Raw genomic sequence first — 54,023 nt, 5'->3', positions numbered from 1 at the left:
ATATATTATATATTTTAAGTTTAAATTTAAACGTGTCACTCCTATATTTATCATTGGATTTGATTTTTTTCTCTGACGTTTTATTTGTTTTTACTGCCTAAATAAAAGTAAAGGAGTGAAATCCAGATCCTTATTTATTTATTTTATTACAAAACGGAGATCAAGATTTTTTTTGTATAAACGTTATTGTATAAACGTAATTATGCAAATTATTTTGTATTTCATCAATAAATACGCTGTAAGAATGCACTTTTTGGGGTGATTTTGCCTTTATTTTTCTCTACAATACAGTAAATGACATTTAAATGAATACACTAAAAGTCTAAGGTAACTTTGAACAGGAATCAAATGAAAGAATGAGCAAACCTATGAAGGAACACTTTTATGAGTGTTTGAACATGGTGTAAGTGCTAGAAAGCACTTGGATGATTGGGGTGTTTGTCTTTACTTTTCTCCAAAACTATACAATAAAATGACTTGAAAATAATTACAGTAATAGCCAAGATCACTCTGAACAGGAATCAATTAAAAGAATGAGCAAACCTATGAAGGAACACTTTTTATGAGTGTTTGAAAATGGGACATGGTGTAAATGCTAGAAAGCACTTTGATGTTTGGGGTGTTTGTCTTTACTTTTCTACAAAACTATACAGTAAAATTACTTGAATATAATTACAGTAATAGTCAGTGTCACTCTGAACAGTAATCAATTGAACGAATGAGCAAACGAAGGAACACTTTTTATGAGTGTTTGAAAATGGGACATGGTGTAAGTGCTAGAATGCACTGTGATGTTTGGGGTGTTTGTCTTTACTTTTCTCCAAAACTATACAGTAAAATGACTTGAAAATAATTACAGTAATAGTCAGAGTCACTCTGAACAAGAATCAAATGAGAGAATGAGCAAACCTATGGAGGAACACTTTTTATGAGTGTTTGAAAATGGGATATGGTGTTAAGTGATAGTAAGCACTTTGATGTTTGGGGTTGAGTTTGCCTTTACTTTTCTCCAAAACTATACAGTAAAACGACTTGAAAATAAATACAGTAATAGTCAGGGTCACACTGAACAGGAACCAAATGAAAGAATGGGCAAACCTATGAAGGAACACTTTTTATGAGTGTTGGAATATAGGACATGGTGTAAGTGCTATAATGCACTTTGATGGATGGGGTTGAGTTTGCCTTTACTTTTCTCCAAAACTATACAGTAACATGACTTGATAATAATTACAGTAATAGCCAGGGTCACTCTGAACAGGAACCAAATGAAAGAATGAGCAAACCTATGAAGGAACACTTTTTATGAGTGTTTGAATATGGGACATGATGTAAGTGCTAGAAGTTGAAGTAAAATGGCAAAACTCCCATTATATATAAAATGTATATGTGTGTGTATGTGTGTGTGTGTTTTGAGTAGCCTATCATATTTCATACTTCAGGTATGAATGTATATTTCATAGATTGTATAAAGGTGTTTATAGCTTATATATATGCAATTCAATTATAATTGACAGATTAAAAGCCACCAAAATCCTGTTGTATTTATTTGCCATTTATTTGCCATTTACATTAACATAAAAAATGTAAGAAAATAAATAAATAAACATTAATACATTATGTATAATAATTAATGTATACTTTATATATAAAACCATTCAAATTAACAATAAAAATGTAAAAAAAAATTATGATGTATGATAATTAACATTAATATGAACATGAATAAATTGTGTAATTAATGAATCACATAAAGGCCTACAAACATTAAAATAATAATAAAAAAAGTAATGTTTTTTTTAAAAAAATCATAAAACTGTATTATTTGTGTCCTAATGAGATGGAAAATAGCAGAAAATAGTTTCTAAAAAACATTAAAATTAACAATAAAAATGTAAAAATGATTAATGTTAATTGACATTACTATGAACATGAATATATTATGTAATAATTAATGTAACTCATAGGCCTACACACTTTAAAATAATAATAAAACAGTCATGCTTTTAAAAAAAATTATGAAAATGTATTATTTGTGTCCTAATAAAATGTAAAATAGCGGAAAATAGAGTCTTAAAAACAATTTCGACCGCTTTCAGCACCCATACCGTAAGTACACGATTAGACGCGCATACTAAAAAAAAATGTGCGGCTGGCTTGACCGTGTATTTTCAACGCGCGGCCCACTTGACCGCAGTAGTTGACTGCTGATTTCCTGACTGCAAGAAACGTCACACAGAAGTTTAGATTGCTGGACGAAACATGTGTTTGAATGGGAAAGCAAACTACAGTTTCATTTGTTAAAAAGACACAAAGTATTCGCATATGAATGGCTGGTGTGCAAACACTTCTGTTTTGGCTCTTTACTGCTACACCACATACCGCGAGAATTTACTGTACCTGTCATCAGTTTTTGATTATTCTCTGAACTTTAATAATAATAGGCTAGTAATAATACTTCTACTAATTATAACACTTTATCGTCATTATTATTATTATTAGGCTACTATTATTACTATTATTAGTAGTATCTTTAAGTCTTTTGTTATGATGCTCATTTTATTGAAAGTTTTATTCTGCACATTATTAGCTATTTTGTCCATATCTGCATGTATAGTCAGTATTTATTGTTAAAAATTTATTTTGAAATGGTTCTCATATAAAGGCCTGTTTTACATGTTCTGCAGTGTAGCTTCTGGAGATATTGTATTTTTATTTCTGTATTTGGTCGGTGGGGAAACTACTATAAACAGCTTTGATTGCAGAGTTGCCTGCATCGTTTGTTTTAAGCTAAAATGGATGTTCTAATGTATAATAGAGCGGTAACACTTTAGAATAATGTATCTTACTTAATGCATAACTAATAAGGAATTACTGCAGAACTAATAAGTAATTCTTCATTAACAGTTAAGTCACTACTATTAACTACTAAGGAAGATGTGTTAACTAATCAGTATGTAATAGCATTTTATAGTTGTGTTAAGTAACAATTAGCTAATCAATAACTATTGAATTCAGTCATGCCTCCTGATTAACTACTTTTAATTATCTACTAATTCAGCTTCAGGAGAAATAACTATTGAATAACTACTAATGAACAGTCGATTAATTACAATTAATTGCAATAATATCATAACAATTAGCCATTACAATATTCAGGTTGTGGCCATTTCTTCTTCCTTACTTCTAATGTTATTATTACTATGGAAATGCAATATGCATTTAGTGGAATTACTACACTCCCAAAATGAGTCATTACAGCGAATCTAGTAGTTTTGGCCTGTATGGTCAATTGCTTTGTGAGTGTGGTCTGTAACCAGAAATCAACAATGGAATGGAACCACATCCCCACTATAAGTGACTAGCCAATTTACCTCAGGTAGGTTTATGATTTATATACAGTATAGTGTGTATGTCTCTTGTTTTCCTCAGCACATATCACATTACATTTGGGTAAATTATTCCTGTATGTAAGGCAATGACTAAGGGGAAGGGAACATACAGGGAACCCCTGAGAAATTAATAAAGAATTACCACATAATTATGAGGGAATTACTTACAACCTGGAACAGTATTCTAAAGTGAAAATACAGGGAACCCCATTAATGAAGGATTATCTGGTAATTCTGTATTAAATAATCATGGGTTCCCTGTATTTTCACTTTAGAATACTGAATACTTTAGCAATTGACCATACAGGCCAAAACTACTAAATTCGCTGTAATGACTCATTTTGGGAGTGTAGTAATTCCACGAAATGCATATTGCATTTCCATAGTAATAATAACATTAGTAGTAAGGAAGAAGAAATGGCCACAACCTGAATATTGTAATGGCTAATTGTTACGATATTATTGCAATTAATTGTAATTAATCGACTGTTCATTAGTAGTTCCTCAATAGTTATTTCTCCTGAAGCTGAATTAGTAGATAATTAAAAGTAGTTCATCAGGAAGCATGACTGAATTCAATAGATATTGATTAGCTAATTGTTACTTAACACAACTATAAAATGCTATTACATACTGATTAGTTAACACATCTTCCTTAGTAGTTAATAGTAGTGACTTAAGTGTTAATGAAGAATTACCTATTAGTTCTGCAGTACTTCCTTATAAGTTATGCATTAAGTAAGATACAGTATTCTAAAGTGTTACCAATAGAGCCTATATGTTAGAATAGAACTCTACCATGAGATAAGGCTGTACAATCTCATGACAATAGGGTGGGTGCATTAAACAAAGGTTATATAAATGCAGTGTAGGCCTATATAATATATATTATGCAATGTAGAATCTGGTAAAATGTAATTTATGATTGTGATCATATAATGTGGCGGATTATCGAGTCACACAAGTTGAGTTTGAGTAATCAGAGACTATATTTAAACTGCTGTGATACTGCTGTGTAATAATTAAGTGGCTGAGTAACAGTTGTGGCCTTTTCTGAGAGGAAATACATTTATAGATATAGGCCTACACGATGACATAGCAAATTAATTTACATGCCATGTGTTTCTATGAATAATTTTAGCAACCAGACAAGTTTTCCCTATTTGTGAAAAATAAACTCATGAAGACTTTTTCCGGATTTTCTCGGGGTTTTATTTTTTATTCTTTAGCTTACTCATTGGAAAAAGCAGTCTGGGAGTTTCACGTTTTATTATGATGGTATAGTACCATCTGCTGGCCAAAGCAATGCAATACGTGACTAAGTGACAAAAAAAGAGAAGCGTAGGTATAGCTGCAGCGTTGCTCAGAAAAGGGGCGTGTACTCCAAATCGCCATTACAGACAGATCGTCTCAATTTTTGAAGGCTGCGTCCTACGGAGGTCGCATTTGTCGGCCACATACGTCATCGAGGCTGTCTCGTTTCATTTTTTTTTTTTGTTTTACTTTTTCTTATTTTTAAAAATCTTTTGTCAATGCCTTTTATGTATATGCACTTACATTTATATAATTGTTAAACTGTTTTGCATTCCCAATAAAATAAATGAACAAAAAAATAAAAATAAACGAGACAGCCTCGATGACGTATGCGGCCGACAAACGCGACCTCCGGTGGACGCAGCCTTCTAAAGGAGAGTCACGAGGCACAGCCAATAGGGAGCCCTAAACTTAATCGTGAATGAAAGTGACGCCCCTAATGGAGTTGGCTCAACCTCCTTTTGGTGTAAACCTGCCCTATTTTTGAGGTACCCAGCCCTCTGTCGGAGATTCCGCACCCATTTGTAGGTCTCCAGCCTGCAGCTATATCTACTTGAAAAAAGTGTCAGGCGTGGAATTTCTCAGTAGAAGTCAAAAAGACAAAAATAATGATATTCCAAAAAAAGGCTATGAATGTCCCTATAGACACTACAGGCTTGCTAAAAAAGGTTCAAAGTCAGAATAATCTGGTACTGCCAGAGGTGGATAGAGAAGCCAAAAACTGTACTCAAGTACAATTACTTAAAAATGCAACAAATTATTAAATTGAAAGACTACTCAAGTAGTGAGTAACTTGTTACTTGCACAAATGACATAATGGACGTTAACTCATATTCCATTACATAATACATATTGAACATGCATTACAGTATTATTATTATTAATGGAAATTCTGTCATCATTCACCATCATGTTGTTCCAAATCCATATGACTTTCTTTCTTCCTTGCAACACAATAAGGAGATTTTAGACAAAATGTTTGCCTGAGTCACCATTTACTTTCAGTGAATGTGTTTTTTCTCCACATTTTGAAAGTGAATGGTCAGTGAGACTGTGAGTCACTAACATTCTGTCTAATCACATAACATATTTTGGGTTTCACAGAATACAGAAGGTCACACAGGTTTGGAACAATATGAGGGTAGGCAAAGTATGACAGAATATTAAATTATGGCTGAGCTATCAATTTAAAGGATATTACACCTACAAATTAACATTTTCTCTTAATTTACTCACCCCATTGCTATCCCAGATGTGTACTACTTTCTTTCTTCTGCAGAACACACATTTTTAGAAGAATATTTCAGCTCTGTAGGTCCATAAAATGTAAGTGAACAGGTGGCCAGAACTTTTAAGCTCCAAAAAGGACATAAAGGCAGCATAAAAGTAATTCATACAACTCCAGTGGTTAAATAGAAAATCTTCAGAAGCAATATGGTAGACCTGGGTGAGAAACAAGTCCTTTTTTATCCTAAATTGTCCTCCATGCCCAGTAGGTGGCGATATGCACAAAGAATGTGAATTGCCAAAACAAAAGAAGAAGAATGTGAAAGTGAAATTGAAAGTGGAGAATTATAGTAAAAAAGGTTTTAAATAAGTTTGGATTACTTTTATGCTGCTTTTATTTGTTATTTGTTCCTTTAAAGTTCTGGCCACCATTTATGTGCATTGAATGGACCAACAGAGCTGAGATATTTTCCTAAAAATCTTTGTTTGTGTTCGATGCAGAAGAAAGTAAGTCATACACATCTGGGATGGCATGAGGGTGAGTAAATGATGACATAATTGTAATTTTTGGGTGAACTATCCTTTAAAAAAAAAAAAAGGTTGTCACAAAAGCAAAAGCGCATTCATAAACATAATTATCTTCAGCGTAATTATGGCTTGTGTCTAGAATTATGCATAAATATACTACCAAAATAATGTCTAAAGAACAGGATTGGGACTACACTAACAATAACATTTCTAATTTTAGCCCTTCATTCCGACACCTACAATAGCAACAAACATAAAAAGGAACTATACCAAATCATCTGGCAAAACAAAATACTGGTCAGAAGCAACAACTAAACAAAACAAACTGGAACTTCATGTCTTTAAATAGAGAGAACAAATTGGCAAAATACCTCAGAATTATGACCTATGACTGGAGATGAACAAAGCTTTACTATACAGACACAGACCTGGCTACAAAACACAAAAAAAGTGGAAACAGAGCGGCACCTATTAAACCATGTGCCCTAATTACTATAAGTTGTGACATCTTATTTCCACACAGCCTATCACTCCAAGACAATCTCCAATCAGTAGGGCACAAATGCCAAAAGTGACCTGCACTCTATGCAACAGATAAACAAATTCTTATAGATATTTGTGTGCATTATTGTGTCTATATGTTTTTATGTATTGGCAATGGAAACAATTTTACTATGTCATTAATGCTTCTTGAATTTGTAATCTTAAGAGAAATTTAAAGAGTATGCCTACAAATGACTTGAGAGCAACTTTGGGCGGTGCCAGTGGACCAGAGATCAATCTCAGATTGTAAAAAAAAATCTAAGACATGGATCCAGAGAGGGCTTCCATTGTACTCTACAAGCAGTTTAGTTATCATCCAACTGGATTATCTATGTATGTATGTTTGTGTGTGTGTGTGTGTGTGTGTGTGTGTGTGTGTGTGTGTGTGTGTGTGTGTGTGTGTGTGTCTGTCTGTCTGTCTGTCTGTCTGTCTGTCTGTCTCTCAGATGGACACACATTTATTGCATTTAAAAAAATTATGTATACATTTAATTTTGTCCCACATACGACATCAAGGAACTTTTTATGTCATGGTATTTTACGATGCCACACCACATGTTTAGTAGCCTTTTAGTGTTATATTTAGTAACCTTTGAGTTTCAGTCAGTCTAGTGTGCATGCTGGCCAGTTCAGAGTCAAAGTGCATTTACAACTTTCCTTTTCTTAATATTTCTCTTAAAACTTCCTACAAGGGTTCACGCCATGAGGAATAACATTTTCCTTGCTATTTTGACATATAAGAGGTAATTCTATTCTAAAAACATACCACATTTCAGAACTTAAAATGTAATCCCCAATGCATTAGTCCATCTGCACTACCTTTTAAAATCATTTTTGAATATAAACACGTTCTAGACAGACGTCTTTGACTGTTGTCACATACTGTATCTCGCAACGTTTTAAAAAGACACGGTTAAAAAGCTGCAGTGTTGAATGTGCATCATGTGTAAACCCTGAAATTTAGTTTTAGAATATTGTGGAGATTGTGTATTCTCTTCTGATTGAGTTTCAAATATGGCTGTTTTTGATGTTAGCCAATCATAACAGTGAGCGTTTACGTGGAAGTTGAAAGGAGGCTTAGGCCAAAATCAAGCGTTTCAGACAGAGAGCCAGAGACAGGCTGGAAAATGATCAATTATGATTGTTTGGGTGCAAAATAAAAATAATAAAACTTTAACATTATCAGTGGACCACATGGAAGATAAAAAACAAATCTATATTTTTAAAAGTGTTTGTCATGACCTCTTTAAGTAATACTCAAGTTTGTATTTAACAAATTACTCGTCATTTTGCTTATATGTGACCTAGTTTAAGGCCTCAGGTACAGTGTTTCTGAACTTGTACATCAGAAATGTACTTCCAGGAGGTGGTTGAACCATGGTTAATAAATGCAACCATTGACAGTGCCATAGAAATTACGATGTCTGGTTAAAGATTGGGTCAATGTGCATGGGTGGTGTGAGCACTAGGCTACGCAAGAGAACTGGCCCACAAAACTGTACAGAGAGCAAACAGCTGATAGTCTGTCCTTTGACCAGCTGAGGTAACCAGTGTCATTGTCATGGCAACATGCCCATAATAATTATACCACCCAAAGTTTTTATACCTCTTAACATTAATGCACTGTTGTCCAAAGCAACTTACAGTTCATTCTTATTCAGCGATTGATTAATTTGGGGATTAACGGGGGACTTGTTTGGTGGATTAAAGTTTTCCTTTCTAAACGTCCACAAAGTGTGGTTGTTAATGGCAACATGTCTGGAATTATATCAAACACAGGAGCCCCACAAGGAGCACTTTTATCACCGTTACTCTTTTCTTTGTGTATTAATGAGTTTACAAATAGAAATAAGGTGTTTCATCTTTTTAAATATGCTGATGATATGGCTCTTGTGGGTCTTTTGCAAGTAGGAGAGATAGGTAGGACTCGCACATACCAAGAGCACATAAAAGACATTTTGAGTGGTGTCAGCTGAGTGCAATTGTGGTAAATGTGGATAAAACAAAAGAATTGGTAATTACTGGAGATAAGCGGAATATTTTGAAGTTGGAACCTGTAATACTTTGTGGGAATCCAATTGAATTTGTTTGCAATTTTAAGTATTTGGGGACACACATAGATGCTCAATTTAGTTTTATAGAGAATACTGACAGCATCTGTAAGAAAGCTCAACAAAGGTTGTATTTGATCAGGAGGTTAAATCACTTTGGTGTGAGTAAGAACATAAATGAAATGGTCTATAAAAATGTAGTTGAAAGTATTTAAACTTATAACATGACCTTGTGGTATGGTAATTTGAGTGTTAAAAACAGGGTCAAGATGACCAAGATTGTAAATGAAGTCAGTAAGATGCTTGGCAAGACACAGATACATCTGAATGATCTATATACATGTAAAGTCAAGCAAAAGGCTTTAGTGATAGTAGGGGATGTGTCTCACCCTCTTCATGGTGAATTTCACCGGTTGCCATCAGGGAGACATTATAGGCAACCACGTGCAATGAAGAAATTTATCAGTTATCTTTTGTGCACAATGCTGTTAAAATTTTTAATGCAAGGGATCGATAACTTCTGTCTTGTTTTGTATGCCTTTTTTAATGTATATGTATATATTGTTTGTGATGTATTGTATGGTAAAGCCAGAGACAATTTTCCACAACGTGGACAATAAAGTTAACCAACCCACCAAATATACATGTGTTCCTTTGAAATTCCCAGTTGAGCCATTGGAACTCTTCTAAAGGAAAACACAAAGATGCACAAGTTGTTTGGGGAAAAAAGTTTTATTGCAAACCAAACAAGGTCACATGATTCAAACATTTAACAATTTTACAGTACATAAGCACACTTTTAAGTTTCATATACATTAAAATTAATACATAGACTTAAAATATACAAACTTAAATAGCAATACAGTCTTATACAGTGGAATGTGAACATGTCTGAGCTGTACAATTACATTTCAGGAGGCTGGAAGACTAAGGTGAGACCGAGCTATCTGATTCGTTGGTCCAGGTGCCTATCAACACACAGTAGCAGCAGATCCCTTTAGCACCTCCCACTCAAGTCAAAAGAACAAAAAACTAAATAAGAAAAAAAAAGGCAAGAGCTCTTTAAATTAGGATGATAATGAAGAACTAAATGTGCAATTTGATCCCAGATGTGTAACTGCTCACAAATATATATACACACTACTGTGCAAATGTTTTAGGCACTTGTGAAAAATGTTGTATAGTGAGGATATCTTCAAAAATAATGCCATAAATAGTTTTCATTTATCAATAATGTCATACAAAGTCCAGTAAAAATAAAAAGGTAAAACAATCTTTGCCTTTAAAACAGCACCAATACTCCCAGGTATACCTGGACACAGTTTTTCTTAGTTGTCAGATAGGGTGTTCCGAGCTTCTTGGAGAATTCACCACAGTTCTTCCAATCTTTTTAGGCTGTTTCAATTGTTTCTGTGACTGCACGTAATCCCAGACTGACTCAATGTTCAGTGGGGGGGATCTGTGGGGACTATACCATCTGTTGCAGTGCTCCCTGTTCTATACTATTCCGTTTGCAAAATAAATGTATATTTCAAATGGACCCGCTAAAGCTGATGATATAAATAACCTTAAGATAAATGTGCCTAAAACTTTTGCTCAGTACTATATATATATATATATATATCTCAGATGTTGATATATTTCAGTGGTTTTGACATCATGATGACTATATTTATATCTGACTGGCATGCCAGATCACATTAATTAGTTAAAACAAACATGTGTAAATGGGTAAGGGATGTTAAGATGACACACACTCCATCGAAAACAATAATGTCTCAACAATCCTATAAAAGAAAAACTCAAGGCAAATATACAATAATATACATCCATCAGCATCAATCTTCACACTCTCTCTTTCACCATCTATTGGATGAAAGGTGAAAGCGGAGGAGAAACCATGCAGTTGGATGAGGACGATGAAGATGAGATGTCTTTTATTATGCGTAAAACTCCAGCCTTTTAACAAAGGCCTTTTGAGCTGCCGTTATGTCATGTGCGAATACCCCCATCTGAAGGCAGGGAAATGTGACTGGGTTTTCTTTCTCATAGTGATGCACTACAGGTGTTATTCCATGGGACAGCATTTCCATGGTAATGAGCTACAGGTAAGAGTCTATGAGATGCAGTTTCTGCATCAATGGGCTACAAGTAGGAATCCATTGCAGGGGCATAAGAGAAGCCTAGGAATGCCTCGGCTCCATCTGTAATGCTGGCTGTGATGAGAGCACTGTCTGGGGAGCAGCCAATTGAACTTGGCACTGGCTCATCAGTGAACTCGGGGTCAAAGTGGCGCAAGTCGTTAGGCCCTGTCTGAAAAAAAAAAGCATGCTTGTCAAAATGACAATATCTAAAATATTTTTGCAGTGATTGATAAATGCATATTTTCTACACACACACACACACACACACACACACACACACACACACACACACACACACACACACACACACACACACACACACACACACACACACACACACACACACACACACACAAATATATATAAAACTGTCAATAGTAAAAAAGGTGCAAGCAAGCATGTTCTTATCACATATCGTTGCAGCATGACCAATTTCTTTTTATCTCTAAAATCCAGGGCAATGTGGTAATTACTGAAGATCAACAAAAGAGAGAAACGGAACGTACCACGTTAGGGTTGAAGGGGGGAGTGAGCTTCTTGGCATTCAGATCATCCCAGTTTATGGGAGAGAAGAACATGTGGTTTTTTATCTCAGTCTACAGAAAGAGTGAAACAGATTATATATTAGATATAAGAGCAAAATAAATTAATATATTAGACATTAGACAAACAGCAAAATAATCTCACTAAAATGTAAACACATTCATTCATACTTACAAAGTCATCAGTGAAGCCCAGTCTCTTGGTGCGGTCCTTTTGCAGCAGACCCTCCAGCAGGTGTCTAGCAGCATTGGAGATGTTGGGTTTGAGTTGCAGTGGCTTGTTCAGGATGTTATCATACATTTCCGCTGTGTTACGACTGTAAAACGGAGGCTGTGAAGCAACCATAAAACTGTTAACCATCAAGCTCATGTAACCATTCAGTACTACAACAAAAGCTCAATGTAAAAAAAACAACATATAGTGCTACACTGTAGTCAATTCAATATAGTTAATTAAGTAAACGCATTCAATTAAAGAGGTACAATTAATTTAATTTTTGCACAAAACACTGAAATAACTCACCAGGCCATATAACATTTCATACAGCACTGCACCCAAACACCACCAGTCAACTGTTCTGTCATATGGCTGCTTATGCAAGACCTCTGGTGCTAAATACTGTAAGACAAAAACAGAGTTAGCTTATTTACTGTAAATATAATTGCATTGAGAGAGACCCCTGTCTACCAATCTATATATACAGTCAGATGCTGGCACTGAATATAATTTACCTCCGGTGTTCCACAGAACGTAGATGTTGTTCCATTGGGTTCTATATTCTCTTTGCAGAGGCCAAAGTCAGTCAGGATGATGTGTCCTTGTGAGTCCAGAAGTATGTTTTCAGGCTTCAGATCTCTGTACACAATGTTTAAAGAGTGTAGGTACCCCAAGGCACTTGCAATCTCAGCAGCATAGAACCGTGCACGTGGCTCCAGAAAACATCGCTCCCTTTGTAGGTGATAGAACAGCTATAGAAAGACCAAAGATAAACAGAGACAGATTAGGCCATGAGTTCCATATCCTGAATAGCACATTTAATCAAGGCTTTCTAGACTCTTCAATCCTGAACAATGGCAGGAAATGAGAATGCACTCTGTTTAAAGAGCCCCCGTCCACAGCCCCCCAGAGACTTTTGTATAGTTAGACTGAGTCTAAACCTCCACAGCTGCTAAATCTGGTCCACCCCCCCCCCCCCCACACACACACTCTCCCCTCCCAGTCATTTCCTGAGGAAAGTTTCCTATTCAGAGCTCAGCATCTTCTCTTTGCTTATGATAGGATATCCTTTTTTCTGTCTGCATCTACCACACTGTCTCCATCTATATCTTTTACTAATCTATTTTCTATCATTCCTTTGCCTCTCCCTCTTTCCTGCAATCTCATTCTCTTTTTGGAATTCTCAAGTTTGTCTTTGGAATGTTCAAAGTATAAAGCCCAAAGTATACTTCATATACTCTTCATCAGCAGAGTGTTCGAGCACTGAGCGACAACAGTGTATGTCTAAGTCAAGTGCACGGAAATACTCGCACACAGTTATGGAGTAAACTATGACAGGCTTGCATTCGACATGCAGAGCGTTCGCATCAAAACACAAGTATACTTTAAAGTAAGCTTTAATCTCCCAAACTCGGCGATGATTTAGAGTAGAAACATAATAATTATTACATCATTAGAAAGTTGCATAAAATGTGCATCTGTCCAAAATGCATTTCTGGGTAAAAGTGACTCAAAATGACAGATTAGATCACATTTGCAAACAAAGCTATTTAAATGACATACCTCGCCACCATTGATGTAGTCCAGTACAAAGTAGAGTTTATCAGCAGTCTGAAAGGAATAATGCAGGCCCACCAGGAACGGATGCTTGACATTCTTCAGTAAAACGTTTCGCTCTGACATAATGTGTTTCTCCTTAACATCACAAAAGGAGAGGTCAAAGGTTAGGGGGTAATGATAACACAGAGATCTAACTAAGCAACAACATACTTAAAGAGTGCCAACACAAGCATGAGCATGCTGACTGCAACCTTGAAGTATTATTATTATTATACAGTTATTACATTAATGTATTCTCCACAGCTCTTAACAGTTTGGCCCTGGACCAAGACGTAAAATGCAGCAGGATTTGTACGATTTCATACCTCTTTCTTCTTCAAGATGGCTTTCTTCTGCAGCACCTTGACTGCATAGAACTGCTCATCACTCCGGTGTCGGGCCAGCAGAACCTTGCCAAAGCTGCCTTTTCCGATGACCTTGAGAAAGTCAAAGTCTGAGGGTTTGGCAGTGGGGTTGGAAGAGGGACCAAGGTTGATCTGCTGAGAAGGGCTAGGCTGGAGAGGAAAGAGAAATGATCAGACAATTATGGTTCCATTTATGTAGAGATTATATACACAAATACACACACACACACACACACACACACACACACACACGCATGCTTTTAGTGCTCAACCAAGATAATTAAAAAGCAGATTTACCGGTGGGGAAGGGTTGCTGTTCATTAGCTCAGCATCTTGTGGAGGTGTTAAGTTCAAGATGGATTGAACCTCAGGACTACAGCAAGAAAAGAAAATCAAAGATTGATGATCATTTTATGGTTTACAGCAAAGACAACTTTAACTGCAAACAAACAAGAAATGTATGAATATGCACATTGAACAAAACCCATTCAAATATGATTGGGCTAATTTAGTAAAAACAAGGGTTTAGCAATAAATACATTTCTTAAAACCATGCTTGTTTAGAAAACAAAGCTTTAAATACATCAACTTACTGTTTGCATGCATAATTGTTTGTGGAAAGCTTCTGGATAAAGTCATTCAGTCCCATCTTTCTCTGTTTCATAAACGCTGCACACAAAAAAGAAAGCAAGAGAAAAAGCTCATTTAAAAGTGAGATCACTTAATATTCTTCTCTCTCTTTGCTGTAGGAGGCTCGAGTGGCTCCATTCATCTGAAAAACAAAGCCTACCACTGAGATTAGCGACTAGTCCTCTTGTTTTAGAGTAGGTCAACTCGGGAGCTGGAACGCTCGTCTCCGTTTGGATTGTCATCGCTGTACTTTTCCTCTGCGTATCCGTAACCAAACCGACACAAAGCGCTACTGAACGCTTGCACTACTGTTCCAACTATTTAAAAGTCCGGGGAGGAGGCAAGAGATCGCGTTCTAACCAAGAGGCGGGGCCTGTAGTTTGTTCCTAGCTTGGGGAGGCGTGGCTTGGCTCATGTACAGCAGCAAGTGGGTGTGTTCGAATTTTGCCACTTTGGAGCCGTGACGTCTATGAGGGGCCAAAGAATCTTCTGCTATGTCATACCGCTGAAAACCAGATCTTAAACTTAACAGAACTAGCCTACATGTTCTGTTGAGAGGAACGTGTTTAACAGCAATGCACTTCTGGGAATCATTAAATGTGTCTTTCAAAAACAACCCTAAAGTCATGGATTAAAGACCCAGTCTTGTCATACTGAACATTATGATAAAAACATCACGAGTCTACTCATCACACGTGCGCAATAAGTCTTCGGTATTAGTGTTGGGGAAGCTAATTTAAAACTAGCTTCAAGCTAGTCATAAATTAAAGCAGTTTACAGCTATAATAAATTACTAACAAAAAGTTGCTAACTGCATTAAAACTATTTAAATAAGTTTTCTTTTTACTATATATATATATATATATATATATATATATATATATATATATATATATATATATATATATACATATATACACACACACTCACACACACACTGCAGGTCAAAAGTTTATACTTTTTTTCTTCACATTTTAGAATAATAGTAAATTCATCAAAACTATGGAATAACATAAATGGAATTATGGGAATTATGTTGTGACTAAACAAAATCACAAATAAATCAAAACAGTGTTTGACAGACATGTACTCTTGACATTTTCTCAACAAGTTTCTTGAGGTATCACCCTGGGATGCTTTTTAAACAGTATTGAAGGAGTTCCCATCTATGTCGGGCATTTATTCGCTGCTTTTCTTTATTATTTAGTCCAAGTCATCAATTCCAAAATTATTATTTTTGAATTAAATTTTAGTTTTATAATTAAATAAATTAATATTATTACCGCACAATTATATTTTTGTCCACAAAACTATAGCACTTTTTACTCCTTACAATTTTATTTAAATTGGAAAAGTGTTCATTACATTTTTGCAGATCATTTTCTTTCATCTTACTCGACTGAAGCTGCCTTTTCACTGCCTCCGGCAAATGACAGATTGACAAAAGACAGAGTATGTGTGGAGTTCTAACCATCTGTAGAGGAAAAATTCAGATCTGATTTGAGTTTTGGATATGTTAAAATATTTGTGCGACTAGACCGTATGTGACCACCTGACTGAATGTGATGTATTCATTCAAAACACTGACGGATTTTGCAGAAACGCCTTAGAAACCCTAATCTAACCCTTCCATAAGTATTTTTTAATAACATATTAGAGTTAAGAGTTACATAAAAAAAGTTACATAAAACATAAAGAGTTTTAAGCCTTGAACCATTCCAACCAGCTCCAGGTGAATCACGACATTACAAACTCTATTTTGAAGCCAAAAAGTATTTAGAGCCATAGAGCACTATGGATTATAGGATTGCCCAATTAATCGAATAAATAATCGAGAATACAATTAACTAATCTTAAAAAGTTACCTTCTTACACGAGGGTACAAACTGCAATCCCACGAAGCATTGTGAATTACATACTCAAATAAAAAACAATGGACATTTTTAAAACAACTGATTTTAGGTTGCTGATTATAAGTATAGAAAGAATATATTTTAAGTTTAAATATTTAGTTTGAGGGTGTAGGGACTTGGGAGGCCGACTGGATTACGTCATTCAAAACGAGTCATGGAAGTGGGCGGTTGCTGCTGGACTTGTTTGGTGGGCTTTGTTGGCAGCAGTTCTCTGATTGGTGGATCTATCTCTGCTGGACCATGGGTAATGTAGTTGTTCATCAGGAATTCCGCTATTAAACACGATTTGAACAACCTAGGAGCTCACGGTAATTCTGTCTTTAAAGGTTTATAACTTATCATTGAAAATCAATTAGTTTGTAGAAAAAATGAAAGGGATTATTACTTCTGTAAACTGTTCAGCTGTGACGTTAATTTGTTGGTGAACCCGGAAGGCTAATTCGCCATTGGTTGGAGTTTTTATGAATTTGTGCAATTTATGTTGTAGAACAAAACATCCTAGTATCTTTAAGTATGTTTTCTAATCCAGACCTTATTTTACTCATAAATTCAAAACTGCCATTCTAAAAACTCAAAGGAAAATCCAGATTAACATGAATTGTGAAAATATTATGAAAATAACTACTGTAATGCAACTGAAACATTAGTAGCGTTGCAACTTTTAGTTCGTTACTCTCCAACACTGTTCGACATAACAGTAAAGCCAAAACAGAATAGGCCTAGAACCGTTTGACCATACCTGATCAAATGCTACCTGTATGCCATTGTCAGTGCATCCAAAAACAACCACTGCCATTCACGAGTGCACTCCATCCTGGATCTTATTGCATCTTACTCTTTCATCCTTTCTCTCTAGTCTTGTCCCTCAAGCCACACTTCAACCATTGTTCTTGATGACGCATGAAAGAAACAAAAGCAAAGGGACTCGTGCCAAATTTCAGCCCTCACTGGAAAAGTACAGATTGGAGGAGGCCCGCTGACATCGAGTTTTATGACTGCCACTTCTAGGAAAATTCAAGCATTCTTCTGCATTCCTTTCTCACTGTCATTTAAAGTTATGGGGAAAGATCCATGGACCGTGTTAGGACATTTAAATAAGATAATGCAATGAACTAGTTGGCCACAGTTATGCAATGCCAAACCCCAGCCAACTATTAATTAACTCATACATCGAAAAATAAAAAATAATAAAAGTTCAAGAGGTTTAGACTCATTAATGTTTGGGGTTGGGTTCAAAGCCATTTCGGCTTAAGCTCTCTAAATACTGTAGGATTTGTACAGTCCTTTAAGATTGTTACTTGTCGGACTGTAGCTATATGAATGCATTGAGATCGCCATGGCACACTGTGCGACATTATGTGAGACTTTACGTTACACATCTGTGGTCCCAATTGTCCCGATCAGTGTTTGCGATCGTTAATATAATATTACTATATATTATAACTGTTAAAAGAAACGAAATGGCGAGATTTCCACGGGTACATTTTTTCCTTCCTTAAATACCGGGCATCAGCATTTCCGTTGCTCCATTACCACTCCATCACATGACAAATGGGCCTTTAATAAGACATCCTGATCCCAAATACACAAAATTACATAAGTTGAGAATGAACGCCAGTGGGGGAGGTAGCCTACAGTAATAATGAGCTGCCAAGCAAAGATTCATTGTGGAAATAAAAAGACTTGTGGCCCAAAAAATGACAAACTTCTGCATTCACATTGGGAAAACAAAAAAAGTGGGTTATTGTACGTCTTACTCCTCTTTTAGATTAGTAACCTATAGGCCAGGCAACATTTCAAAAATCCATGCAGGCTAATAATGTAGGCTATTGCGCTTGCAAATTCCCTATGAATAATGTACAGACATGACATAGATTTCTCTAAATGTATCCAGCTGTATCTCCTGATTTGGATTAAAGCGTCCCAAAAATACTTAATATAAGTTGTTATATGAAAATGGAGTGGTGTGAATCTTAACCAGAAGTAGACGCTTAAAGTGCAATCATTTATTTATTTTCGTTTTGTAAGCTCTGTAATTATTTCGGGAAATAATGCTTGCTGAAGTGTTACACTTTTCTCCAAGTATTTTCTGCACATTTATTGATAACTGGGCACAAACATTCCTAAGGAGCTCAGAGGGGTTTCTCCGAAAACAGTGAATTGGGGAGCGAGACAATCAGTAAACGGACAAACTTAAAAGTAAACTAGACATAAAAGTAGTACATTTGATACATATTACTGGTTTATTTGATATTCTCTAAAATGCAACCATAGATAAACCTGTTATGTCCGCTGCCGTTCTCATTGCGCTGTAAACCCTGAGCCTCTTATTAAGTGAGGCTTGGCAAAGGTAAATTCACGTGTTCTTATCAGTCTGAATCAATATTGATTTTAGTGTTAAAACCGGGTCACGGCCCCAAATGTTACCCACCCACATTCCACCTGGCACAAGTTGACACCCTCTTAAGTAGACCTCTCAAGTGCTCCATCATTCAAATAAAAGCAGTTCCTCAATACAAACTTTAAGCGATAGATTCAACAAGTTCACTTACATGTCAGCGATGAAGTTTTGTCTTTTATATAGGCTAGTCAATGAAGAAGGTACAGTGGCTGAAACACGGTCGATGAGGAAGTTTGAAAGTGAGAGAACTTTAACCAGCGCATTCCATCCCGGCTGATCGTATACCGGATATCTGAGGGGCGGAGTTTGTTTCAGCCCGATAACAATGTGCTTATTCTTCGGACTGTTTTTATCCGCAGACCGGTGTCGTGACACTGTCACGGCGAGTCTCAAAACCTGTTAAGATGCCTACCTAGACACTTTTGGCCGTAATAAGCAAGTGTATGAGGTCAAGATATAATGCTGCATCTACATTGACAAAAAGTTAAACGAATGCTAACGAAACTTTGGAATGGGATTCAACGAATCATCTAAGCTCCAACTGGAAACAGAAACCAAAATCGTTAAAAAATCGTGAATTTTGAAGCCGTATTGACTTAAGGAATACACACACACACACACACACACACACACACACACAGTTGTGTTTCCATGTTTTATGGGGACTTTCCATAGACATAATGGTTTTTATACTGTACAAACTTTATATTCTATCCCCTAAACCTAACCCTACCCCTAAACCTAACCCTCACAGAAAACTTTCTGCATTTTTACATTTTCAAAAAACATAATTTAGTATGATTTATAAGCTGTTTTCCTCATGGGGACCGACAAAATGTCCCCACAAGGTCAAACATTTCGGGTTTTACTATCCTTATGGGGACATTTGGTCCCCACAAAGTGATAAATACACGCTCACACACACACACACACACACACACACACACACACACACACACACACACACACACACACACACACACACACACACACACACACACACACACACACACACATTTTCCACGTTTCCATGTTTTATTTGGATTTCCAGAGACATAATGTACAAACTTTATATTCTATCCCCTAACCCTAAACCTAACCCTCACAGAAAACTAAGTTTTAAAGGGGTCATGACATGAGGAATAAAATTTTCCTTGAGCATTTGACATATAAGAGTTCATTGTATTATAAAAACATACTGTAAGTTTCAGAAACAAAACTTCCTCCACATTGCAAAAAGAGCATTTGATGAAACCAAGCTACCAAAATGACATTGTGATGTCACACTGTGGTATATATTTGCATTTGACTGCCTCCACAGCAACACATCAACATCTACTTTAGCTACCTTTTTTATATCCCTTTTTCTCCCAATTTGGAATGCCCAATTCCCACTACTTAGTAGGTACTCATGGTTGCATGATTGCTCACCTCAATCCGGGTGGTAGAGGACAAGTCCCAATTGCCTCCGCTTCTGAGACCGCCAATCCACGCATCTTATCACGTGGCTCATTGTGCATGACACCGTGGAGACTCTGCATGTGTAGGCTCATGCTGCTCTCCGCGATCCACGCACAACTTACCACACACCCCATTGAGAGCGAGAACCACTTAATCATGACCACGAGGAGGTTACCCCATGTGACTCTACCCTCCCTAGCAACCGGGCCAATTTGGTTGCTTAGGAGACCTGGCTGGAGTCACTCAGAACACCCTGGATTTGAACTTGCGTCAATACTCGCTGAGCTACCCAGGCCCCGACTTTAGCTACCATTAACCTTTTCGTTCATGAGTTTCTCCTGTACTAACGGATCTCCCAGCATGAGTTCTTTAATGCCACTGTAATTAAAAAAAAAAAATCTTACATTACACTTCACAGCAGATGCACTGGAGGACAGATTATATCACAGCAGGTGCACTGAAGGTCAAATTATATATTATCAAACATATAATGTGGTTTTTAGATCTTTGTAATGATGGATTATGATAGATAAGATGCGATCGAGTGTCACCATATTGTTTACATTACAATGCAGCATGGGATTTTGAGTTCACCATAGAAGCATAGAAGGTACTCAAAACTTGTGGATAGACCGAGTGACCTTCATTGCTGGTAAACAGCAGTACGAATGCAGATCACACCGTGCGAAAGCAGCAACCAAACTGAGTGTTTCTGACAGAGGGTCAGAATGAGTGTGGAAAATGAACATGTTTTACAAACAGTTTTTTTGCAGAAAACGTCACTAATATTACAAGTGAACCTTAAGGAACATATTGAAATAAAAAAAGGCATGTCATGACCCTTTTAAAACACAAGTGTTGTACTAAACACTGCATGTTCACTTAAACTGAAGTGATCTGGAATGCAGGTTTGGAATGTACAGGTATGCATCTTTGGTTTCTGTGCAGATTAAGAGATTAAATTAGTCATCTTTCAACAAACACTGATTATAGTTTATATAATGACTCTTAGTCATTCTTTAATGTACATCTAGATATAGGTGTAAGTAAAAAGTAATTTACTATAACTATGTAAGTTTACTCTAGTATGATTTCTGTGTTCTCATTCATACATCATATTCTTTGTAGGTCTCAGATTTATGAAAAGTTTTGAAACTTCTCAACTTTCAGTTCTCAGTTCATTACCTTGTGCCCTTTTCATTCAGGTTCCTGTCTCTCTTTATTTCTCATTCTTTGTGTAAGTGAGAAGTGGTGTGTGTGTGACTGAAAAGGGGTCTTGGAGAGGATGGACGATATACAGAGATCAACAAAGGTTCAGCCTTAAGTGTCTATAAACTTTGTTTATTTATGTTAGAAGATGGGGATTATGTAAAATCCCAAAAATTATACTAATGTAATCTTGAATTATATGATGGTTTTACAGCATTATGCAATTTCATTCAGTCACACGCATACATGTCTACCCAAGTCACACATATACACTTGTGATGACTCCCTCAAGACAAACTGCAGCATATAACAGTTAGAAACACATCAGAAGTGAGATTCTATTCTGTCAAAAATAACCTTTGTGATGTCAGTTAGACAGATTTTGTGGTGTATTAGCAATGTAAAATGAACACAAACAAATATGCACCCATATATTAAAGATGTGCTACAGTTGAAACTTATTGTGTATTGTGCCAAATAATTACTACAGTACCGCATTGCAAATTTATGAGATTACTTAAATATTAAGTTATGTCATTGAAAATTCCCCTATCTTCAGAATAAAAAAATGAGAAAGCACATTTAATCCAGCCCTTAATCCAAGGTCATCAATTATTTTGAAGTATTTTCCCATGTACCTCATTTTTGTTTATAGATAAGATCATCACCTTTAACCTTTAAATGACTGATTATACAAAGTAATTTCATGGTATGGAATTTATAAAACCTTGCACACATCCACATTAACAGCACCAATAATTTATACATGAAATCATTATTCTTTATCAGGGTTAGGATCAGGTCAACCAAAAAAAAACACATGTTCACAATAGCTTGATAAATCTGCATGGTGAGCTAGCAGCACTTTCTGGTGTCATTGGGTGTTTGTCATTGTATGGTTTTGAAGTGATTTAACAGAAGTGCTGTTTTGAGCACAGGCCCAAAATAGTTATTAAAGTTTCTAGTCTAAGCCTGCATGGTTTAAGGTGATTATAAACTATTCTTAAACCAGCAGAATGGCGGGGAGAGAGAGAGAGAGAGAGAGATTAACACAACAATTGGAAGAGGTATTAGGGAGGCCAGCAGGGGGTGCTAACCCTGTGGTCTGTGTGGGTCCTAATGCCCCAGTATAGTGATGGGGACACTATACTGTAAAAAGGCACCGTCTTTCGGATGACATGTTAAACCGAGGTCCTGACTCTAAGCGGTCATTAAAAATCCCAGGACACTTCTCGTAAAGAGTAGGGTGTAACCCCGGTGTCCTGGCCAAACTCCCTCTATTGGCCCTTCTCATTCATGGCCTCCTAATAATCCCCATCCATTAATTGGCTCTATAACTCTACTCTCTCCTCTCCACCAATAGTTGGTGTGTGCTGTCGCATCATCCAGGTGGACGCTGCACACTGGTGGTGGTTGAGTAGATTCCCCGTATACTATGTAAAGTGCTTTGAGTGACTAGAAAAGAACTATATATATGTAAGGAATTGTTATTATTATTATTTTAACTCAAATGAGAAGTGCAGTGGAGTTATCAGAGATAGATCCTTAAAACTCAGAGAAAGTGTGAGTGAATGAGAAAAGAGGTGCCAAGAGAAAGAGAGAGAGAAAGTACTGATATAAGGCAATGAATTAATGAAAGAAAAGTCTGCTGAGAAAAAGACAGAAGAAGGACTTACTGGTATCAGACAAATAGCAATAATCAGATTCGGGGTCTCCATGGTAGTAAAGGTCCATTGCCTGGAGAAAAGAAAGAGTTATGTAGATCAGCGCAATGTGTCTTCAGTGAAAACAGTCTTTTGTTGTGTTAGTATTGCACGTCTCTTATGAACTACAGTATACACACAAGTTTAATGACCGAATGGGGCCTTAGAATATTGGTTCTCCACTAATTTTGCTTCAGGTTTTAAGTTTTTACATTGGACATCAAGTGGTCTTTCAACACAGTACCAAACACAGTTTGAACTGCACAGGCGCAATTACAAATATTTTATTATTTTTTTCCGAATACATAAACATCGCAGAAGTACGATTTACCAATGTAACACAATAAATATTGTATTAACAATGGCTATATTACCAAGTATAATATATATATATATATTTTTTTGGTATAGACTTGGTATAGAAAAGATATTGGAAGTGTATTCTCCTCTCTTTTAAAAGTTGATAAACCTATTTTTATATTTATAATTATGCACAGTTTTATGGTTAGTTGCATTTTAATATTTTATTTAAAAATACTTCCTTATTCTCTCTTCCTGCATCAGAGATGTGGATGTCTCCACATCTCTTTCCTTACAATATTAGAAGTAGGACTTTGCTTCATTAATAATGGACATCAGATTTACTGTCTGAAAGAAATTAGTCAGTGGGAAGTATTTGAACACATTTAGAATCTAATTTATTTTATCACATGTGCACACACACAGACATTGCAGCTAAATTCTAACTTTCATATGGACTGTCACATTTGTCTTAATATATGACTAGCAAAAATGAAACCATCTGGCATACAGTTTTGTACCCAAAGCAGAAATCTTCCCTTCTGAGGTGAGCAAGAGAGAAAGAAAAATAAGAGGTGGAGAAAGAGAGAGAGAGAGAGAGAGAGAGAGAGAGAGAACAATTCTTCAAATCTACTTAATTAATAACACCCCACCCCACCCCCACCAAGACCCCCCAAGGAGCCTGTGTTAACAGAATGCTAAAATATATGAAGGATACCATTGGCATCTTTGCACGTGTACCTACACTAAGCAAACCACAAATATTAAACAGCTAAGATAAAACTGTCTAAACTTTACATGGCTACAGCAGCTCAACCAAGAAAGAATGAAAAGTGAAAAGGACAAAGCAGATTATACACATGTAATACTAGTAGACATTTTAGAAATCTGCTGTGCAATCTGCATGTGCTGATTGTGTGCAGAGCCAAATGAATTCTGAATGCAAATTCCAAAAAAACATGTCATCTTTGCTAATTAGGTTGTACAATTATTAAAGGTAAAAACAGTGTTTGTCTAAAACGATGTGGCAGAAATCACCCATTCAATTGTCTAAAAATAGTTAGTCCAATTAAGTTGCACCATCCACAGTTTCTGTCATCATCTACCCACGCTCATGTTGTTGTTGTTGATTTTAAATTTAAATTACTTTTTGCATGACATTTGCCCATGTGGAACACAAAAGCAGTTATTATCAAAATGTCAAAGCTGCTCTTTTCCCCTCCAACGAAAATGCATGGTGATCACTGGTTGTCGAGTTCAGTTGCAGTTTTGCTTGGTTTATAAAATGTATATGTATATACAGCATATATATATATAATGTATGCATATACAGGTGAAACTCGAAAAATTAGAATATCATGCAAAAGTTCATTAATTTCATTAATTCAACTTAAAAGGTGAAACTAATATATTATATAGACTCATTACAAGCAAAGTAAGATATTTCAAGCCTTTATTGGATATAATTTTGATGATTATGGCTTACAGCTTATGAAAACCCCAAATTCAGAATCTCAGAAAATTAGAATATTACATGAAATCAATAAAAAAAAGGATTTTAAATACAGAAATGTCGGCCCTCTGAAAAGTATAATCATGCATATGTACTCAGTACTTGGTTTGGGCCCCTTTTGCATTAATTACTGCCTCAATGCGGCGTGGCATGGATGCTATCAGCCTGTGGCAATGCTGAGGTGTTATGGAAGACCAAGATGCTTCAATAGCGGCCTTCAGCTCTTCTGCATTGTTTGGTCTCATGTCTCTCATCTTTCTCTTGGCAATACCCCATAGATTCTCTATGGGGTTCAGGTCAGGCGAGTTTGCTGGCCAATCAAGCACAGTAATACCATGGTCATTGAACCAGGATTTGGTACTTTTGGCAGTGTGGGCAGGTGCCAAGTCCTGCTGGAAAATGAAGTCAGCATCTCCATAAAGCTTGTCTGCTGAAGGAAGCATGAAGTGCTCTAAAATGTCCCGGTAGACGGCTGCATTGACTCTGGACTTAATAAAGCACAGTGGACCAACACCAGCCGATGACATGGCTCCCCAAACCAACACAGACTGTGGAAACTTCACACTGGACTTCAAGCGTCTTGGATTGTGTGCCTCTCCATTCTTCCTCCAGACTCTGGGACCTTGGTTTCCAAATGAGATGCAAAATTTGCTCTCATCAGAAAAGAGGACTTTGGACCACTGAGCAACAGACCAGTTCTTTTTTCTTTAGCCCAGGTAAGACGTTTGACATTTGAAGCCCATGTCCAGGACCCGTCTGTGTGTGGTGGCTCTTGATGCAGTAACTCCAGCCTCAGTCCACTCCTTGTGAAGCTCCCCACACATTTGAATGGCCTTTTCCTGACAATCCTCTCCAGGCTACGGTCATCCCTGCTGCTTGTGCACCTTTTTCTTCCACACTTTTCCCTTCCACTTAACTTTCTATTAATGTGCTTTGATACAGCACTTTGAGAACATCCAACTTCTTTTGCAATTACCTTTTGAGGCTTTCCCTCCTTGTGGAGGGCGTCAATGACGGTTTTCTGCACAACTGTCAGGTCAGCAGTCTTCCCCATGATTGTGAATTCAACTGAACCAGACTGAGAGACCATTTAAAGGCTCAGGAACCCTTTGCAGGTGTTTAGCTGATTAGAGTGTGACACTTTGAGCCTACAATACTGAACCTTTTCACAATATTCTAATTTTCTGAGATTCTGAATTTGGGGTTTTCATAAGCTGTAAGCCATAATCATCAAAATTATATCAAATAAAGGCTTGAAATATCTTACTTTGCTTGTAATGAATCTATATAATATATTAGTTTCACCTTTTAAGTTGAATTACTGAAATTAATGAACTTTTGCACGATATTCTAATTTTCGAGTTTCACCTGTATATAGGGATACACAGGTCACTTTTGTGTATTGGGCTGAGTGTTGAAAATGTATGAAGTCTTAGATTCAAGACCTCACTACTTTATGTGTGTGCCTAATGTGTGAACCTGGTAAAATACGGTGGACCCAAAAAGTATTTATACACTTGATCTGCATTTAAAATGGCTTAATTTAATTGGATTAGATACGGAAAATTAAACTAAGTATCATTACATGCAAACAAATGATGATTGAGCTTTTCAAAGAACTAACTTCACTTTACTCAGCTATTTTTGCAATTTCTTGTAACAAACTGTTCAATTGTAGTGAATGTATAAAGTCACACAGGTTCCCAAGCAGAGGAACCACAGGTGTAGTTTATAATGTTAACAAGTTTGACAACCAGAAAATGTCCAAATACTTTGTATCTTAATTTTGAACAGTAACATTTTTATACTAAAACAGAACAAGTGTTTGTGTAACGTTAGTAGGTGGAGGCAGACGAATGCAGACGAGGGGTGAGGATCTAAATGCGGTTTAATTGAAAATAATAGGACAAACATGACTGGAACAAATAAAACATCCACGATGGGAAAATCAAAACAAAAACACGAAAGACATCCAAGGACTACAAAGACAGGATTAACATCAACGGAGAGCAAGGGTGACATTAACATACATCTACATTCAACATCTACAAACAACGATCGACAGAGACTGAACAAACAACCGGGCTTAAATACAGAGGGGTAATGAAGATCAAATGACAAACAGGTGAAAACAATGATGAAAGCTGGCAGTGATGAGGGCCGGGAATTGTGGGAATTGTAGTTATTGAGAGGTGACAGGTGAAACACGGGGCAGGCAACAAGGGATTGTGACAGTTTGTGTGCAAACCTGTGTGCGTTGACGTGGTTGCCATGCCTCCTCATTCCCATAAGTTATGAAGGGTCCATTGCAGATGCAACATTTCTGCAGTACAGGGCTTCCCAGTAGGGGTGACATTGTCCAGGGGCAGATCATATGCATCTCTGGCTCTGCCTCCTTTACTTTATTATCACTGTGGTGTTGACTGAGCATCTTCCATTTTCTCACCTGTTGAAAAACACAAATGAGTTAAGTCATTCTACCAAAAGGGCCAAAACTTGACTAATAAATGGAACAACCTAAGGTTAAGGATCTTGCCCAAGGCCATAGTTACAAAAGTTCATGGCATTCTTTGCAGCAGGATTTGAACCTACAACCATATGGTTGCCTCCTCAGATATTTAACCACCACACCACACCAGTGTGCAAGTAAACATATATGAGTAGAAATTGTACATTTTATGAGGAAAACGTGAGTGGTGTGGGTCCACATATAGTAACCTCCACAATGCAGGGTGGTTGTTATGGAGTTGCTATGTAGATCCTAAGGTGTTTTGATTTGCGTTTAGCTTGTTACTTTGGTTAATAGGTTGTTGCTTTCTGGCCTACGTGAAAAGAGCCCACCTCCAAGGCTCCTCAACAACGACTCGGGGCCCTCCATCAATGCAAGTCTTTGTTTTTGTTTTTGTTTTTGTTTTGTTTTTTCACCTGTTTGTTCATTTTTGTTTTATTTTTTATGTCAGATCGCTTGGACATTGTCCAAAGCAGAAATGTGCAGGGACAAGTTGCACGCTGAAGTTGAATACTTGGGGGTAGGGTTTTCTAAAAATCCATACTAATTATACCACCTCAAATTATCAATAGAATCCAACATTTTATCATCGTTGCTAGAACTCTTTGTCATGTGCTTTCCACTGTAGTGCTCAGATTTATAGTGCTGTAAAGAGCTACAAGAAACAAATGTATGGTATCAGGAATTAAAGACTAAAGGTCAGAACAAGAAGCAAATCTAAATTTGAATCAAAGATACTGATTAAATTAAGTCTCAGTGGACAACTGTATGCAGGCTAAATTCAGCTGATAAAAGCTCAAGAGTCAGAGAAAAGACGTCATTGCACCGACACAAGATTATTCTATAATCCACAATGATCAGAAAGACACACACTGATACACTTACGCACACACATTGCTCTTTGGCCCTTGATTCCAATGATGCAGCACAGATTCCAGGGAAAAGTGATCTTGCAACTGTAACTACCTCTTCTTTGGGCCTAGTCTTGTGCACAGTCACCCAGACTATCACAAATACTTCAACATCAAAAGCTGACGATTATGTAAGTGCACTTTTAGGAAAATGTTAAGATAAAAAAAATGGTTAATCAGCAACTTTCCTTTCCTCCCTTCTCTTTTCTTCTCTCCTCCTAAAAGTGCGTGAGTTGACATTTCTCTTGCCGGACTTTGCACATCCATTGTATTGAAATCTTCTAGACTTACCAGTCAATACAAAGCCATTACTTACAAAGTCTTGAGGGTTGTTTGTGTCTGTTTATGTGTGTATATGTTGCCAGGGAGAGAAAATCTCATACTGTAAATCTGTTTGAGGAGATTAGACCAAAACCCTACAATGGGATCAGCCTACATAGAATTTGTATAGAATTACTCCAGCTGGAAACAAACACTTCTGACATGCTCAAGTCCTTTTCCTTTTTCATTTGTCTTTTGTTTTCCCTTGATGTTGTGTGGGTAATCCAGTCTTTAAATCTACAAAACCTACCCCTCTACCCTAAACCTAACCAATAGTGTCATGAAAGCAAATATGTTATTAAAAACACAATTGCTGAAGCACCAACACCTTTTTGTGATGCTTTTATGTCACTTTTGGCTTACTTGTTGAATCGCGTGTTTTTCAAGCTACTTTGTACCCGAGCCCTTCTCTTTGCAAGTGCAACGTTTGAACAAGCTTGTAAATGTAATTAGTTATTCAATGCAAACATGCCTTACAAGTCATGCACTATAGTAAAAGGGTTCTGATGTCATAAGAAAGCATTGTGTGAGGAACAGAGAGAAAATAAAATGTTTATGAATTGGTAATCTGCCATTTTACTCATCATTTTTGTGAAAGTGAATAAAAGTCATTGTTGTAGCACCTCTAGTGTTTATTTCACCAGGAAACTGCCACGAAATATAAAAATAACAAAAATGATTTGGCACAAATGGGACCAGGTAGTTGACATGAAATATTTTTGGGAAGTTCACATGTCAATCGGTGCTCCATCTAAAACAATTTTAAACAGCATTTTGCTAATGCTTTTATAATTATTATTCATGTAGTTTAAAAAAAACAACAACTAAAAAACACATCAAAGGACCATTTAAAATTAACTAGTGATGGCAAAAAGGTGATAAGTATAGTTAAAAGCTTAAAATAAATGGTGACCAGCAGTCAGAAATTTACTTTTTTATTAAGGAACAATATTTGCCTTCTGGAACTTATTTTCAGGGGCACTTCTACTTTAATTTGGACAGATTGTTTTTTTTAACCATATACAAACACTGTATGTCTTTCAAACACACTTTAAAATATTTTTAATAAATTTATTAAAATACATTTTCAATTTGAGTAATTCTTATTACCTATAAAATTAAATCAACTCATATTTTGTATGATATTACTGTATATTAACTAGGCCTGGAATCAAATATATCAGATGATACTAACAAAACAGAAGAATTTTAATGCAATTTTGTCAATTTCGGTGGACGAGTCCATTAATTTATGACCCTGGTGACCAGTCGCTGCACATAAAATATACAGTACACTTTTCCTTGTTCATTTCTATACATTTTAATCTAAATAAGTAAGCTAATAAACCAAGTAATCTTGATGTTTTTACATGGACCAGCACTAACCCAATTCCTAACCCTACCTCAACATTTTTTGCAGCTTTTTCACATTTATTTACTTTTGAGGACATTCCCATCTGAGGAAAATCTGGGGACACTCACACACACTAAATTCTATTATTCCGCAGTGTTGGCTTTTAGCAGGTTTTAGAGCGATTTAGGAATAACTACAGAATGATTCAGCGTCTTTCTAAATATACCACTGTACCAACTTCCCCATGATAACAGTTAATACATAAAGTAGTTGAAGGTCACAAACTTCCTTCAAAGAACTTCTACCCAGCTGACACTGCTGGCCCATGCTTTAAAAGTGAAAGGGAATTTGGCTCAGATCCACACTTGACTGGCACAGTGCCAGAGAATTAGCATGCAACAACACAGTTCTTGGCCACCGAAAGACTCGGGGCCCAATACAGATATAATGAATCACCTGGACCAGCGCAGCGCTATTGTCACATTAAGTACTTTAGTGACAATACTTCTGTGTGGCCAGATCGTGTATGTATTTTCCCCAGAACCTAGTAACCATTAGCCTCATTAACCCCAACCAGAGATTCATTGGGGACAAAGGGCTACAATGCCAGGGCTGTAGCGTGAACAGTCAGAAATAAGTAAGTACATTGCTAACTGGTCCACGGTATATGAAAGCCATGATTGTATAATCCTACTAAATTATTCAACAAAAATGCTGTTTTGTTGTTTTGTACTTGAAACGAGTGCTAATAAATGCAAAGTCCAAAACAACTCAGCAGGGAGAGGACATTTTTTGGTTGATTCGTTTGTTTAAGTGAGGAGTCAAAGCTCTGGAATTCCAGTGTCTGACATCAAAAACAGCTTTAAGATTACAGGAACTAATGACACATGCACTGGATTGTGGACAGGGGATGGTAGAAGTGTGTTGGTGTCTTTATTTATTTGTTTGTTTGTTTTGTTTGTCTTTGTTCTGCTTGTCCTGTTGCCCAGATGAGCAGTTTATAGATCAAAGGTTACTTTTTCATGGTTTAGGAGACTTAAAAGACTTTGTGAATATCAATTTTATCTCAGCTATTCCCCTGAAATTACTTAGGGGGAATACAAAGAGAAAGAAATGAGACAATAGTTTACATAAATAAGATTTTTAAAATTAATGTGGATAGCTTAGCTCTGGTAATTTGGTCTTGGAAGAATTTGATGAGAAATGTATCAGCAAATTTGAGCACATCTCTGCTGTGCCCTCTGCTAACTTCTATGTAAACAAGTGAAATGAGTAGCAGAGTGTTCTGTCGGGTCCAATACAGTTTTTAACTGCCCCATCCTTCAGTAACAGTCTCTTTACAAAGTCTTCATTGCATTGTGATGGGCTGTAATGCAAATGTACCACAAAACTGAAAATTTTCTGCAATTCCAACGTAGTCTCTTAGGGTAAAAGGGCAGATGATTTTTACATGGCTCGTAGTATGCATCACAGAAGTTTCCTTGTAAAATGAACACTAGAGGTGCTAAAACAACAATGACATTTATTCCCTTTCACACAATTCACGGGTAAAAGGGCAGATAATCAGTTTATAAACACTAAAATTTGACCATACTACTCCGATAATGCTAACTTATGGCATCATAAGGAACACACTCCGCTGAACATCGACGGCTCCTCTGTGGAGATCGTCAAAAGCACCAAATTCCTTGGTGTTCACTTGGCGGAGAACCTCACCTGGTCCCTCAACACCAGCTCTATCACCAAGAAAGCCCAGCAGCGTCTCTACTTTCTTAGAAGGCTGAGGAAAGCACATCTCCCAACCCCCATCCTCACTACATTCTATAGAGGGACTATTGAGAGCATCCTGAGCAGCTGCATCACTGCCTGGTTTGGGACTTGCACCGTTTCGGACCGCAAAGCCCTGCAGAGGATAGTGAGGACAGCTGAGAAGATCATTGGGGTCTCTCTTCCCTCCATCAAAGACATTTACAAAAAACACTGTATCCGCAAAGCAACCAGCATTGTGGACGACCCCACACACCCCTCACACAAACTCTTTACCCTCCTCCCGTCTGGCAAGAGGTACCGAAGCATTCGGCCCCTCACGGCCAGACTGTGTAACAGCTTCTTCCCCAAGCCATCAGACTCCTCAATACTCAGAGACTGGTTTGACACACACGTGTCCTGAGTTGCACTTTAATTACTGTCACTTTATAACTGTCTGCTACCTCAATAACTGCTATGTGCATAGAACATTATCTCATAGTATGTTATGTTTACATTTTTAGAAACTGTCATCTTTTTGCACTACTGAGTACTGGTCGGCGCTGCACTGTCTATTGTCCTGTTCATTGTCAGTAATTTGTTGTACTGTCCTGTACTTTTTGCACATGTTTGCACGTGCACTTTATATAGGTATATATAGGTAGTTTATATAGGTATTTTATTTCGTTGTGTAGTCTCATGTGGTCCTATGTTGTTCCTTTGTTGTTTTTATGTAGCACCATGGTCCTGGAGGAACGTTGTCTCGTTTTGCTGTGTACCGTACTAACTGTATATGGTTGAAACGACAATAAAAACCACTTGACTTGACTTGATCAAAGACATTTTACAATGGAGAAACATTTTAACATTTGCATTACTTTAAATTTTCTTCCCTGCACAGTGGGTGTCAATATGCACAAAGAAAGTTGATCGCCAAAAGCCAAAGAAGAAGAATGTGAAAGTGAAAGTGAAGATTTATAAAAAGGATTTAAATATAGATCTGTTTCTCACCCACACTTATATCACATCTGAAGACATTTATTAAACCACTGGTTTAATAAGACTATGTGATAGTATGGATTACTTTTATTTGCCTTTATGTCCTTTTGGAGCTTCAAAATTTTGGTATGCATTTGCATGGCCCTACAAAATCTTAGTTTCTGTTCTGCAGATGAAAGAAAGTTATATACATCAGGGATGGCATGAGTTTGAGTGAGTGATGAGAACATTTTCATTTTTGGGTGAACTATCCCTTTAATCTTCCAAGTGTTTGGGAGAAATATTTACTCACTTATAGCTCCACTCATTGGACATTTCACCTCCAAACTTCCGCAAAACATGTAAGGAACCACATGATGTCATTTGGCAAAAGTGGTGACTCAATCACCCAATTATAATTGAATCAAGTTGCATTGATCAGTATGTCAACAGAAAGTTGCAGAAGAGCAGAACCAGTTGTTTTTGCAACTTAGATTTGATAGAGTTCAAAGAAAGGTATGCTTCAAGGCTTTTATCTCAAAAGAGATAAAAATGTACTCCTCATATGACCAAATTCAATCAGTGGACTCTATCATAACCAATCAGATGTTATATTGTCACCATGACAGCCAATCATTTTATTTATATACAATCATTATTTTTTGGGGACTTTACATAAATCACAGAAGATCTCTTTACAGGCCACATTGTTGAAGCACACCCTCAATCTGAAGCCGAGAGCAATGTGGCCAATCAAACTTTATGTTCAGTTCAACCCAGTGAAACCTGGCAATATAAAACCTGGCGATGCATGTGTGTGTTTGTGTGACACGCAGACCTCATGAGCGATGGATGAGTCATTGGTACAACCCCCGCTCCTTGCATCTTTCTGCCACATTAACTTCACGAACAAACACAAACAAGCACACAAACCCTCATGCAGAGTGAGAAGGAGCCCCACTGCTCTCCATATTTTCACAGGGTGTGAAATAAAAATCCTTCCAGGCAATTCTTACAGTAAAACATGATCAAGTTCCATCTTTAAAGTCAATAATACAAAATAAATTAAACAAAATACAGATACATCACATTTCCAGGTTGCTGGGGAAGCAGCTTGGAAGGATGTTAAAGGAATAGTTCACCCAAAAATAAGTCATAATTTACTCACCCTTGTATGGCTTTCTTTCTTCTGTATACACATACATATTTATTTATAGCATAATGTCCAAGCTGCTTTTTTCCATACAATGAAAATAAATGGTGACCACAGCTGACAAGCAAGATTTGTTTTAATGAATAACAACTTGGAATATAGTGCTTTTATTATTCTTTTATGGTCCTTTTTTGTCTTTTAATGAACTTGATAGTCCCTGTTCTCTAGCCCTATTCACTGTATGGAAGAGAGCAGAATGAACATTCTTAAAAAATTCTCTTTTTGTAGTACATGGAAAAAAGCAAGTTTGGAAAGACATAAGTGTGAGTAAATGATGATGGAATTTTCATTGGGTAAACTATCCCTTTAACTACACCAAAATCACCTCAGCTGTAACTTAAGCAGTAATTATTAAAAGCAATTTAGTGTAATTGCACAGGGAAAGATCCAGTCTGACAGTAACGATGAAGGCAGGCAGTGAGATTGAGCAGAATCAGATATGGCTCAGGCTGTTTAATGAATTCAACTATTCATAGTAGTTGCTGCTCCTGCGATTCTCATCATTCTCACCCTGATGTATATTACATAACATCACCTTCAGGACAGTGACTGGACAGAAAATGATGTGTCATTGCTCTTGCCGTTTCTCGCTCTCATAATATTTTGTTCTCTACTCTCCCATTCTCCCTGTCAGGACATATATATTTTTAACCAAACCTAACCTTGGTATGCAAGCCTCTCAGTATAGCTCCTACTCAAAATTCATGAATAATACAGCTCTTGCATTAGTTTTGTGGTTATTTGAGAACTGATGTGGCAAGGCAAAGCCTTAGTAGGCAAGTCATTATCAAATTAACCATATATACAATGCAACAACACAGCCTTTTTCATCAGCATATTTAAAACAACTATACAGATGATAACAAACATTTTTATTAAAGACTTAACAAATGTTTTATATTAATGGAATGTAGTTATAGTGTTGCAAAATAGAGCAGCATAGGGAAGAGAGTAAGGAACAACCAGACATGCATTTTGAATATACTGAGTTTAAAATGTATGCACACATTCAAATGGTAACAGCACTAAAGGAATATTGTGGGTTCAAAACAGCTCAAGCTCAGTTTTTCAGCATTTGTGGCATAATGTTAATTACCACAAAAATGTATTTTGACCTGTCCCTCCTTTTCTTAACAACAAAAGTAAAAATTGGCTATAACTTCAGAAAACGTTAGTAAGCGAATTTATCACACTAAAATCATGTTAACACACATATTGTCTTGTGGCTATACTTTTGAAAAAGTGAATATTTGTACTATTCCGGATTGGCCTCATTCACCTCCAAGTGCCTCATTGTAACCCAGAGTTTGACTTGTTTTAAAGTAAAGGAGGGACAGGCCGAAATACATTTTTGTGGTAATCAATAAAATGCCACAAATGCTGTTGATTGAGCTTAACTTGTATTGAACCCAGAATATTCATTTAAGGCTACACAGCAGAGATTTCTCTCTCTCCCTTTGTAGGGTTGATTGCGATACAGACTCCCTCTGAGCTCTGCGTCATATTTCGAATAATCACTGTCCCTGGGAGCCAATCAGACAATGTGGGGAGCAATTGTAGGGAAGAGAGAGAGAGAGAGAGAGAGAGAGAGAGAGAGAGAGAGAGAGAGAGAGAGAGAGAGCTCAATACAACTAACCTAGGCCATTTGTGAGATGCTGTTTAGCGTTGCTAAATGAAAAGACAACATGCTCAGCCTCTTAAGAGTCTCTACGGCACACTAAGACTAAAAGCTTTGCACCACATAGGATAAGAATAAACAAGCGAAATGGGAAAATATTACATCAATAGTAGTTTTGTGTAGTAGGTCTTGAAGCAGAGACATAAAAATAATGAAAACTGGGCGGTTGGGGGGGCATGCCCCCCACTTATTGAGAATATGATACAATTATTACATATTAAGAGTTTTGTTTAGCTTAACTAAAATGTAAACAAATTGTAACCGACTATGTAAAATGATAACTTTGCCACAACTTCAGATGTCTATCAGTTAAATAGGCAGTAAACTGAATGAACATGCAGACCCGCAGACAGGCACCTAGGGTGGCATGACATGGTACCTGCCAGGCCGCCCCCACACAGAGCTTGCAAAATCGCGATGGGAGGAAGGTGCCCTGAATTGTGCCACCCCGCCCCTGGCTCGCAAGAATGCGATTGGAAGATCTCGCCTAGGGCACCAAGTAAGATAGAACGGCCACTGCACACCCGAATATGGTTAGTGCTCATTTACATACATTTTCCCCAATCAGGACTATTTGCCGAATGTTATGTTAATTAACAACGATACGCAAAGATTCATAAATTGTCCCAAACACTTTTCTGATTGTTCCTATGCCCCTGTCCTGAAGGATTCATGTATGGATAGTTTGATGGATTGCTGGATGAATAAACAATTATCTGATAACAGAAAAGCTGAAACATAGGGAAACCAAAGACAAATTGTTTCCCACCTTGCATGTGTTGTTTTTGTCCTGCTGGCAGTGCGTGCATGGGGCACTGGGCTGACAGGGAGGGCTGGGAGGTAGAGGGAGATAGTATCCTCTGGGACTGTAGTAGCAGCAGCCGTACGGTGCAGGGAAGTGTGTGTACCACAGATCCTGCCCTTCTTGACATTTTGGACATGAAGACAGAAAACCTTTAGTCTGGACATTCTCCAAATCCATCTTTGGGTTCTGCATCCATCTGCGAACCTAACAGTAAATACACATAAATCACTTTTTGTGTCAATACATTATAATTAGTCAAATAAATAAAGATTCTATAAATTCATTGAAACATGTCATGTTGTATTAACAACATATAAGATAAATATGTTTGGTGTGGACATGGAATACCCAATAAAAGTTTTATTGCTCATATCTTTCTCCTTTATAGTACTAAAAATAGTAGAACTAAAAATAAAAGTAAGAATATAGAGCTATAAAATGAATGTGGATAGCGTAGCCCAGTTTTTTTTTTTTACTTGGAAGTACTTGATGAGAATTGTTTATGTTGAGGTTATATTGTCTGACCCTTGATAGCAGACTTTGGTATGTAAACATTATACATGATAACATGAATTTAGTGTGATTAAATCACATACCAACCCTATGTGTGTACAGTTATATCCAATATTATAACTTTGTTGTCATGACAATGTAATAAGTTAAACCCATTTAATCTTAGTTAGCGATTTTATCACACTAAAATCAAGGGTAACACTTTAGAATACTGTATCTTACTTAATGCATAACTAATAAGGAATTACTGCAGAACTAATAGGTAATTCTTCATTAACACTTAAGTCACTACTATTAACTACTAAGGAAGATGTGTTAACTAATCAGTATGTAATAGCATTTTATAGTTGTGTTAAGTAACAATTAGCTAATCAATAACTATTGAATTCAGTCATGCCTCCTGATTAACTACTTTTAATTATCTACTAATTCAGCTTCAGGAGAAATAACTATTGAATAACTACTAATGAACAGTCGATTAATTACAATTAATTGCAATAATATCGTAACAATTAGCCATTACAATATTCAGGTTGTGGCCATTTCTTCTTCCTTACTTCTAATGTTATTATTACTATGGAAATGCAATATGCATTTCGTGGAATCACTACACTCCCAAAATGAGTCATTACAGCGAATTTAATAGTTTTGACCTGTATGGTCAATTGCTTTGTGAGTGTGGTCTGTTACCAGAAATCAACAATGGAATGGAACCCCATCCCCACTATAAGTGACTAGCCAACTTACCTCAGGTAGGTTTATGATTTATATACAGTATAGTGTGTATGTCTCTTGTTTTCCTCAGCACATATCACATTACATTTGGGTAAATTATTCCTGTATGTAAGGCAATGACTAAGGGGAAGGGAACATACAGGGAACCCCTGAGAAATTAATAAAGAATGACCACATAATTATGAGGGAATTACTTACAACCTGGAACAGTATTCTAAAGTGAAAATGCAGGGAACCCATGATTAATTAATACAGAATTGCCACATAATTATGAGGGAATTACTTACAACCTGGAACAGTATTGTAATTACTCGACTGTTCATTAGTAGTTATTCAATAGTTATTTCTCCTGAAGCTGAATTAGTAGATAATTAAAAGTAGTTAATCAGGAGGCATGACTGAATTCAATAGATATTGATTAGCTAATTGTTACTTAACACAACTATAAAATGCTATTACATACTGATTAGTTAACACATCTTCCTTAGTAGTTAATAGTAGTGACTTAAGTGTTAATGAAGAATTACTTATTAGTTCTGCAGTAATTCCTTATTAGTTATGCATTAAGTAAGATACAGTATTCTAAAGTGTTACCCATTTATAAATGTAATAACAGCCTGAACCATTTATTGTTCAAGACAGGAATTAGAATTTTCAATTTGTGCATTTGCTCATTTGTGCATTTGCTCATTTGCTCCTGTACTGGCAGATTGAATAGAACCAGCATGTCAGGGCAAATACTCCTGTCTCTCTTTACAAGCAAAACAGTGAAATCTGAAAGGTGTTTCCAAAGTCACCAGTGACTGGCTAAAGGAGACTGTGCTGGAGGTCATATGTCTTCTTTGTAGTGTATTTAATGACTTCAATCCCTTGAGTGAAAAGCAATTTTCTGGGCCCCAGGAAATCCTGGAACCCAGGGCGAACACCGGCCGAGAGATTTCCACTTCTCACTTCATTTTATACCTCTGCCAAAGTTTTTTTTTTTTGGCAAATAAAAATATTCTCATAGTTCTATTTGATTAAACATTTTATATATATATTTTTTAGAAAGACGGAGAAGAAAATACTAAAAACTCCTGAAATTAGGTAAATACTTCTCTATATCCTACATACATAATCACATTGTATATTCACAAAATTCCCAACAATTTGAATCCCCTGCTCTCTTCCCCTCTCTCTCTCACACTTCTTGGATCGGATTTTCAAAGGTAAGTTAACTAGCACTCAGAGTCTCTTTTGCTTTAAAGGAATAGTTAAAATTCTCTCATCACTTACTCACCTTCATGCCATCCCAGATGTGTATGACTGACTTTCTTCTGCAAAACACAAATTAAGGTTTTTTGAAGAATATTTCAGTTCTGTAGGTCCAAACAATGCAAGTGAATGGTGGTCAAAACTCTGAATGTCCATAAGCATATAAAGGCAGCATAAAAGTAATCCATATGACTCTGGTGGTTTAATATATGTCTTAAAAAGCGATATGATAAGTATGGGTGAGAAACAGATCAATATTTAAGTCATTTTTAGCCATCGATCTCCACATTCACTCCATATTCTTCATCATTATTTTTGGCGATTTGCATTCTTTGTTCTGATCGCCACCTACTGGGCAGGGAGGAGAATTGATAGTAAAAAACGACTTAAATATTGATTCATCGCTTCTGATGGTATGGATTTAAACACTGGATTACTTTTGTGCTGCCTTTCTGTGCTTTTTGGACCTTCAGAGTTCTGGCCAACATTCAGAGCTGAAATATTCTTCTAAAAATCTTTGTTTGTGTTCAGCAAAAGAAAGAAAGTCAAACACATCTGGGATGGCATGAGTGTGATTAAATGATGAGAGAATTTTAATTTTTAGGTCAACTATCCCTTTAAGCCCTCTTCTCTTCTCCTTTGACACGCTGCTATGGCACCAGCCGTGTGTTAACGCTAAACACACAGCAAGATAAAACTACAAACATCAACGTTGGCACTCCAGAATATTCTTTCTCTCTCTCTCTCTCTCTCTCTCTCTCTCTCTCTCTCTCTCTCTCTCTCTCTCTCTCTCTCTCTCTCTCTCTCTCAGGGCATAGTCACACATAAATACATAATAATCCAACCAAACCTTCTCACTGAGTCACTCCCTGACACCCCATCTGCTGAGCATGTTAGTGTGTGTTTGTGTGCTAATATGTCAGATTTTGGACTGAATTGCAAATCACATATTGTCTCCTATAACCAGAGGTGGGTAGTAATGCACTACATTTACTCTGTTACATTTACTTGAGTACATTTTTGGAGAAAATTGACTTTTAATAATAGGTTTAATAGTAGGTATTTTTTACTCTTACTCAAGTACATTTCTTATGATTATTTTTGTACTTTTACAATGAGCAACGTTCCTTTCCTTACATTACTGGTTTATTAATTAAATACGTTTCGTAATAAATGTGTAGTTTATTGAGAGATTTTTTCCATCACTGGAGTCCAGTTCATCACTGCAGCAGCAGCAAGCGCTCAAAATAAACACTTTCTTTCATCACGCAATGCCTTATATACAGATATTTCAAGATTAGAATAGCAGCTCCAACTTAAGAAAACTTGTTGCGGTGAGTTTTGGCAATTGTGATAATGTGAGCTTGTCTGTGTTGTGGTGATGGTCATTTTCAGGGTGATTCTGTAACTATGTTCTCTTATGACATCAGTTTCTAAGTATACATTTTTATATCAGTGCCTAGTGTATAAATCAATGTAAACATCCATGTTAAGTGTAAATGGCTTTTGCTATGCTGATCACGTGTGCTTGTTTACTGGAGCTTATCTCTGCGCATGCACACTACACAGCAACTTTACGTTTGACAGATACGGTGCGTTTTTCTCACGGACAACAGAGAACAAGCTATGAAGTAAAATAAGCCTTACATGCTTCAAAATACAGAGATGAGATGCAGTTTACACTTACTGTACAGAACTAATCTCATTTCTTTCTACACTGAAAATACTTTAACTGAACTAAGAACTTTAGGTGGACTAAAAAGGACTTTAAAGCACTGTTTAATAGCAGAGGTATAATAAAAGCATATTCTGGTTTCTTTTTTACTCAGCATTAAGATTGGGCCTGTGGAATATTGTTCACATTTTTCACCATAATAATTACTAGAAACTGGTTTCCAAACTTCTCTACTAATTGACAGATTTGTCCAAATCTGACAAGCGTCCTTAAAGTGATAGTTCAACCATCCATTAATTTTTCTGTCATCATTCTGTGCAACTTTCTGTATTTTGTGGAACCTAAAAGATGTTAGAGAGAATGTTAGGGACTGACAGTCATAGTCACCATTGCCTTTTAAAATATTTACTCTTACTTAAGTAATTTTTTACATCATTACTTTTACTTCTACTTGAGCAATAATTTTTTTCAAGAAATTGTACATTTACTTGAGTACAGTTTTTGGCTACTGTACCCACCTCTGCCTATAACCCAAAACAAAACCCAAAATACCCAACTCAAAAAGTTATACTGAAACAACTGAAACAACTGAAACAATCTGAATAGCAGTTTTCCTTTTATTATTTTATTTCTATTTTTTTTGCCACTTGTATTAAAAGGACAGTGGACAGATGAAAGGGATGATTTTTAAACAACTATCCTAAACACTCCTCTGTCTTCCATTAGACAGATAATCCTGACCCAAACTCACACTATTGGTTGAGCCAAAGTTGCTATGTTGGACTGGTTGGGATGCTCAAACAAACAGAGCAATGTTTGAAAATTCCACAGAGCTACAGTAAACCACATTTTGAGGCAATCAACCTATGAATAGCTTACTTATAGTTGTCCCTGCTTATTGAGCTGGTATAGGAGGAAGTATTTGAACATCAAAACTACACACATCACCTTCAACATTGTACGTTTTCAATTTATCATTTCTGCAACGAATTCACAAACACTCAAACTCACCTTCCTCTTGACAAACTGGAAGGCAGAGCAATTCTTAAAGGAAAAAGACTGTTTCTCTGCATTATGGACCAGCCGCATGGCCTCTGGCCGGCCCGCACACTCTGTGGTCCCCAGCTTGATATCTGACAGAGGGACAGATAGGCGAAAACAGGATTCATGGGTCTTTTGTATTGTCTGATGCAAGTACAAGTAAGACCAGCTGTACGAGTGATAACTCTTACCGAACAAACACTTGTGTATGTGTTTGCGTCTGTGTATAAAATACATGAGAGGTGTATGTCTGTGCCTGTTGTCATACCTGTGATGCTGTCTTCCCTGGTTCAGGTTGTTGTGATTGCCACTGCTGACGGAAGCTATCGATGCTGCGTTGATGTTGTGGGTTCTGTCCGGATGATGCTGCTCGATCTCACAGCATGCCTCTGTGTCTCTGCAGCACCACGGCTGTATGTGTGTGTGTGTGTGTGTGTGTGTGTGTGTGTGTGTGTGTGTGTGTGTGTGTGTGTGTGTGTGTGTAAGTGAGAGAAATAAAATGAGATGGAACAGAACACACACCTTGTCAATGTGAGAGAGAGAGAGACATGCAATCAGAGCGAACAGCACCTTCCTCTCCTCTTCACTCTCGTCTCTCTCTCTCTCTGTATGGCTTTAGCGCTCCCTCTTTCTTCTTTGGCAGCTCTGATGCACACACACTCTCTCTCTTCTATCTCTCTTCTCCTCCACCCCTTCCTCTCTCCATTTCTGCAGCAGTGGTGCTCTCTCTCTCTCTCTCTCTCTCTCTCTCCTCCCTCTCTCTGTCAGTCTCTCTATCTTTCCAATCCCTCCTCAGAGGTTTGATTGTGTGAATGGATGGATTGGCGATGAATGAATGAAGGCTGATGGATTGGATGGGTGTGTTGAGCTTGACCACTGCTGTTACAGGAACAACTGCAATGCTACAAGTCTCCTCTGACACACATACACACATTAAAACACTCTTGCTCTCCCTTTTTCTCTCTAGCTCTTTTTTCTTTAATTGTCTTTGTCAGGAATCATTTATAAATGAGCTGTGATATCAAAGGTGAATGAGTCAACAGGTTCATTACCCTCCAAGCGGTGTATGTGACACATCTGCACAGAGAAAGAGAATGGGAGATGCATGGGGAGAATCAACATTCTACCAAGTTACACAGTTAAAGATATAATGATGAGGTGATCTATCAGCCCTTGGTCTTGTGAGTCTGTATTGAGTACAGCATCAGGTCAACAACATCTAAAGATTTTTCAATGGCTGAGCCTTTGTTGTTGGTTATTGGACTTTAACAGAATAAATTCAGAATGGATATTTATGGACATTTAGAACATTTGAACAAATTTGTTTATTATTTTTAATATAGGCCAATATAAATATTGTGCAACAGTTAGTTCCAGTCCACTAATTTGATTAGATGTATGGCTTTCCAAAATGACAGCACTGAAATGTTGCACTACTCATTCCGAAAGGTAGTGCCCTTGAAGTGTGTACTCTGAAGGGAGCAAGGCATTACTGTCTCATGTGTGTCTGTTTGGACGAAGGCATATTCAGCCACATTATTTTAAATGGGAATGATTCTTGATAACACACTTATAGCACTTTTGTTGCAACAAATAAAACTGCATCAAATATAACCTGTTGTGTCTTTAATTCAATTTAAACATTTCAACTTGTGTACTTTTCCTGTGGCGCTTGGCAAACATGACTCACGAAAAAATCACTATAAAATCGAACAAGATGACCTTACTTAGGTATTTGAAGGCAATCGGTTTGCATGCTTTTTCTAAGTAAACATACTTATTTGGCTCAAGTAAAGTGAACATAATTAGTTAAGTACAGTTTACTAGCTACAAGTAAACTTAACTCATCTGTGATTAAAGTATCGTTGTTCTTAATTATTTAAGTTCAGATATATCATGTCTTATAGCCATATGGCATGTTGGATTCTCCTCAGTACTTCTTATTGCACATAAATCTGCACTTTTGTAAAGTACATTTGAATAGAAGAATGACCTAAATTTAACAGGCTTTCTTTCTTCACCATAGGTAACACTAATCACCCTAATGGTGACTTCACACAAATCACAACCATCAACTAGCTACGAATAAGCAAAATACCTCTTTGGTCATTTGTCTGATTAGTGTGCATGACAAGCTCTGTGTGACTCATACTGTAGCTCAATATACATATAAGACATTTATCTAACTGCATCACACAAAAAAAGAAAGAAAGAAAGAAAAGAAAAGGGAAACTTTTTTCTGGATTTGGCGGAAAGATAAATGCATTACAATTTTGCAGATTACAGATAAAGAGAAAATACATTTTCCATCTTGACTGTGAGAGCTGTCTTATTCACTATAGCACACTGGATACTTTTGAGAGCTAACCTGAAAGAGGGAGAGAAAGAAAGTGTTTCATCCTGGACAAAAGAGGTATTAATTTTATGCATATCACTGATCTTGTTGTCTGCTCTGTCAAATCAAACCCATAATGCCTTGAAAGGAGCAATATGCCAAGAAAGAATAACTGCTATTGGAATATACGTTTTGAGCACTAATAGGAGTCTCTAATCTGTCTGATATAATCAGTTGCTCTACGGATATCTAAAATATACAAAAGAATAGTGAAAATATGTATAATTTCCTGGAGAGTTATTCTGAGTATAACAGCTGCAGCATACTAAGAAAGAACAATCCTTATGCAGATGGTTGGTGAACAATAAGGCTGGATTACAGTATGTTTGTGTTGGTAGATTTGTTTGGATATTTCTGGATTGTGAATAATAAATGTGTATAAATAAAACACACATTCTGTGTTGACTCCTCCCATTAAAATGCAGATTTCAGAGTGTGTTGCAAGCAGATTTCAGTGCTTAACTTTTTAAAATCCTCTGCATCAAGCATCAATGTTATTCACACAAGATATTATTATTGGAAGTCTGTATATCTAGTATTTCCTGTGCTTTTGGATTGTACATTTAATTGCCCTTAAAACAGTCAATATACTGTATGTCTCCATTTTCCCTGAACCATGCTTATCAAAACATTTCTAAACAGAGATAAATGCATAGCCTTTCTGCACACAAAAGAGGATTTCTAACATGCCCTCCTGTTCTTGACTTCTACAAAGTAAGCAGAAACATGTATATTAGGTTGAGATACTGTATACGGGGCCTTATTTTAATAGCACTAGTGCTATGCCAATAATCATACATGCAAAGACAATGGGCATGTCCAGGAAGTTTTGGTATCTTCGTGCAAGCATGTGCTAAGTTTAGGCATAAGATGGTTGGCAAAATTGCACACAGAAAGTGCTACTGGGCTGGGTCAATTGCAATTTAATTTTTAGGTTGTTCTCTGGTTTTTGTAGCATCTTCATCCTATTATAAAATCCATTCCCTATTCACACCAGCAATATAAACAAAGACAGCACATACATATGAAGTCGGTAGTGTAAATTGAATGATTGCAATGAATTAGAAGAATAGAAAATTGACTTACGTTCATTTGTGCATTAACTGTGTCCCTGTTGAATTTCAGCCATATTTCTATGACAGTGACACTCTTTGATATGTATGGAAAATGTGGTTCATGTCAGGATTTGGATTTACGTTCAGTTAAATTATAGAAAATGTAAGTATTATTGATAATAATTGTAATCTACTGACACACAAGTCATGGCTAGAATTAACTGTGATTGTATCGAAATGCACTTCACTTATACCAGTTGATTTTGAAAAATGTAATTCATGTATTGAAGCACAAATAATTCCACCAAAAATATTTTACATTTCAATTACACTTCAAACTAAACAAAATTATAATCAAAATAACAAAATCATACAAATCCAAACATATTACTCTCTTAAACTTCTTCCACTTATACTTTTGCAGACCTAAAAATGACTCTACAACAACAGGTGGAAAAATACCAATACAAATTAGATCATAAATACAATTGTAAATATAAACATAATAATATTAATTGACAAATAAACCATGACCTAAAGATAGTTCAACACAAATCTCATAAATATTTGTTTCATAAAATGGCTACAATAGTGATTGGCATGGATGTAAATTGATGTTCCATCACATTTTCAGACATGAAATTGGAAATGAACTTTAGTACCTGCTGGTGGAATCTCCAAACTGCAAATACAGGAAATTATTTTAGACTTTGTGCAGATGTGAATTTGAAATGTCTTAGCCCTTTTTCTCAGGAAATTGCACTTTGTATCACTTCATTACACTTAACAAACAATAAACCCCCAGTTTGTGTACATGCACACACAGAAAGCGCAAACACTCCCACCCACACCCACTTACGCATGAACATTGTGCTTAGAAATAGCGCTCACACAAAAATTGGATTAGACATCGCACATGGTCATAGCGCTTTGCACACTCGTGAAAATAGAGCTAATGGAAAGAACATAATCTGAAATGGTTGAGTCTTGGTGCCAATTTAGGATGAATCTCAAATTAAAGGCATTTAAATAAATTTGAAATTATTTTTAAAAAGTAATAATAGCATACTGTAGCAGAGGACATCCATTAATTATAGAATAAAGTTTATCCATCAGCAGTCTGTCCAAACTGCCCAATGAATTCAGTCTGCCTGGCACACACTGTACAACCAAATCAACTTCTGCCGAAAAAACATAAAAGAGAGAGTGTGAGCCCTATAAAATAAACATGATTCTCTCCTCATCTCTCTATGCTACAGGGAAGGCAAGATATCATTGGGGACACACTCTCTCAGATGCTTCAGTCAAAAAGACAGAATAACTTACATGTGAGAGTGTAAAATCTCACTTTATGAAAACTGTGCGTAATATCAAATAAAGCCGAAGTAGACAGATGTGAAAATTGAATCCTGAGATGGACTGACACTATAATGATTACAAACAGAGTTGTGTACATTTGGCTCCTGTTTTCCCATTATGAGTTAAGCATCAGCAGTGTTTTTATGCCAATCCAGCACTCTAACTTGAATTGAAAGGCAAAAGAGAGAGACTTACAGAGAGAGAGAGCGAGAGAGAGAGAGAGATAGAGAGAGATGCCAAGGATGGCAAGTTGACAGGTGGAGTGGGAGGAGCAGAGACGAGTGATGTATTAGCTCATCTTTGGTACTGAGTGTGTGTGTGTGTGTGTTTGTGTGTGTGTGTGTGTGTGTGTGTGTGGTTTACGAGGACAATTGTTTAGGTTACACACCAGTAATTACTAGGGTATTATGCTATAAATGTGGTTTATGAGGACATTTCTAGTGCCCCCATAATTCAAATCACTTTAAAAACAAAAGTTTTTTATGTAAAAATGCAGGTTTTGGGGTAGGAAAATCATTATGTCTGTGGAGATTCTCAATAAGGATAGCTGCACCAATATATGTGTGTGTGTGTGTGTGTGTGTGTGTGTGTGTGTGTGTGTGTGTGTGTGTGTGTGTGTGTGTGTGTGTGTGTGTGTGTGTGTGTGCGCACGCGCGCTTCTGTGTGTTTGTGTATATGCTGGATAAAATCTCTCATAAACCATCTTCAAACTCCTCTCATTAACCTTGCACCAGTGTGGCTGTGGTTTACTCGTACTTTGAAATCTAGGGCTGTATTTTCAGACTTGCATTTTTCAAAGACTGATTTAATATTCATCATAGCATCCAGCTCTTATAAATATGTGTGTGTGTGTACATGTGTGTGAATGCAGGATAAGAATGACTGCAATGGGTGTCATCTAGGCCACTAGCAGGAAGGTAAATCAGAATTGTAACCCTCACATAATATGTGCATTTTTGTTCAGGTATTAACAAACAGCAATTCTCGAAGGAAACAATTCAGAATCTGGTTCAGAGCAGCTAGGGAGATAAAGGAGAAAAATTATGTCGACGATTTATGTAGATCTTTGAGGTTAAAAAAGGTAAATAGGTTTGGCTTGCTGTCCACAATGCAGGGACACACAGCTATGGTAAATGGTCTGCACTTATATAGCCCCTTTTTAACCTTAACGGTATTCAAAGCACGGTATTGTGACTCATTCACCCATTCATACACCAGTGGCGGCAGAGCTGCCATGCAAGGTGCTAGCTTGCCATTGGGAGCAACTTGGGGTTCAGTGTCTTGACATACGGCTTCAGATCAAAAGATTTTTAAGATCATGAGAAACATTTCAGTCAAGTTTTTCAAACATTTTGACCAGTAGTGTACGTATATATATATATATATATATATATATATGCAACTCTATGTGGTAAAAGCTGATAGGTTCTTTGACTTGTAATCAGTTAGCCAGTCAGCTTGGTCACATATGACATGTAAAGCCAATCGGCTCACATGGGGTAAGCTGATTGGTTCTCCGATTTGTTATCGGGTTGCTAATCATCTTGTCAATGCCATTCATCCTTGCTTTTTATTTAACTGGCTCAGTTTTGCAAGCAGGTTTCTCTGCAGCGCACTGTGATCATATTTTCTCTGAAAATGCTATTTGCTCAGGTGGTTTTCGGGGGGTTCTTTCTATTAGCTTGCACAGTAAGGTCTGCTTTGGCCATGGCACACAGAAGCGCATCTTAATAAGGTATGCCTTGGCCAAATCAAGCTGGCACACTTCTTATGTCATTAGATTAAATAAATAAACACACAGTAAGTTTAAGTAACTAGTTAAATAATCTCTGGGCTTTTCTAGCACAGTTACACATTATGAGTTAGGTCACTTGTGTTTAAGCTATTCGGCTAAGCATGCCGAGGCACACACCTAACTTGCATACACTCGATTCTCATGGCTCTTCGGAGCAGCAGCAGTACATATGTCATGGCAACAGATCTGCTTGGTTGGGGGTTTGTGTTAAGGGTTTGTGCAGCTTCCCTGCTTTACGTTGTAACCAGAACAAAAACATACTCTTCCCATACATTCATTTACAACCCAATAAATGTTCAATATAGACTCATTATAAACCATTTTGAACAGAATGTGACATGTCAGACTTACTTAAATGACAGAATATGCATAGAGCAGCTGTTTTATCTTAGAGAGAATAGGGAGGGTTGTATATCTTTCACATTCTCTGCACGCAAAGGGAATGATTGAGGGACAGATCGATTATGCCCTGACTGACTCAACAACACATGGGATACACAGTGTGTTTATGCTTGTTGTGTGTGAGTGCATGTGTAAGAGTGTAAGACTGTGAAAGTGACCGTTTCAAATTTGACATGAGGTTAAACCATAAACATATGCTACTCCAGACCCAATCCCCCCCCCTCCCCTTCACTCTCTCACTCTCACTCACACACACACACAAACACACACACACACACGTCTTCTGTTTTCTTTAAGCCCCTAAACTGCTCAGCATTTTTGAAAAGGTAAGGCCATTAGAGACAGAAATAAACGGCCATATCTCTGGAGCAAAAACTATGAAGCACCAAAGATATGGCATGGAAAATCACATTATTTTAACAGTCTATTTTAGCTGATGTCACAGATTAGCTCAAATATCTGTTATACAAATAATAATATTGAACGTTTTTTTTTTTTTTATGGCTGTGATTTCATCAAAAATTGTCATGTTTTATTCTTGTCCTCACCACAGTTAAAGGGATAGTTCAGCAAAAAATAAAAACTATGTTAACCTTTACTCACGCTCTTGTTGTTGTTTCAAACCCAAATTAGTTTATTTTATAGAACACAAAAGAGGATGTTAGGCAGAATTTTAGCCTCAGTCACTATTTAGTTTCATTGTATGAAAAAAATAATTGGTCTCGAACATTCTCCCTAAGATCTAATTTAAATGTGATTTAAAACATGAGATTGAGTAAATGTTACTGAATTTTCATTTTTGTGTGGACTATCTCTTTAACAGGTAATTTAATCATAGTGTTCCACATTAACGTTTATGTATAGTAAGGGTTACATTTATACACTAGCGGCCAAAAGTTTGGAATAATGTAAACATTTTGCTCTTATGGAAAGAAATGGGTACTTTTTTCACCAAAGTGGCATTCAACTGATCACAATGTATAGTCAGGATATTAATAATGTGAAAAATTACTATTACAATTTGAAAAAAAAAATCAGAACTTCTTAAACTACTTCAAAAATGTCTCATCACAAAATCCTCCATGTGCAGTAATGACAGCTTTGCAGATTCTTGGCATTCTAGCTGTCAGTTTTTCCAGATACTCAGGTGACATTTCACCCCACACTTCCTGTAGCACTTGCCATAGATGTGGCTGTCATGTCAGGCACTTCTCACGCACCTTACAGTCTAACTGATCCCACAAAAGCTGAATGGGGTTAAGATCCATAGCACTCTTTTCCAAATATTTGTTGTCTAATGTCTGTGATTCTTTGCCCACTCTAAACTTTTATTTTAGTTTTTTGTTTCAAAAGTGGATTTTTCTTTGCAATTCTTCCCATAAGACCTGCACCCCTCAGTCTTCTCTTTACTGTTGTACATGAAACTGGTGTTGAGCGGGTAGAATTCAATGAAGCTGTCAGCTGAGGACATGTGAGGTGTCTATTTCTCAAACTAGAGACTCTGATGTAATTATCCTCTTGTTTAGTTGTACATCTGACCTTCAACATCTCTTTCTGTCCTTGTTAGAGATAGTTGTCCTTTATCTTTGAAGACTATAGTGTACACCTTTGTATGAAATCTATTTATTTTTTTTATTTCAAGCATTGTATAGCCTTCATTCCTCAAAATAATGATTGACTGACAGGTCATACCTGTCAACACTCCCGTTTAACCTGGGATTCTCCCGTATTTCACACCCATCTCCCGCCCCCCTCCCATTTTATTATTTCTCCTGGGAAACTCCCATAATTTGTATGGCCCATACATCATTATATGAATAATCATATCAATATATTATCCCAAGGTTGTCCAGTTGCCAGGTCTTGTATGAAACGCATCCTGCTCACACAATCGACACATCATACAAATTTCTACCCATTTGTGACCTCAACCTGGCAACCTACAACCCAGCTGTGCTGTTGATATATGCACAGGTAGTAGATGTGGGAAATTGATTCAAGCATCACTGGTAGATGAGAGGAGAAGACTCAGCTGGTGCTCCGGCAAAAATAACAAAATATACATGTAAATTTAACAACAGCTGGACGGAAGAATTTAATTTCAAAGCTCGAAGCAATATCAACAATGGACACGCCTTTTGCAAAGAGTGTCGCACTGATTTTAATATCGGACACGGTGGGAAAAATGACGTTACTCAGCACATTAAATCACAACGGCACATTTTGTATGTATTTAGCATTCCTTCCGAAACAGCAATATATATACACACACACACACACACACACACACACACACACATACTACACACACTATACATACACACATACATATATATATATATATATATATATATATATATATATATTTAATTTAGTGAGATTTATACTTAAAACAAATAAAACAAATAGCCAAAGAAAATACAGTGACATTAGACATACATTCTCTGAGACCAAGTATTAATATATCCATGTTTGGATATTTTCATTAGAAAGCCAAACAAAGAACCGATTAAGAAAATTATTTTTGCAGTGTGAATGTGTAACTCTTGACTAAGCTGACTGTAGGAGGATTGCAGCTGGACACAAGCACGGCATTTCTTCCTAAATTTGGAGAAATTCCACTGACTTACAACCACTGACAAACAAGAAGTCACTCACAGCCCAGACAAGACCATAAAAAGAGAATATTTAACATGGATAGAAAGAAAAAGAGAATGATAGAGATTAAATGATGGACAGAGGGAGAGAGATGAGTCAGAGAGATGAAAACAATAAATTTGAGACAGAGTAGAAAGGACGGCTTGTTTTAAAGTGAATTGGATATGAGCAGAGAGATCTCAGAGGACTCGGCCTGGATTTTAACTGTGGGAAAAAAAGAAAAGAAAACCTCACTCTGATAGCTGATTGGTCCAGAGCCAACTTCAATTCAGCCGTTTCACAGGTGGCTTTGACCGATGGGCAAAAACGTTCATATAATGAGCATCGTTAAGATAGAGAAAACATTATTGACACAAAGAATGATAGAAGTGAAGATCTTCTCAAGAACTTTTGTTTCACACTCAAGCAAAGGAAGGCACACTGCTCTCAGTTTCTTGAAACCTGTCACATCTGTAGATTTTACAAACAGCCTGAAGTGGTATCTTGACCTAGTTTTGCTTTGCTGCTGCAGTTTTGTGCTATCCATTTAAGAATGCTTAGGAAGAACACAAGCATACACATGCACACATCCTGCGTTGTTTCCTGGAGGCTTAGCGGTCATTTATTGTCCAGTGTGTGTGTGTGTGTGTGTGGAATGCCATTGTGCCACGTTACATAACTCCAAAAAGTCTTCCTGGCATTTCAACCAGTGCTGATAAAATTCCACTGCCTTTCAAAATGTCCTTCAAGACAGACGAAACAAACACACACTCTCAGACTTACCTGAGCTATGACCTCCACAGCACTTATTGTGCATAATGATGAGATGCTTATTAGATAAACCTTTTTTGTTTCACTCTTTGTTCACCTTAAATCCTTAAATAAAACCTTAAAATAAAGTTTTATTGCTAAGAGGTTTCTCAGAGATTTAATAAAGCTCTCCAGTCACATCTCATTTAACCTCCTGATACCCGAGCGTGACTGCGGTGCTTTATTAATGTATTTTTTTATTTGTAACAAGCAGCACCTAATAAACATGCAAAAAAAATTAACTTTCTAGAGCAAATAGTTTTACAAAAAATGTATGCAACATACACCGATCAGCCACAACATTAAAGCCACCTGCCTTGTATTGTGTAGGTCCCCCTCGTGCCACCAAAACAGTGCCAACCCGCATCTCAGAATAGAATTCTGAGATTATATTCTCCTCGCCACAATTGTACAGAGCAGTTATTTGAGTTATCGTAGACTTGTCAGTTCAAACCATTCTGGCCATTCTCTGTTGACCTGAACATCAACAAGGCATTTCTGTCCACAGAACTCTTCCCAGGAGGAGGCAGACCCAGCCTTGGCGTTGCTGTGTCCGGTGCATGCTTTACGTATCTACTTGGATTGCATGCATAGCTTTAGTCTTTAGCTGTGTCTGCTTTCTTGGACAGCGGAAAGGTCATTGACACAATCGCTATGGAATATATTCGGGGGTCTATGTCTCAGAATCACATGAGAGTAACACGGACTGAACTCCATGCATGGTTCGCTGACAAAGAACGCCTGCAATTCCCCTACCCTCTTGATGGAGGTGAGCGCCATCAGGAGGGCAGTCTTCAAAGAGAGTGCCTTTAACTCAACTGACTCTAGGGGCTCAAATGGAGCTCCCCATAGCCCCAAAGGACCACAGAGTGGTCCCACAAGGGAACGAGGCGCGGTCTGGGGGGTTTGGGGGTTAACTACCTGCCTCTCAGGAACCTGACAATCAAGTCATGCTTCCCCAAATAGTTACCGTCAACTGCATTGTGATGTACTGACATAGCGTCTACATACACCTTCAAGGTGGAGGGCGGGCTGTCATGAGGAGTGTGAGGTCCGAGAACCAAGCCCAGGTGGGCCAATAAGGTGCCACTAGGATAACCTGCTCCTCGTCCTCTCTGACCTTGCACAATTTCTGTGCAAGTAGGCTCACTGGGGAAACGCATAATTGCGCAGCCCCAGGGGTCAGCTGTGTGCCAGCGCATCTGTATCGAGGGGAGTCTCGGTCAGAGAATACCAGAGCGGGCAGTGGGAGGATTCCCGGGAATCAAACAGGTCTACCTGTGCTTGGCCAAATCGACTCCAAATCAGCTGGACCACCTGAGGGTGGAGTCTCCACTCTCCACTGAGCTTGACCTGCTGTGACAGCGCGTCCACTGTGCTGTTGAGGTTGCCCGGGACATTTGTGAGGCGGGCCCTCATTGAGACTGAGTCTAACTCCATACCGAGAAAAGAGACGCGCTGAACTGGGGAGATCTTGCTCTTTTCCCAGTTGACCTGAAACCCCAGACGGCTGAGGTGCCTGAGCACCAGGTCCCTGCAAGCACACAACTGGTCCCGTGAGTGATTTAGGATCAGCCAGTCTTCGAGATAGTCCGCCTGATCCACCTGAGGAATTGCCTGATCCACCTGAGGAATTGCCGAGTACCCCCTTGCCACCTCACTGTTGAGGGTAGTGAGAGCGGAGGAGTTCACTGGGTTTGCCGGGTGTGTGCAGTAAAAGGTGCCTGCCACGACCGAGTAAGCTCCTCTTGCACCTTCGGGAAGAAAGGAACGGGGGCGGAGCAT

At 37.2% G+C, this 54,023-nt stretch overlaps 1 protein-coding gene across 5 annotated transcripts; it reads right to left on the bottom strand.

The window, feature by feature from the left end:
- Window positions 1–9,768: 9,768 nt before the first annotated feature.
- On the bottom strand, window positions 9,769–42,352 carry sgk1 (serum/glucocorticoid regulated kinase 1). Of its 5 annotated transcripts, XM_052090887.1 has the most exons (14): window positions 42,054–42,352; window positions 41,756–41,877; window positions 36,532–36,771; window positions 27,301–27,498; window positions 23,213–23,273; window positions 14,516–14,591; window positions 14,220–14,295; window positions 13,884–14,072; window positions 13,522–13,653; window positions 12,474–12,710; window positions 12,265–12,360; window positions 11,917–12,072; window positions 11,706–11,795; window positions 9,769–11,368 (listed from the first exon to the last, which is right to left on the bottom strand). In XM_052090887.1, exons 2-14 carry the CDS (start codon window positions 41,831–41,833, stop codon window positions 11,201–11,203), a joined length of 1,797 nt encoding a protein of 598 aa, XP_051946847.1. In that variant the 5' UTR covers window positions 41,834–41,877; window positions 42,054–42,352; the 3' UTR covers window positions 9,769–11,200. The 5 variants fall into 5 exon arrangements, with proteins under 5 accessions (XP_051946847.1, XP_051946849.1, XP_051946848.1 ...); XM_052090889.1 differs by lacking the exons at window positions 36,532–36,771; window positions 41,756–41,877; window positions 42,054–42,352 and adding an exon at window positions 28,447–28,550; XM_052090888.1 differs by lacking the exons at window positions 36,532–36,771; window positions 41,756–41,877; window positions 42,054–42,352 and adding an exon at window positions 28,451–28,471.
- Between the last annotated feature and the right edge of the window lie 11,671 nt (window positions 42,353–54,023).

Source organism: Xyrauchen texanus, chromosome 25 (genome assembly GCF_025860055.1).
Source record: "Xyrauchen texanus isolate HMW12.3.18 chromosome 25, RBS_HiC_50CHRs, whole genome shotgun sequence".
Classification (NCBI taxonomy): domain Eukaryota; kingdom Metazoa; phylum Chordata; class Actinopteri; order Cypriniformes; family Catostomidae; genus Xyrauchen; species Xyrauchen texanus.
This window is presented reverse-complemented; position numbering and strand designations above follow the sequence as displayed.

What these genes read in the sequence shown, in the direction of transcription:
- sgk1 (XM_052090887.1), bottom strand. Translation starts at nt 41,833, where the DNA reads ATGCGGCTGGTCCATAATGCAGAGAAACAGTCTTTTTCCTTTAAGAAT. An exon ending in ATGAAATGTTATATGGCCTG is followed by an intron (nt 12,073 to 12,264) that starts GTGAGTTATTTC and finishes GTTGCTTCACAG; the next exon opens with CCTCCGTTTTACAGTCGTAA. An exon ending in CCCCCTTCAACCCTAACGTG is followed by an intron (nt 11,369 to 11,705) that starts GTACGTTCCGTT and finishes TTTTTTTTTCAG; the next exon opens with ACAGGGCCTAACGACTTGCG.